Source organism: Papaver somniferum, chromosome 7 (genome assembly GCF_003573695.1).
Source record: "Papaver somniferum cultivar HN1 chromosome 7, ASM357369v1, whole genome shotgun sequence".
Taxonomy (NCBI): Eukaryota; Viridiplantae; Streptophyta; class Magnoliopsida; order Ranunculales; family Papaveraceae; genus Papaver; species Papaver somniferum.
The window spans coordinates 15,771,237-15,843,325 of NC_039364.1; the positions used below are offsets into that span (position 1 = coordinate 15,771,237).

The following is a 72,089-nucleotide window of genomic DNA, read 5'->3' on the forward strand; positions in this document are numbered from 1 at the left end:
GTGCATATTTGCGTCCTAATAGACGATGTTTTGTGCCTAGGGAAAAACTTATTGAAAAAGGCAGATGTAAGTTGTTCATATGTCTCAATTGACTCGGAGTCCAAACTATAGCCACGACTTGGCCTTATCTTTCAGGGAAAATGGGAATAACCTAAGTTTCAAAGCATCATCATCTAAGCCTCTAATTCTTAGAGTACTACAAATTTCCTCAAAATCCCTAACATGGTAATAAGGGTTTTCATTTTCTTTCCCTAAAAAGATTGGGAGCATCTGTAAGGTCCCAGGTTTCAGTTCATAGGGTGCCTCCGTTTCAGCTAACTTAATACACGAAGGACGAGTAGTCCTAGTTGGATTCAACAAAGCTTTCAAAGTTGCCATTTCTGGCGCTATCGGAAAAGGGCTCTCCTCAGTCAAAGGACGTTCAAAAACAGACTCTTCAAAAGTCGGACTTTCTAGATTAAGGTAATCGAGACGCTTCGAACTACTAGGTTTCTCTTTAACAAATCTACCTAGTGCGTCTCTTTTACGTTCAGGCATACAATAGAATTTTCTAAATTGGAAGGGTAAGCAAACACAGATCAAGGCCGACTCAACCAAATCAAACCTATTGATTTCTAGCAAACAAAAAGCATGATGGCTCCACTTAGATTGTTTCTAGACCAGCTTCTAATCCTTCGAACGGGAATTCGTTACAATTTAAGCAAACCCCTCTGGAATCAATCCGAGTTAACGTAAGTTGAATAGAGGCGAGGGAAGCTCGGTGGAGCTTTGATACCCAAGGCCTCACCGGTATTACAAGGCGGCGCAGTCACGCATTCAACTTACAGAAACCGTCAAGAACTTCGAAGTATGCTTAAAAGAGTAACCAATATTTTTCGAATGACTTTCCTGTTAAGCTCGTTACCCTATCGGTCTCGTTCTAGTCAAAATTTTAGGCTTAGGTTCGCGTAGGTTACGTGTTCCTAAAGCGGGCAAGAAGAGAACGGTGATGAAATCCGAACCCTTATCTTGTATGGCCAGGCCTTGCCCTTTACTAGAAAAATAAATGTCCGTATTCAGTCCTCAACATATATGCATACGAAGGAGTCTAGTAACTCGCTGACAGGGGATTCGCGAGTGTTTAGAATCTTACCTCCCGTTCCAGACGGGGGATGAATCGGTTGTAGTCGACTTGGTCAACTGACTCCGATGTCAAGTGTACGAACCCAATGTGCAGAGACAATATCGTAATTGTCCTCCTTCTCAGCAAACAATTTGCATTTAAAGTACCCTTCCGTAGGGTAACAAAAAAAATAATGTCCCAAAGTCCAAAATGGCAAAAGTCCAAAAAGAAAAGAAAAATTACAAAAATAATAAACCCTAATACAGTTTTTTTTTCTAAAAGAAAATAAACAAACCCTAAACTAAAATTATCTAAAATAAAATTCTCTTCTTTTCTGTTCTTTTTGCTTTAATCTTTAGCTACAAGTGTTTATGAAATCACCAAACTCTTTGGCTCAATTTTCTTTATGATCCAGGACCTGTAGATACAAGATAAATACCCCAAAACATAAAAAAGAACAAAAATAATAAAAAAAAATAAAAATAAAACAAATCTAAAACCCTAAAATCAAGTTCGCGTCGCCGGCGCCAAAAATTGATGTGATTTGTAGATAGTGGTAAAAAGAGTGTCGTTCTCAGACTTGTGAAGGATTTTTTAGACTTAAATTCAAAACTAAAATAGAAAACACAATAAAAATTATAGCAAACTCAAAAAAAGATGATATCAATATTAAAAGAAATACTGAGGCTAAGATTCCACTATTTTCCAAGTTCAAAGTGATTAAACCAATATATATATTTATGCAATTTTCTCGTTTAATTTGATTCTAAAATATTGCAACAAGTAGATTTTCAAAAGTAGTAATTGTAAATACCAAGTATGAAGCATCAAAAGTCTTAAAACTAAGCATACTCCATCAAAATAGATCACAATCACTCGAATAAAAATCATATTCAATAATAGTTCAAGGAAAATTATCATATAATTATTGCAAATAAAAAGATAAAATAGAATATACCACTTTTTGTTGGAAAAATAGCTTTCTCTATCGCCTCAGCAATGGGTTTAGCTCCTCACATTAATCATGGTCTCAAAATATGTGTTTGTTGCTCAAAAGATGATTAAAAGAGTGAAAAGTAATAACACAGACTGTTTGCAACAGTGTATCGGAGTTACAAAACAGCTGTTACAATGGAACTGTTATAGAAAACTGTTGCTTTGTCGTTGATTTTAAGACCCCAGAAACGACTGTCTTCAATGGCCTTTTGTTCTTCGTGTTCTTCCTTGTGCACCAGCAGAAACGATTTCCTGCAAATCTTGATTTCGTTCTCTGTTCTTCTCTATACTTCCCCAAAGTGTACGTACGTCTTCTATGAGCTATCCCAACTCTTTTTATAGCCTACAGGTCGTTTGAACTTCAAGAAATCTTCGGCTATTCTTATCTTTCCTCCACCTCAAGTCTCGGGATTTCTTTCCTTTCCAAGCTTCTCTACGCAGTTCTGTGAGTTGTAAACTTCTCAAATAAGGTAGGATAGAGTCCCAAATATAGTTAACCTCTCCAGAATCTCGCCAACTCCCATATATATAACCAGAAAGTCCGATAACAACTTTACTTCCCTGTTTTGCTCAAACCGAAGATTTATCACTGTTTTATCGAATCTAAAGCTCATACCAATCCTGTTTTGACTCATCAACTAAATTCCAATCCATCTCCACGTCAAACTCCGACTAAATCTCCTCCTAGTCATCAACAGAACTTCGATAAACATTCAGCTCCTCCGTTTCTTCTTCCGGCTTATCTAGCCCAAGTCATTCGATCCAATCACACCTACCAGCCCTGTTTAGTCATAACAGGATATATCCAATCCAAAGGGCCCATTGAATCCGGCCAAAACTCCATCAAAATCTCGCCTGAAAATTCCGCTGCAAAACTGAATTTGACTTCAGTTTTTTCCCGCTAAAATTCTGGTGAAGATAAAGGGGCGCCCCCTATCCAGAGTAGGGGTTCCTTTAGCAGCTGTCTTAAGGGGTGTCCTGGGGGTGCCTCTTATCCAAACCGGGGGTCCGAATAGCAAGTGTCCTCCGGGTGCTTTCCGACAACTTTTCGAGCCAATTTTTTCCAAAAATATTTATTGGCCAAAAATACCTACAAATAAATAAAACACCATAATAAGTACAAAAATAAGCCCTAACAATATATAGAATCGAGACAAATCGAACACAAAAATGTGTCTATCATCATGCAGGGAGATTAATGCCAGGAGGCATGCAGGGAAAGTTAATTCCATTTAAGTTTATCTCGAAATTAGATGTTCAACTGTATAAATAGGGACGCCCTGATAGAGGTAAGGGGAGGCTAGCGAATACAGAAAAATTCCATTGTAATTCTGATATCAATAAAACATCACTCCCCAAGGGGATTCGTCCGTGGATGTAGGTAAAACTTGCCGAACCACGTTAAATTCGTGTTTCTGTCATTCTTGATTATTTCCTGTTATTAACCCTGTTTTCATCAACAACACCAGTTTAATCGTGTTCTGTGCCTGGAAATATTTCTGGTTACAAACATTGCCGCCGATTAAGGGGAATATGAGAAAAGTTATTGTGTCTTCCCGTTGAGAAAAGTAGTACAGAAAGCTTCAAAATCGTGTCCGTGAAAAAGCAGTATGGATGTTGCCAAAAATCATTGCTGCAGTCCAGTTGATCGTAACTGTGGTAGTCCAGTTTTGATCACAAACGCTGCAGTCCATCTAATCGCAGCTGCTGCAGTCTAAATAATCGCAGTTACTGCAGTCCAGTTGAACACAACTGCTGCAGTCCATCTTTGCAGTTCGAGGTTTGCTGAAACTATCACCTTCGGAAACCTCCGAAACTGCATCACTCAAAGTTTGATGAAATTATTGTTAGGACGTTCTATCCTCAACAAGGGATGGAGTGAAAGCATCGTCGAAACGCCAGGATGTTCAATCCACAACATATACAACTCCAAAGTTTGAATAAATTGATTTCCATATAAAGTAACGACATCATGTTCGAGTTCACAGTTTATCAAAATCACCACCACCATGTCCGAGTTCCAAGTTCGAAGATACCTACACCAGCTGCACGTACGACAGAGACAGGAGGCGAAAACCCTAGGAAAAACCTCTAGAAAAGCATCGCAAAAGATTTCTGAAAAGTCTCAAAGAACTGCTACTGGAAACTGTTGCAAAAAAGTTCATAAGAAACGACAACAGTCCCCAGAAGCCGTTACTAAAAGTGTTACAGCTAATCCATGATGGAAAGATAACAGTTCACAAAAAATTGTTGCAAAAGAGCAGACAACAAAGATAACAGTTCCACAAGCCTTTGCAGAAACTGTAAAAACAAAAGCAACAATTCAGAAAACCGCGGCGAAAAGTTTCAAACCAAAAAAAGAAAAAGCCTGCGAACAAGGCCGACAGACATGGTCGACGACAAATGGAGGTTCCGTTCACCCTTTTTAACTTATGTTATTCACTTCAATACTGACATTCACCTTTGTTAAATATCCGTTCACCCACTTTATACGTCTGTTACCCACGTCATGGGTTATGTTCACCCCGTAGTTGTCATGTTCACCCACGTCACCCAACTACCGTGACACATCATCAGGCCACGTCATCCAGTCAGCGCCACGTTAATAGATGGTCGAATAAGTAGTGGCATGTCAGCAAGTGGTGCCACGTCAGCAAAGTGATCCAGTCAGCCGTGACGTGTCAGCGAGGTGGACCAGTTAGTAGTGACATGTCAGCGGGGTAATCCAGTCCGCAGTGCCACACTAGCTACAACGCACGCTAAGTGGATATCTTGTTTCGGCAATAACTTCTTCGTTTTAAGTCTGAATCTAGTGATTTTTGGTTCGGTGGAATCATATTTCAATTCCCTACAACTTGGAGGTGAAAAAACATGAGTTTGAAAAAAATTGATTTTTTGAGGTTTCGAGCGGCGACACCACACACGGTCACCGGCTACCATCAAGTGAAAACTACATATCATATTCAATGTTCGTGTGCAAAATTCGTGAGTGATGGTTCGATTCATAAACCTCAACACACACATGTTTGGTGCTAGTTAAAACTGCCACAGTCCAGTTGATGGAACTACTGTAGTCCAGTTATCCTCAACAATGTTGCAGTCCAGTTGATCGTAACTGCTGCAGTCCAGTTTTCGTCATAACTGTAATAGTCCAGTTCTGCAGGAACAGCTGCAGTCCAGTTCCAATATAACTACAGCAGTCCAGTTTTGATTCAACTGGTGCAATCCAGTCTGGCAGAAAATCTAGTGGCTAAGTTGAGCCAAGTCGAGACGCTGAGCCAACTGCACTAGAAAAGACCGCTGTTACAGATCCAAGAAGCTCGAACCGTCTTCTTCATCATGATGTCGTCGTGAAGGTACACCCCATTCACAAGGATAATATCGTCATGATTTTTCCCTCGAAAGTTCGTCAGCAGCAAAATCATCTCGAGAAACTCGATTGATTTTACAGTTCGGAAGAGTTGTTTCCTGGAACGTTTTTGGTAACACACTGTTCAACTCCCATCACCACTGGGAAACAACAACATAGCCAGTTGACATCCTAACTGCCACATATACACAGTCGCAATACCACTTCTCATAAGGTACAAATACAAATTAAATATTTTTGCATCATTTCATATAATTGTGCATACTTTTGTTCACTGGGATACCCACAATGTGGCGAGCGTTTTCACATGCCCAGGCATGTGAAGATGCACACATCTCAATTCTTCGCGAATCTGGAATAGTGGGATTGGCCCCCTGCGCGAATCCAGATAGCAGAAAAACTTTCAACCTCATTCCATGCGCGAGCAAGATACAACAAGGATGTGCAACCTTGTGCGAGCATTGAGCAGCATGACAATCACTATCTTATGGGGGCGAGTTGTACATCACTCCAATGTGGATGACCATCACTTGGGGGCGAGATATGTAACACCTCATAGTCTAAACTATATCTTTCATAGCTAGTTGTGTAACACTCCACACACTTGGGGGCGAGTTACGTAACACCTATGCGATGCAAAATTCAGCTGCTGAAAATCCGAACAAAGATAAACCTGAACTTCTTAATCCTACAACGAGCTACAGGATTAAGAGGGGGCAAGTATACACCCTAATATTTCGACGCAATTATTGCAATCAGTAACGTTAAAAAACTTTAGTTAAGTTGATCGAACTGTTGTAGTCCAGTTCCTAAGCAACTGCTGCACTCAGTTGGACGCAACTGATGCAGTCCAGTTTTGCTCATCAATTCTGTACTCATTTGGACGCAAGTGATGCAGTCTGGTTTTATTTATAAATGTTACACTCAGGTTTATCGAACTATTTAAATCCAGTTCCTCAGCAGCTGCTGCAGTACTGCTCTGTTCGTATCTCCTGCAGACCAGCTGATCGAAGATGCTGCAGTCCAGCTCTGTTTGTCGCTCCTGCAGTCCATATTATCCCAGATGCTGCAGTGCAGTTCTCTTTGTAGCTGCTGCAGTCCAGCTGATCGAAGTTGCTGCGTCCAGCTCTATTCGTAGCTCCTGCAGTCCAGCTGATCGCAGCTACTGCAGTGCAGCTCTGTTCGTTGCTATTGTAGTTCAGCTGATCAAAGCTGCTGCAGTCCAACTTTGCTCGTCGCTGCTGCAGTTCAGCCGATTGAAGCTGCTGCAGTCCAACTATGTTAGCATCTCCTACAGCCCAGCTGATCGCAGTTGTTACAGTGCATCTTTGCTCGTTGCTGTTGCTGTTCAGCTGATCGAAGCTGCTATAGTCCAACTATGTTCGCAGCTCCTGCAGCCCAGTTGATCGCAGTTGCTGCAGTGCAGCTTTGCTCGTTGCTACTGCAGTCCAGATGATCGAAGCTGCTACAGTCCATCTCTGTTCACAGCTCCTGCAATCCAGCTGATTGCAGCTGCCACGGACCAGCTTTGCTCAAAGCTGTTGCAACCCAGTTTTGCTCATTACTGCAGAGGACAGTTTTTTGTGGCCGTCGCAGTCTATTGCATTCATTGCAATCCAGTTCCTCAACAACTATTGCGATCTAGTCTACATCGCTGCTGCTATCCTGATTCATATAACTATCGAAGACATATAAAGATTGATGTCACATCCAGTAGCACAACCAAGACCGTTGGAGGTCCAACTACACACAAAGTATGTTACCATCCCAACTATTGAAGGATCTCACTCTTTTGCTCGTAACTACCGCAGCTCAGTCCGTAATTGACAGCAGCTTAATACCAACAACTACTACTACCCAGTTTGGTCGGAAATTACTAACAATATACAAATTCAAGTTTCGTTTACAACAACAACTCACACAGATTCTAACCAGTTCAACCTTCAGTCCAGTTTTTGCTTACGACAACGGTTCATACTCAACTGTTGCCCGCCGATCTTCCAGTCACGATAGCCTCACTTGGGGGCGTCTTGGTTATAATTTCCGCAAAAAACAAGGGAAGGCGGCCAATCACCTCAGCAGCAATAATCCACACTTGAGGGCGAGTTTTGTCATTGAACAAGGAAAACGAAATTTTCTTAACCCCCAACAAGTTGGAGGTTAAGAGGGGGCGATGTTTGTACCATAAGTAAAAAAACCACATAATGGGCCAAATTGCTACCTAAATCACCTTTTGGCCCTCATCCAAGCCTGTCGCCAGCCTACCGACTGAAGTAGCTACCAGCTAATCCAGTGATCCATGAAGTCAACGCCCGATCAATGGTCAAAGTCAACCGCCGGTCAGCTATCGAAGTCAAGTTGCAAGTCGCGCCTCTAGCCAATTTCCAATCATGTTTCCAGCGATGCTGCCAACCAGTTCCCGGCCATGTCCCCCGGCCATCCCCCCCGGGCATGTTGCCCAGCACTGTCCACAAGCGGAATCCTCCATCCATATTGCCAACCCATTATGCATGTCAGCCAGTCAATCCAGTCTGCCAGCAGAGCGAATTAATACATGGAGGCATGCAGGGAAGTTTCATGCAGAATTAATACAGGGAGGCATGCAGGGCAGTTTCATGCAGAATTTATTCCAGGAGGCATGCAGGGAGATTAATGCCAGGAGGCGTGCAGGGAAAGTTAATGCCATTTAAGTTTATCTCGAAATTAGATGTTCAACAGTATAAATAGGGACGCCCTGATAGAGGGAAGGGAGGCTAGCGAATACACAAAAATTTTCATTGTGATTCTGATATCAATAAAACATCACTCCCCAAGGGGATTCGTCCGTGGATGCAGCCAAAACTTGCCGAACCACGTTAAATTCGTGTGTCTGTCATTTTGATTATTTCATGTTATTAACCCTGTTTTCATCAACAACACCAGTTTAATCGTGTTCTATGCCTGAATATTTCTGGGTATAAACAATAGCCTTGCACCTGCACTTGAACCAAGAAAGGAAATTATTATCTTTCTTTGACACGTGGAAAGTCACATGTAAGTCAACTTGACTTGACGGAATAGTTAACAGGTCATTTTTTTCAAAATCTCAAAATTCGGAGAATGTCCACGGCCCCTCATTTTCTTCCAATTTTTTTTGGGTTATTTAACGCTTGGTACCCAACAAATGTCCAACACTTAATTTTGGTACCCAATATTTAAAATATTATCGGTTGCTACCTTGACCCGTCAAGTCAAACCATTAACCTAACAGTAGGTTACATAAATAATATAATGAATACTTAATTATATAAAAAGTTAATTCCATAAATAATTAATAACTATTATAATTATTGTTAATAATTAAAATTGATGATAACCTACAGATTCAATTGGTTGAGATCAAATGGAGATTCACCATAATAAACACCATCAGACAGACCCTTCATCATCAATCATGTTGATAACCAATCAAAAATTGTCTTCGAGAATAAGTAGAGAAAGCTAATCCAGCTTAGCTTTCTCATCTACACCAACATTTGATGCTCACATCACAACTATTATTGCTACTACCCCTACTTAAACCAGTACTACTTGATCCATCCAAAATTACTAAATTAAATCTTAATTTCATCTCCATATCCCGAATCTGTGTGACTCATTTTCACAAACACTTGTTCAATGTTCACAATCGCTATCACTATACTTGTCGTGCTTCAAAAAAAATCACTATAGTTGCTAACATCTTCTTTCTCATGCCAAGAACGTACATCAACTGTAAGGATTTGGTCGCATAGACGAAATGAAAAATAGAATTTCCCCAAATCAAAAACAAGGATAGAATTGCATTTCAGTCAAAATTAAACCTTCAAAAATAAAATAAAACAGACCCATCTACTTTTGATTAACCCTGAAAAAATCACTACGAGAAATCAAAACCAATATACAGACGAAAACAGATGAAGAAGAAGTATAGGGGAAGAAGATAAAGGTTTTTGATAGTATGTAAAAAAAATAATTTATTTTGTTTTTATTAATTTTAATTATTTAAGTAACAATTTGTTAAGTCAATGGTTTCATTTGACGGTATCTACCGGGCCAAGATACCCACCGATAATGTTTCAAATGTTGGGTACCAAAGCTAGCTGTTGGACATTTACTGGATACCAAATATTAAATATCCCTTTTTTTCTTAGAAAAATTCAGGTCCGCGTACCAATATTTTGCTTGTGCTTGTAATTTGTATTAATCAGTTCATGCTTCAGGTTAAAAATAAAAAAATTTAGTTCTAATAGAGTGGTGGTTACATGTCCCACTTTTTGCTTAAAAAAGAAGAAGAAAAGTTCTACTTTTGGAGCAAGGGCTATGGGTAGTCTCCAAATGGAGACTAACTCTTTCATATGAAAGACTGTTCGTCCAGATGAACGAGTGAAGCCACTATAGACAAATAAGAAGAAGACACCACACGGGAGAATGTCTCCCGTTTATAAAAAAATTCGAAGTAGACGGGAGACAGTCCCCGTCCAAAAAAAACAAAACCAAAAACACTACTTCGAAGAGGGATAGTCCCCCTTCCAAAAAAAACAAAAACAAAAAACACTATTTTGATGGGGGACCAAAAAAAAAGGCAATAAAACTACCTAGACGGTGACATTTCTCGTCTACTTCAAAATGTTGCAAATTCTTTTGAAGAGGGACCGTTCCCCGTCTAATTTTACACTCCCAAACACTCGTTCATCTGAACGAGTGTATGAACGAGTTTGAGGGAAAAGTGGGGTAAAGACTACCCATAACAGCCTCTAATCTACTCAAATTGGTAGTGCACTTCTTCATTTGAAAGAGTGACACTACCCATAGTCCTTGCTCTTACTTATTTTTTTAAATAATTTAAGAAAGAAAAATTTCCACATACGGATCTCTTGGTACAACCACCAAGTATTGGCCCAACTCAACCATTAGACACTTGCATTCTCCTTTCTGTTTTTTACAATTACAAGTTCATTTAGTTTTTTTGAAAAATTTGACAAGGAAATACAAGACAATTACGGTGCCAGCAGAAGCTACAGGGATGATAAAAGTGAGCGAGTGGCCAAAGAAAAGGTAATTTCCGATGATGAAAGCCATCAACATTAATACAATGGCACTGAACATTAGAACATGTGTCACTAGAGCCCGGAGTACCACTGATTTGGCATTTCTATGAGGAATTAGTTTGTTAAAGTAGTGGATGAGTAAAACAATAATAGAAAGAAGCAAGGCAGTGCTGTTACAACCCGCAAAAGCTTTAAAAGCGGGTACGCCATTTAAAGTGGCCAAGCCTGACGAGGGTCCGCCAGTAGTTATGTAGTTTCCTGGTAGTGCTAAACCAGCTGTGTACGTAACTGCGGATACAAGTGTAGTCACTAACATCTGGCTTTCAGTTAGTTCTTTTGCACATTCTATAGCTATCTTGTACTTATTCCGTGTTATGGCTCCAAAACTTTCATCTTCTCCATCTATTCTGATTTGGCTTCTCCCATACCATAGCAATCCTCCATCAAACAGGTATCTATAGCCCGCTTGTATAAACTCCCGATGTGGCATATCTGCCTTGTCCTGAAATCAAATAACCCACCAGTAAACACTCCGTACTTAAAAAATACAAAAATGTACTACTTCATAGAGAGAGATCGAGAGAGGTACCAGGTCACGAAGAAGAATATCCAAAGCTGTTAAATTATCACGGTTAACGGCCGTCTTGTTCACTCTCTTGTCCCTGCTGAGAATTTTCAAACATTCAACACATTTAGACCTAAGAACCAGATGCAGAGGTGTATTTCCTTGGTTATCCTCGTCGTTTATAATATTCTCAGCCAAGTTTGATTTCCCTAAGATATACTTTATCACGTTCACGTTTCCGCTTTCAGCAGCAATGTGAAGAAAGTTTCGTCCATTGTTATCAAGTTCTTCCCAGCATTCTTGGCAGCATTTAGTCACCTCCTAAATCACTTGTATGTTTTCACATTTAAATTTCATATAAGCAAAAGGATGGAAACCAAAAGGGCCAGCCTTTGTATGATGCATAGGACCAAGAGTGTCAACCTTAAGTAGGTACGCAATATTTCTAGGCAAACGGCTACTTGCTGCAATGTGAAGAGCTGTCTTGCCATCATTGTCCTTCGCCCATGCAATAGAAGGGTCAGCTTCCAGTAACTGAATAGCAGCCTTTGGCTTGGCAAAATAGGCAGCATAGTGGAGTGCACTGTTTCCTTTCTTGTCTCTTTGATATATCATACTTGGTTTTTTCTCGAGTAATAATTTTGTTATATCTGCAAAAATTTAGGCATAATACATAATTAAGACCAACACTACGTAAAACACAACGATTATAAATGATTTACGTAAAAAGCTGGCACCTAATTTATCCAACCAGTATACATGTACCTGAATACCCCTTAGCTACGGCTACGTGCAAAGCTTTTTTCCCGTCAGGACCATTATGAGCTGAGGATGGACATTGTAAGATTTGAACTGCAAAATCATACAACCCTTCTTCGGCAGCCAGGTAAAGTGGGGTTTCACCGGCATTATTCGGAAAGTATTCAACCAGTGGATCTGCTTCAATCAAAAATCTTCCTACTAACAACTTATGGTTACGAACAGCTTCATGCAATGCAGTGTCGTTCTGTTTGTTCGTCATCCTCAATAGCTCTTGCACCGTAATACGTTGACGACTATTATTAGCATACATATGATGAATAAGAGCTACGACTATATCTGATAATCCTAGCCTCGCAGCAATGTGCAACACAGTATCACCATTTAAGTTTTGTTGCATTATTAATAGCTCAGGTTGTGAACATCTCTTGCAAATTTCCTCTATAAACATTTTTCTCTTGAATTGTGCTGCAACATGTAGAACAGAATTCTTGCGAGTAGCCGTAATTTGAGTTGTAATATACTCATTAACATCATTCCTTGTAGCTAATATCCCTTCCAATTTGTAAATGTTCCCTGAAGTTATAGCTTCATACAAGCGTGGATCCATGTTCGCCAAAAAGAATTAAGATGAATATAGAAGATCAATTGAAGTTTTTATATGCGTATGAGGGGTGTAAATTGATTAGAGCAGATTTATACTATTTAAGTGGCTTAAATATAAAGGCCCTGTTGAGTGTTGACTATTATTTGTAGACTTTCGGAACCAAGAATAAAGTTGAAAATTATACACTCAAGCAAGAGCAAAAGCTGAAAGTTATACAGTCAAGAAAGATCATAGTTAATGCACAGAATAGACCAAAGAGACGAATTCTACAAGGCCATCTCTCGTTCCCTTGGGACTTTAATTTCCACCTAAATTGATGTGAAGGACGATTATTCAGAACCCAAGTCTTACGTGAGTGATGATTGAGAGAGGGAAAGATTCAAACAAAAGACCAACCACAAGTACGTATATGCCATCAAAAGGAAAAAGAGAAAACTTATAGAACAGTATATGTATACCTTTGACCTGTAGAAAGTTTGGAAACTACTAGATCAACCCCCCAACAGATTATAAAAGTCCATTAACTATTTAACTTGGACTCCTTACAGCAGGGACGGAACAGAAACCTTCATAGGGTAGGGCTAAAATCTTATTAATGGTAAGTGGGAATTTATTTTAGCATGAGTTGCATTATTCATGTTAAAATGCATAAAGTTGATAATAAAACTTGATTGGGATTTTTTTTTATGGTTTACGGAAGGAAAATGGGAAAAATAAAGCTCAAAAATAAATGAATGAAGTGAGAAAGTTACATCGTAGGCTAAAATTTGTTTGGGCTAAAATTATAACACAAAATTGATCAATTAACCCAATAACGATAATTCCTGGGTAAAAAAGACATGTAAAATTTGATACTGTTTAAATTGACAAGAATGGAAAAGTAGCCAGGATATACACAGTTTCATCCTATCCATTTTTAAATATTTTCTGTTATTTTTAATTTATATTAAGATGATCCAGTTTCATCCTCGCTATTTTTTAAGTTTAAGCCAGGATGAATCCAGTTTCATTCTGGCTACTTTTTTGGTGTTCATTTCACCCATACTAATCTTTACTCGTCCATTAAAACCATGTTTTAAAAATATTTGGGCAAATAACCCATTTTCCGAAATTATAATGACTAATCACAAATAGAAGCCGGCTGAAAGACTAACATTAATAAATTTTGTGGATGCTATCAGTGATTCAAATTGATTAGAGAAAATTTGTACTGTTATTAAGGCTAAGTCCTATGGGTGCTAATCTAACAGCTAGATTAGCAATCCATGTCAGCTAGGGGAGCCTCCTAAGTTCTATGGGAGTGCTAATCTAGCAGCTAGATTAGCAGTCCACGTCATTTTTGACCACCGTATAGCGTTGTTTGGTTCAGCGCAACCAATTTCAGCCGTCAGATCAATTTTTGTGATATTTGTGATCCACGTGATTTTTGTGATTTGTGTGAGCACTGAACCATTCAGCATAAAGGTCACTTTTTGAGCGCTGAACCATTCAGCGCAACCATTTTCAGCCGTCAGATCAAATCTTGTGTTTTTTGTGATCCATGTGATTTTTGTTATTTGTGTGAGCGCTGAACCATTCAGCGTAAAGGTCACTTTTTGAGCGCTGCACCATTCAACGCTTCAATCTCGCTGCTAGTTGGTCTGCGAGCACATGTTAGGAGAGAGAACTGGTGTTAATTTTTAAGCCACACTTTTTTTTTTGAATTGCAACAATTAACTGCTAATCTAGCATCTCAATGTAGACCATAAGACTTATTCTAAGTGGCTTAAGTTATCAAGCCCTTGTTGACTGTATTTGGAGACTTTTGGAATTAACCAAGAATAAAGTTGACTATAGTTAATGCACAGAATAGACCAAAGAGACTAATTCTACATGGTCCATCTCTCGTACCCGTGGGACTTTAGTTTCCACCTAAATTAACGAAGATGCTAGATGAACAGCCATTTAACAGTTAAATGACAGCTGATCCTACGTGGTAAATTCAGTTATCAAAAGATGATTATCCAGAACCCAAATCTTACCTGAGTGATGATTGGGAGAGGGAAAGATGACCATACGTACACGCCTTTAAAGAGAAACAAAGTACGAAAGTATAAGGACCATATGATCAGTACGGTTGACCTGTAGAAAGTTTGGAAACTACTAGGTCAACCCCCAACAGATTATAAAAGTCCATTAACTTGGACTCCGTACCCTAAGCTAAGCACATTGCTTGTTCAACTTTGAACGTCTCCGTGGGTAGCGGTAGTGTGGGTAGTGGTAGTATACGAGGTCACAGGAAGTCTTTTGGATACAAGACATTGGCAAAAGCGACCAAGGACAACCTTACTACCTTAGTCATGACCATACACAACCTTGGGTTCAACTAGTACTTATCAGGAAGTTGGGCTCGTCGATTCGAAATAAGTGACTTTCCTATTTAGGGTTTAAGGCTGTTGGTAGGGGATACTGATTTTTTTTATCACAAATTTGGTCAATTATCTCAATAATAACAATTTCTGGGTGAAAAAGACATGTAAAATTTGATACTGTTCAAATGGACGAGAATGTAAAAATAGGCGGATGTAAACAGTTTCATCTTACTCATTTTCAAATACTTTTTCTTATTTTTAATTTACATCAGGATGCATCCAATTTCATCATCTCTTTTCTTTAAATTTAAGCCAGGATGAATCCAGTTTCATCCTTGCTATTCTTTTGGTGTCCATTTCACCTATAATAATTTTTATTCATCCATTAGAACCATGTTTTAAAAATATTTGGACAAATTATCCATTTTCCGATTTTTTTTCTCGAGGAATACCTTAGTCAATACGACAAATATATGACAATCGACAAAATATCCCCAAGCACTGGATTGTTATACCCCAAGGAGTTTGGTACCCCTCCAAAAATTTAAGCATCTAGTCTCATTGTTCTCTGTGGATAATCCAACTTCCTTGAGTAAGCTCAAGGGTGGAAGCATAATGATTTTCGGATGATGTTGGCAAAGACACTTACCACCGCACATTTTTGAGATGATTGGTAACTGGTCTTTGAGAGATTACTTCAAAACTCAAGCTATTTCATGGGCATGGGAACTCTCAAGCTGGGCATGGGAGCTTCTCACACAGGTATATAAGCTACCCTCTGACCGTATATATGGCTGAATTTTTTGCTACCTGTTCGTGGTTTGCCTTTTGGGTGCAAGCATAACTTCTGGGAGACGGGGATACTCCGAGATGCTGCTTCTTTGGTCAGAACGATCCAAAATATTTCTATCCGTTTTTGACGCATTGGTTTGACATCCAACCATAACCTTCAGGGACTACAAAATAACCTTTTACTTTACGGAAAAAAAGAAACGGATAGACGAAATCTGGAGATTTTTCTAGGGTTTTCCGGTCTCTACTGCTGGCGATGGTTTCTTCAACTAGGTTCACAGATGATATCTTGATCTTTACTTCTCTTCCTTTAAATTCAATCTATATAAGTTCAAATGCTTATCAAAGGTATGGTTATCTAACCTCTCAAACCCTAATTTCATTACACAATGGTTCCAATCAAATAAAAAGTCTCTCCCGTGGATACACTACCATACGAATCCTTATCACTGTGCTGATAAAAATCCTTTGAAATTTATATCTGCATATCCCAAATCACATGAAGTATATATGTCTAGAAACGAACACTTGTTCTCTTTTAAGTTTCTTATCAATGCGAAGTTACTTAAAAGAGCTAAAGGGTACCTGTTAAAGTTTCTCTTTTAAGTTTATTGTCTTCTGTGTATTGAAGTGATTGTTAAAGTTTGCACGTGAAGGAGCTGCAAACACGAATGGTATATCTGGCTTGATTCTTTTTCGAGTTTCTTCAGTGATGAGTTCTGACAATGCAGCCTCAACAGATGGAAGAGGTGATCGATGTAGTATTGAGGCTCTTACAGTCTCAAAATCATCTTTTAATGCCATTAAGAGCTGAACTAGTCGTGATTCTTCTCTGTATTTCTGCCATAACTCTATGTCGGCTGTCCAGTTGGGTTCCATTAGTGCTAACTGGTTCCATATAATCGACATCTCAGAGTGGAAGTCTGAAACAGATTGTTCTATTTGTTGTTTCATGGATCTGATATCTTGTTCTAGCTTGTAACGTTGAGCAAAATTAATTTGGGTATACTTTTTTGAAAGAAAGTCCCATGCATCTTTGGCAGTTTCAAAACCTGTAAGTTGCATGCTTATGGAAGTTACAACTGTGTTGCTTATCCAGGTTAATATCTTGTGATTGTTAACTTCCCAGCTTTCAGCAGTTTCTTCTCCAGCTTCTTTTCCTTTCTCAGTGATAGCGACACCAGTTGCAGACTTTTTGGCTCTTCCATCAATATATCTCCACATGGCTTTTCCCTTGAGAAAACTTCTCATTAAGAAGGACCAATGATTATACTTGGTTCCATCAAACTTCACAGTGATGGGTTGATAATCTTCACGTGACATGTTAAGTGATAATGAAAGAGGATACATGATACTAGGGTTTGAGTTTTATGATTCAAGTACTGATGATTATTGGTTGTTGTTTGTTGTAGCGGAAACACGTTTTGATTTAGGGTTGAGAGGAACTTGGCTCTGATACCATGACAGAATTTGTCATGGTATATTGGATTATGTAAAGTGTATATGGAACAAGTACATGTATCTGGTCTTATATACAAGAACCAGAAATATAACAGGAAATAACGTTGCGTACACGACAAATAATATACAAAGATACATATCTATGAAATAACGTTGCGTACACGACAAGTGTTCGTTTCTAGACATATATACTATTACTATTACGAGATATTCCTGAGAATATCTCAGGAATATCTCGTAATAGTAATAGTATATATGTCTAGAAACGAACACTTGTTCTCTTTTAAGTTTCTTATCAATGCAAAGTTACTTAAAAGAGCTAAAGGGTACCTGTTAGGTTCTATCAATGGTTTGGTACTTTGTCGTTCATTACATTCATATGGTAAGACTAGGTATCATGTTTGTAATCCACTTACTCATAAATGGGTTTCACTTCCTTCACGACCACCTTCCCCGGCTACTGAAGTTGATATTAGTGATATATTTTGTGAGAAATCATCGTCGCCATTCGCAACTTGTTATAAAGTTGTACGTATCCAAGTAGTTGAAAAGTTCTCGAGGAAATTTAGTGTTAATATATTTTCTTCTGATCTGGGTGAATGGGAAAGTTTTCAACTTTCGTGTGATAAATATGTTTGGTTGTTGGATCAGTACCCGAATATTTTTATCCTCAATGGTGTTTTATTTTGGAATCAAATTGTGGGTGGATTGTTAATTTATAATCTCAATCAGAAAAATGGTAGTGAAGCACATCAATGTAGTTTGATTAATTTGCCAACTGAGGAGTTCGATGATGATGCAGAATATTGTAACTTTGATTTTTGCATTGGGGAGTCACAAGGGCGGGTCTGTTGCGCTAGAACTAGATGGACAAGAGGGAAACTGACAGTGAGTGTTTGGATGCTCGATGAGCTCAACTGGCAAGTACTACACAAGGATATTTCAGTAGACAATATCTTATCTCAACTGCGTTCTCCGGCAGCTGATCAAGATGCAACAATCCGAGTTTTAGGTTTCAGTCCGGTAGATCGTAACGTTGTTTTGCTAGGTTGGAAGCAGTGGGTTTGGGAGATCAATATCCAAACCAGAAGCGTTCAAGAGCTCTGCTTGGATAATGGAAATGTATATGATGCAGATAGCACGATGTTCCTTCCGTTTGTGTTAACGCCAATGCCAACAGTACTTCCACTGCCCTCTTGGAAAGTGGACTTTGCATTGTAGACTGAGCAACTCATTCCGTCTCTCTTTAGCTATTTTTAATCTTTTGCGTATTCAAGAATGTAACGACGAACTCTATACTATAGATGCACTAGATTTCCTTTTGAATTCTCGGATTTTTTTGTTAAAACATAATCTTTATTTTAATTTTCAAACAGCAACATTCGTCATAAAAAAACAGGCACAAAAAAAATTAAAAAAAAAAGGCTTTTAAAGTGAAACTTAAAAACACGGATCCATGTTTCTCAAAGAAATCAAAGATGGATAAAGAAGATAGATCTATGATTGAATTGTATACGAGAGATTCAAATTGATTAGAGCAGATTTATGCTATTATACACTGAGGGGTAAGTGGCTTAAATTTTCATTTACTATCGACTGTTCTTGTATGCGATCGCAATCAAGAAACATTAAATGCACAAAATAGACCAAAGAGACAATTAGTGAGAGTGCTTGTTCAACTTTGACTGTCTCTGTCATTGTGCTAACTAGGTCCTTGGTTTTGATTTGTGAGCACAATGGGGAAAAAACGACTAAACAAATCCTCAGTACCATCACATGACTAAACGCAACCTTGGGTTGAACGAGTACTTATCAAAAAAATTTAGGCTCATACATCCGATCGAAATCAGTGATTTCCTATATATGTGTTCATTTTTTTTTTTGTAGAAACTTGTCTGTCTGATGATTTAATAGCATTAGTGTGGAGATGTATGAGCTAGTAGTGTTAGAGTTGCTCATATAGAGTTCCTTGTCGTAGATAGATAGAGATATAGTAGTGGTGGAGCAACACTTGGTTCTTTTAGTACTTCTTGCTCACACAATTGCATAGGATATCTATCTGCTTTTATATAGGCTAAAATGAGCTTGGCTTCCAAGTATACTTCCCTTGGACTCCAAGTAACCTACAGTATTACTTGGCCGACTCAACTACTTTGAGTTCACATTGTCTAGATATTACTTGGCCGTAGGCTGTTCATGGTCGGTTTTGGTTCGGTTTCTAGCCAAACCAAAACCGAAACCAATACTATCGGTTTCTAAAAATCTAAACCAAACCAATCCATTAACCATTGGTTCGGTTTCCAAATGGTTCCAGTCGGTTTCGGTTTGTCCCAGTGGTTTTTGGTTAACCAATAATTATGTCAAACGACTCAAACAAAAAACAAATACACAAATTTACAGATAAAAAAATCGTAACTGCCGATAGTATTGGTTTACACAAATTTACAGACAAAAAAAAAAATCAAGAATAGTTAAAGCATACTCAAAATCTAGAGATCAAAAGAAGATATATAATATATCTTAATTTAGTTATTGACAAACAAAAAAGAAGGAAGAAGGGAAGTAGAAAGTCGAGTAGCAGCAGTGGCTGCTGTAGTTAGGGGCGGAGAAGGGAGGCGACTAAGAGGAGGAGAAAGAGGGAGAGTATTATAATGAAATATTAGATTTAGGGTTTCTATTTATCCTCTAAATCAATGGGTAGATTCTAATACTTATAAATCAAGGTAAAAACTAAGTTTAAAAATTAATCGGTTTTCCAATGGTTTTTGGTTCGATTTTAGTGGTCAAACCAAACCAAAACCAACATTATCGGTTTTCCACTTTCTACACCATAACCAATCCATTAATAAATGGTTCGGTTTGGTTTCTTCCTAATTGGTCTGGTTCGGTCCGGTTTCATCAGAAAACCAAAACCATGTTCAACCCTACTTGGCCGACTCAATATGAAAGGAAGAATTTTTTTTTTTGGGCTAGTTTTCTACTTTAGAACTGCTTCCTAATCAATTGCCAACTAGGGTTTCCTAATCAAGCAACAACTCAAACATCTATAAATATACCAAGTGCATGCTAACCCATTATTCTTTCATTCTTTCATAATATACAAACTGATAACGCCATTCTTCTTACCCCCATAGAGATTCGTTTGTAGAGAAAATAAAGATGAGTGGAACCGAGCCAGATTGGCCTGCTAAGAAAGTCAGAGAGACTTCTCTAAAAATTTTCCAAGAAAAAGATCATACATTCTGGCCATCCAGTCCTGTTGTCCCCGAGGATGATCCAAGCGTTCTGTTTGCTATTGCCGGCATGAACCAGTTCAAGCCAATTTTCCTAGGAACTGCTGATCCTGACAGTAGCTTGAGAAAGCTCAAGCGTGCTTGTAATTCTCAAAAGTGTATTCGTGCAGGTGGAAGCATAATGATCTGGACGATGTTGGCAAAGATACTTACCATCACACATTCTTTGAGATGCTTGGTAACTGGTCCTTCGGAGATTACTTCAAAGTTGAAGCTATTACTTGGGCATGGGAACTCCTCACTCAGGTATATAATCTACCTTCTTGCAGAATATTGTAAGATAATTTTTTATGAGATTAATTATCTTTATTGGGCCCATGTGAGAATCTTGATCATGACTAGGATATTACTAAATATATAACTTGGTTTATATAAGAAGTTAGATTCCTAATTAACCATCACTATTGTATCCAAGGAATTAACAACTCAGGTTAAGGTCAAGAGAGAGAAACCAAGACCTCCACAAGGTATTAATGTTGTTCCAAGTTGATCGATCAAGACTAAGGACTAGCCCTACAAGGTAGTTGTCATAAGCTCTATTCATATATTATTGTGTGATAATTATGAAGTTCAACTATTCTAAATTACGTATCTATAAATCAAAACTTATAGTTGGCATCTAACTAGTGTTTAGAACTCATGATCGTCCGTTAAGGATGTGCAATAATGTTGTCTTTTTTGTTTGTTTGTATTCAAACTTCACGCGCCGTCCTATACATCACGCTGTCATTACAGATCGTCATAGTCGATAGCATAAAATGAAATCCATGAATCAGGAATCAACTTATTTCGGCCGCACTAGTTTTTCTTAGGTTTCTTTGTTTCTTCTGTGCAAGTGTGGAAGACAAAAGAAATTATGACGTTGTGGTCCTGTCATTCTGGGTTAGACAATTTTGATTGCTATGGGCCGTAAGAGAATGTTTGGTTGACTTTTGTGACAAAACCACTCAGTTGAACGACATGAAGTGGCACTGACGTCCGTACTAAACTACCCGTTCCAATCCCCAGGATCCTAAACCCGTTATAACCCGGACCCAGTTTACTGTTCCAACCCGGATCTGGTTCCTTATTCGGATATGCACCTGTTTTGCTCTTGAACCCGGTTCCATATACATTGAATATCTGTTCTGGTGTGTACACCTGTTCTAGTCCTGTGTCTTGTGGCTTGTCTGTCCATATGCGGCCTTTACTCATTTTGGTTTTATGTGTACGTAGTAAGAACCAATCTAAAATAATGAAATTCATGGATAAACCTAATTTACCGTTGGCACTAATTGGGGATTAAAATGTGAACAGTAGTTGGGAAGTTTTTATTTTTATTTTTTATTCTTAAAGAAATAAATCCATTATTATGCTTCCCTTCATGAAAAGTCATTATCCGGACCAAATTGTTTTTGTTTTTGTTTATAGAATAAAATGATAATCATAACGGCTTTCTAAGCAAAACCAATTTGGATGATAGTTTTAAGAGATTATCAAGTGGACTTTACTAACAAAATACGATTCTATTATTATGCTTCCGCTTTATCGAAAACTAATGTACAATCGGAAATGATTTTTTTATCAAATTCATTATAAAATTTTATGAGTATAACCATTTTTTTTTCGCTATTGAATTTGAGCGTGCATTATGATATGATTTATGCGTATGTTCATTACGGTATGGTGTATGTTTATGTGTACTATGGTGTGATTTCTCTCCATTATTGATTTCTTTTATTTTTCTAAGGTTATTATGTCGATGCTCTTTAACTATCACCACAGTGATACTGAAGTATTTTTATTTTAACACTAATCATAATATTATTGCAAACGCGAATTCACCAAACCGTAAAGTAAGGTTTAGCGATTATTGAATTACCATATTAATTTATGGCATTATTGTTAAGTTGTTTGGCAATCACCATACTGATTTCAAATGATTTTTTTTAGCCATAAACGTTTACACTATTAAGTGCTTATAATATTGTTTTACTTAAATACATTAGAAAAAAAATTGCCCACGGGTGATTCGAGTTCACATGTTTAAGAAAACACTGAAGGATGTGATTTTTGGTTATACATTATGGATCTGAATCACTTTACGTCTTAACGAGTGTCTAGTGTCATTTCTCCTCATTTTCTAACTTGAGTACCAATTTTGACTGCATTTACTAAAGATAAAAGTTAAGATCATGATTAAGTAAATGTTGCATAATTTTTCTCTTATGAAATGCATAAAAGAATTTATTTTTTTTAACTCATTATCGAGTTGAGTAACCCATTATAGTTTTTTTTTTCTTCAGATTTTCATGAATATTTTATTATGTTCTTTTATCCAAAACTTATTGCATCCTCTATAAAAATTGAGGTATTACTTTTGGATAAATTTCTCCATATCTGTGAAAATATATGATTTTTATTGCCTATTCTAGCACTTTTATTTTATTTTAATCCACATTATGTCCCTTATCCATTACAATTTTCAAACTAACATCAAAATAAACGCATCAAAGAATTTTTTCTTAAATGAAATTTCATTATTGATTGATGCTCGATTTTGGGTTAAGAAAGGTTCGTCACGCTTGGATATTTTTCAACTAAAGGGTATTGACATTTTCACAACCTATATATATGATATGCTTTTGAATAAATATTTGTGATTAATGTTTTAGGGTTACTCGTAAATGTTTATAATCGACTAAATTTATGATCGGATCAAGTATGTCCATATCATTGAGTAGGACTGTGCAATATCACAAGAAAGGTTAGTGTGATATAGTTGCAATTATACATGTTTGTTGGATTTGTTCAGTTATCACCACAGTGATGCTAAACTATTATCTTGTAAGTATTGTATATTATGAGTCTTCTTAGTTTGATTTAACGATTAGAACAAACACTGCTCACAAGTAGTTTTGGTTCACACGTTTAAACAACCATTAAGTTTATCTAAATGTTTCATATACATGTAAAATAATAGCTACCCACATGTGACTATTATTCCGACGTATTAGGTTGAACATTAGAATTATTTTGGTTTGTTAATACATGATAGGACGAGATTCTCCCACAGGTGATTCTAGTTGTGGTATTAAACAAACATAATGTTGTGTGTATGAGAAGGTAAAATATGTACTGATGTTTTTCATGTCTCACATTGTTCCTTGATAAGGTTTTACCCACAGGAGAATCTTATTGAAGGTATGAAACTATTGTAAGTTTAATTGTCATTTATCTCTATTATAAATTTCATATTTTGTTCTTATTAATTGTTGATTATGATTATTTTGTAGACTTTTAATCGTCCATTTTTTGGAAGATAAAATTGTTTGTCACCTGATGATTTTTCGCGTTACCGTGTACTCTATCAATTGCATTATGAATCTCAATCCGTGGATGTTTTCTCGAATATTCATTATTGAAATTCAGAGGCAATTATAGAGAAACTGAAAATCATAAAGTCTGATAAAGGTGGTGAATATTGTAAAAGGTATGACAAAACATGATAATATCCTAAATCTTTTACATAGTATCTCCAAAAGTTTGGATTTGTTGCTCAATAAACAAGGCTAAATTATCCTCGGCATAATGGTGTATAATAAAAGGCAAAATTACACTTTTATGAAAATGGTTAGAAGCATGATGAGTTATGTATAATGACCACATATCAGTGAATGTATGTTCTTTCAACAACTGTGTAATTTAAATAGATTTCCGAATAAAGCAGTTTCAAAGACACACTTTTGACTAGAATGGTTGGAAACCTAGTTTAAATCACCTTTAAGTTATGGTTGTTCAGTTGGAGGTGAGGGCTCACATTCCAAAGAATGAAAATTGAATTTGGAAACTATTATTGGTTAATTCGTTTTCATAAGTAATCCAAATGGTATTGTTTAACGTTCTAACCGTAGTATGAGACTCATTGAAACTGAAAATATAAATTCGTTAATGATGGCATAATCAACGGGAGTGCATGGATATATCTGTTTAAGAAATCATGATAATGATCCCTTTATTTAAAATTTCTATAGATATTGTGAATCTTCTCATTATTAGAACATTAGATAATGAAAGACCACAAATTACTGACCTAATACTCCATAATATAAATACTGCCAATAAAGAAATTTTTTGATAACAACATGAACCAACATTAAGTAGGTCTCAACAGAGATTGAAAGAAAGTTATTCATGTTGTTTCAATGATTTTCTTACAAGAATTTATTACATTTTGATATGGAATGGCAAAGACTCGGTTTTCGGTTCACAAATATTATGTGTAATAAATTTGATTAATTGATTGATGCTATGTGAGCAAAAGTCATTGGTTGAAAGTCAAGTCTCTGATATTGTTCAATTGCTCGAAAGACATAAATCAGTTGTATGAAAGTGGGTCTTTCTGACCTAACACGACTGTAGTAGCAATGTTAAACGGTATAAAGCAAGACTTATTGCTAAAGATTTTACTCTGAAACGATGCATTCATTATAAATAAGTTTTTCTCTCGTGTCAAAGAAAGACTTATTCAGAATTATCATAGTATTATTAGTAGCTCGGTATGACCAAAGAGTTGCATTAACTAAATGTGAAATGGTCTTTATTAATGATAAACTGTAAAGAAAATTATGCGTGTCAATATGAAGGCCTCGCCTTATATGGATAGGAACATGTAGTCTGCAAAACTTAAGAACCAAAGTATAAAATTAAGCAAACTTCTTGAATATTATGTATCTAAAATTCAACAAGACCATTAAAGTTATCTGGATTTATATGAATTTATTATTGATCGGTGCATATACCTCAAGATCAGTGGGAGAAGTTCATAGTCTTGGTATTTTATGTTAAGACTTACTACCTACGAGTAGTGATCTTGACTTTATGCATATCTCTTATGATTCTAAATAAAGGATGTCAACGAAGCTTACCATGTGATAGTCACATATTGTATGGATTACTAAATCCCTCATGTAAAGCGTCTATCGAATATTCGAAGAATTTTTTGAGATAATAACACACATAGCAAATTTCGCTTCATTTCCGAATGAAGATATAAATTTAATATAATCTTCATTATGTCTCTAAAATGGAACATATAACGAGTTGTTGGTATGTTAGCATATATCTATGAAATCGAAGAACAAATTATGCCGAAGCTATCAAGATTTTGAGATACTAATCTTGACTTATGTCTTACATTAGTTACTCAACCCAATTAAAGTTGATTGGGTTTTCAGACTACAATTTTGCTGGATGTGTGGATTCTATAAAGGAAGAATCCCTTAAAATTAGCTCCACAATTGAGTTTGAATATGACTGCGAGACTTAGAGATTTAAGTTTGTCTCTATATTGCTGAAATTTATCGTCTTAACTTCGCAGCATTAAAGCACAATATGAATGCAAAGGGAACAAAACACATAAACTTGAGTATCCATATGTGAATTATGAATTTCAGAGAAATAAGTTGTTTATTTACCGTTAAGCACAATTATTTTTGCAAACGCACTTACCGAATAGTTACCATTTAAGACCTCTTAAGAAAAGTGTAAATCTTAGGTCTGTGGGAGTAACTAATTATTGAATTCAGCTAGTTTATGTGCTTAGTTTTGAATACTTATTGAGCTCTTATTAATGCAATTCTGAATATATTTCTGTATCCATGTTTAGTATACACTTATGTGGATGGATGAATGTTAACAGAAATAGTCTTTCATCTGAAGACATCACTGGACCATTATGATACTCCTCTTAAAGACCTAGTTAAGTAAGTTGTTTATGTTGTGGTACATGGAAGGGAACATGTTGATAACAAGACAACGTGCAACCGCTATGACTCGCATGAGTAGCTTGTTTAATCAAGGTATTACGTTAACCACTAATTTATTATATTTAGCAATTACGCGCGCCTTATGAATCCTATAGTTAACCATTACTGATAATCACATGGACCAGTGGGAGAATGTAAGATAATTTCTTATGAGATTAATAATCTTTATTGAGCCCATGTGAGAATCTTGGTCATAACTAGGATATTGCTAAATATCTATAACTTGGTTTATATAAGGAGTTAGATTCCTAATATATCTCTTCTTTGATGGACGGTCGAGATCTAAGGCTAATACTAAAACCCTAGGAACTTGGTCCTCTCTCTACCTATAAAAGGGAAACAGTAACCATCACTATTGTATCCAAGGAATTAGCAACTCATTACGGTTAAGGTGAAGAGAGAGAAACCAAGACCTCCACAAGGTATTAATGTTGTTCCAGGTTGATCGATCAAGGCTAAGGACTAGCGCTACAAGGTATTTGACATAAACTCTATTCATATATTATTGTGTGGTAATCAAGAAGTTCAATGATTCTAAATTACGTATCTATAAATCAAAACTGATAAATATATGCTACATATTTTGGTGGTGACGAGAAACACGAAGCTGATGATGAAGCAAGGGATATATGGTTGAAATTTTTGCCACCTGATCGTGTTTTGCCGTTCGGGTGCAAGGATAACTTCTGGGAGATGGGGATACTGGTCCTTTTGGACCTTGCACAGAAATCCATTTTGATAGAATTGGCAACAAAGATGCTTCTTGTTTGGTCAACAGTGATGATCCAACATGCATTGAGATATGGAATCTTGTGTTTATTCAGTTCAACAGGGAAACCAATCGCTCTTTGACACCTCTTCCTATGAAGCATGTCGACACTGGGATGCGTTTTGAACGCTTGACTTCAATTCTCAGAACAAAAACAGCAACTACGACACAGATATCTTCATGCCCATTTTTGATGCAATCTAACAGACCACTGGAGTTCGGACCTACACTGGAAGAGTTGAGAAGATGATGAAGACAACATCGACATGGCCTACAGAGTTGTGGCAGATAATATTAGAACTCTATGTTTTGCAATTGCTGATGGATCTCGTATAGGAAATCTGGGTCGTGAATATGTCCTACGTCGTATTCTTAGACGAGGAGTGCGCTATGAACGTGAAATACTTATATCTAAAAAAGGTTTCTTTAGTGGACTTGTTGGAGTTGTGGTAGAATTGATGGGGAATGTTTTTCCAGAGCTGAAGCAACATGAAGAGAAAGTTGTGAACACGTAAATCACGAAGGCATCTATATTTTCACAAACAATATTCGCACTCTAGGTACAGACTCACACTGATAATACAATGGCATTGATTCCTTGGCTCCAAACCTTCGGGTTTATCATAGCCTCATCCAATAACATCGAGAGGGGCGTTTACGTAGGGGAAGATAAAGAAAACGAAGCATAAAAGTAAAACTCATGGAGCGTTAGGCAAATATAAAGTGCTGAAATGTAAATAAGACTGGGATTTACGTGGTTCAACACTAAGGCCTACATCCACGGGGTTGTTGTTTCACTATATACTTGATGGTTACAAAGATAGTCGAGTGACTTTGAGGTTTACATAGATCCGTAAATGGTAAAGGACTAACTTACACTCACAATCTCTCTCTCCTTCCCTTCCTCAATTTTCCGATCCCCTTACTCTTGGTGGAGAGGGGGTATTTATAGGGTTAGATTGTGGGACCCATCTCCGAGGGCCGTTGGAACCTTTTCTTCTTGTGTTTTGTGTCCATCACGCGTGGGTCTTCGTTTATTACTTCATCACGCAGAGTCGTCCTCGTTCGTTCCACGGGTTGATCGACACATATGCTTCTCAGAGTGTTTAATGCGGGTAGTTGAGGCGCCTACTCGTGTCAGGCAAGTGTCTTCTGCCCCTGTCACATCCATGTCAGTTCATTTTCTCTCCACCGTTGATCTTGGCTTCTTTTGGATATGAGATAAAGTAACTCTTCGGGAGTTATCTGGTGCTCCGCAGTACATCGTGTTACCGGTACGTCTTTTTAACTTCTGCCCTTAGATTTGTTCGGGCAAATATCCAACGTCGGCGGGATGGGAATCTTAGCTGTGGGCACATGTCATCATGCTTTGATGACTTTGTCCGCATGCTTTCCACGTATGTTCCTATATACACGTGTTTGATGATGAAATATGTGCACACAATTTGCCCCTTTTCTTCAGGCTTGAGTGTTTAGTGGGAGCATTGAAGAAAACAGTCGTTACATATTCTTCCTCTCTCCTAATAACTTCTCCTAGAGACTTGGGCATTTTTCTTATTCGTGCATTAACTGCTCATTTAATGGGCACGTTTCCCATTCCTCCCTTAACTTCCTTCTCTTTCTTTCGAGTATATTAAGGAGGGGAGAAAAATTAATTTCATTCTCCTTCGAAAATTAATTTCATTCTCTGTCATTCTTTGTTCTTCAACCATTAAATTCTCTGTCTTAGCATTAATCACGCTCCCTCTTCATTGTTTCTGGTTTGTTGTCCTCTTCCTGCTGCTGTTTGTGGTGGTAAGGTTTCTTTTCTTTGTTCCTTTTGTTTTAAGCTGTGTTGGTTGTAAACTTTCTGTTGTTGATCGTATTTTAGCCTCCCCTTTCTGCTGCTGTCGTCCCTTGTTTGTGATGGAGAACCCTTTTCTAATGCTTGTATGCTAGTTTGCCCCTGTTCTTTGTCTCAAATCGTGGAGGCCATTGTTTTACGTGTATTGATTGGACTTTTGCGTTTGGGGTTTTAGGGTTTCTGTGTTATGTTGAGATGGACTGCTAATTTTGTGGTTTTTTGATATTTGGTGATGATCTTGTGTTTGTTTCTAACTTGTTTATATTGTATCTTTCGCATCCATGTCTGACCGTCCGCAGCTTCCTTATCAAACTCCGGGTTCTAGTCTACCGAGATCCCCTTCGCGCAGAGAGTCTCAAATGGATCCCCGTGGTATCAGATTTTCTTCTTCAGGGGCGAAGGACTCTCTTCCTAGGAAAGATGGTCCCTCAAAAAATCCTTCCGGGTCTCGAAACGCTGCCGATCGTGCGGTTTCTTGTCCTCGTGATGATGTTAGGTGTGCGCAGACACCTCCTCGTGCTGTTGCCTTTGATGTTCCTCCTCTGCGTTCAGTAGTGCCTGTGCAGCACCCTCTACCGCCGCCTCCAGTACTTCCTCTCAAAGGGAAGAACACCAAAGATTGTGTCCCGAGGACTGAATCGTCTAAGAATCCCTCTTTGAAAAGACGAGCTTCCGAGGCTTTTGTTGCTTCGTCCGACCCCGCGGAACAGGATGAGGCTGCCCCGGTGATACGCAGTGTTTCGGTCAGCAAGAAGAAAGTGACGTTTAAGCATATTGACAATGAAGTTTTCAAGGAAAAGCATGAGCTTCAAGCCTTCGAGGATCGTTTCTATGCCCCTGAGGATGATATTACTTATGAGATCCTCTCGAAGTATCAGTTTGACGAGTTCCATTTGTTGATTACGGTTGGAGCTTTTGAGGCGGGTCTTATGCTGCCGTTGTACAAGTCTGGCGACTCCTTCTATTACGATGTGCTTGATGGTCGTGAAGGCTCTTCTACCAATACTCACAGCCGTTCTGTGTCGCAATTATCGAGGAATTCTCTCCGTGCACTGAAGGAGTGTTATCTGCGGAGTAAGGGACAGACGACGATGACATGTTACGTTCCAAATCCCGCAGAGAGGGAATGGTATACTCCTGAAAACTTCAACATCTCTTTTGGTGATTACGTCAATAGTAGGAATCGTAAACCGTGGAGTGTTAGTCTTCGGAATCTCGCTGCTCCTCGGGGTGAAATTCGTCTGTTAAGTGAGGTCAGCGATGCCAAATTGAAGTATGTTCCAGGCACCGAGGGGTCTAGTCAGCGGAAACTTTTTCCGGCACGTGAGAGGATCAAGCGTGACCATGACTACGAGTGGCACGCTACTGTAATCGAAGTTGTTGGTCCTTGGGCATACGGTTGGATTCCCGGTCCACGCGGTTGGCGTCCTTCTGGGAGTAGCAGGCCACGTGAATCTCCTCCTGCTCGTTATGGAGATTTCTGTCCCTGACGTTTAAACTTCGCAGGTATGAACTTTCCTTATGCCCTCGACGTCGTTGAAGGAGACGAGGAGGAAGGTTCTGGTGCTATACTTCCACCGAAGAGTGCCACTACTGCTAAGGTATGGTTATTGCAGTTTCTGGCCGCGCCTGTTCGAAAGTAACTCTGTGGAAAGTAACTGTTCGGAAAGTAACTCTGTGGAACATGTGTTGGTTTGCAGGTTTCGAAGAAGAAAAAGATTGGGCCGAAGCAGTCTTCTACCATTGTGATGGGTGAGGCTGAGGTTCATGAAGAAGTTACCAGTCCGGTAAACGAAGAGTTTGCCGAGGATGAGATTTCTGATGGGGAAGAACGTACTGATACTTCCCCCCTAATGTCGAGGAGGAGATTGGTGCGGGTTTTGAAGGTGATGGAGGAAATAATGCCGCGGTAGCTGATGGCAGTGTTATCGCTGATATGTCAGTCCTGCTGGTGATGCTGCGGGAACTCTCCCCACCATGTCTCAAGAGTTCTTTTGACCGGGTTTATTCCGCAGGGGATCTCCTTGACGATGCTCTTGATTTTCCTGAAGACTTCTCTCTACTTCCCCCAATGATGATTGGGATGTGCTCGGGGGGTCTGGTAAGGAAGACGCTGGTTCAGGATGGAGGCGGGTGATCACGATGTGCGTGTTGATGCCGAAACTTGTGTTGATGAGGCAATATCAGCCAAGGGGAAGTCCGTGGTTGATTCGCCTTCTGAGGATTTCCCTCATTCGCTGACATTTGAGGGTGAGGACGCCATAATGGATTGGCTTAAGAAAAAGGGTTTGTTGTTTGTCCCTCATCCTGCCCCGGTGGTTGCTGGTGAAAAGGATTCCGATGCTTATACCCGTCGGATGATGGAACTGTCTTCCAAGGCGCGGGTATCTGAGATGTGGGGGAAAAGTTTGAGTGTTCCCGAAGCTACCCTTGTACCGGAGCCTCCTACTTCTGTCGAGGATATGATGGCCATAGCCGACGGTTACCAATATGGTTTTCCTCAGCAGCGTGTCTTGGAGGTAAGTCTTCGTACATATCTCTTCGTGACGATTGAATCCTTCGGTGTAATAATGTTTGCCGTTTTGATGTGTAGATGATGAGGAGTGAGCATTGTAACCATGTGTATCAATTCTTTAAGGCGAAATCTTTGAAGCTGGAGGCTAAGCTTCGTCACAGAGAAAAGGAATTATCTGCGGCTGAGGTAGAAATAGAAGAACTGAAAGAAGCCTTAAAGAGAAAGAAAGGCTGGGTGAAGCGGAGGCTGGGCTTCGTTCAGAGCTTGCTGTCGTTCGCGCTGAGTTAGAGCAAACTCGCGGCCAAGTTTCAGCTTTCACAGGTTTGATTCTTTTTCCTCTTTTACCCTCGCAGTGCGTCGTAATTCCTCTATATTCCTTAGTTGTTCTGTCTGAGTCTCCCCACCCTATCTCCAGTGGGTGGCGTCCCCGAGTTGATATGGCTTCGAAACGAAAGGGCACGGCAAAAATCTCGTATCAAAGAGCTGGTCGAGAAAATTAAGAGTGAAGCCAAAAAGTGGGACGCTCGGGCTGAGGTATGGCGCGCAAGGCATGTTCAAATGGTTGATATGCAGAATCTGTATAACCATGACCGTACTTTGTTCAATGGTACGCTGCTGTGGACACGTGAGAATCTGCGGGAATCCCGTGAGCGAACTTCATTGTTGGAGTCTAGGATACATCTTCTGGAAGAGGAATTACGAAAGGCTCGCTCCCTTCCTTTTCCGGGAGTTAATGAGAGCATGCTGTGTCTTACCAGAGAACGGGACGATGCCCGAGCCGAAGTTTGGGCTCTAAGCAAGGCCCTTGCTGCGTCTCGCGCTGAAATAGCACGTCTGGCTGAGTCTGAGAGAAATCTTGAAGTATGTATGTACAGACTTGGCAAAGGGGTATCAGAGATAAACAACGAAGTCAACCATCTTCGTCACATGGATTCGATGAAGCAGGTAGAACTAGATGCCAGTCAATTTACTCTCACCAACCTTCAACTAGATTATAAGAAATTATCCGCGGAATATGACCATCTTGATGAAGCGCGAGATGCGGTTGTTAATGAGTATGAAGAGGCTTCGGCTTGTGTCGAAGGTATAACTCTATTTCATCGAGTGTGATTGTGTCTTTTCTGTGCTAACTCCCTTGTGTTGTCTTTTTCAGAGCTCGAGGGACAACTCCGCGTTGCAATGAAAAATTTGAAAAGGCTCAATCTTCCTTAGCGCAGCAGGAAGAACAGACTAATCATTTTAAGAGTTTGGCGGCATCCCGCGAAGAGGCCGTTGGTGCAGCTTCTAAAGAAGTGAATCGTCTATCTTCGTTGTTATCCCAAGCCCAACAGCGGACGACAGTTATTATGCATAAGGCTCGGTGTCAATTGGCTGAGGAGACAAACAAGATGCTGGAGAAGATTGAGCTTGGCCTTAAGACCGAGCATGGCCTTGTGAAGAGCTATCCGCGTCGTCCAGTGCCTGCTTCCTTGCCTGGCTCCTCGGGACCCTCATCTGGTGGGAGCGTCCCTTCAACTCTTCGGAACAACCCTGCTGATGGGGCGGCATCTTCTAAGTAGAGACCGCGGCATCATTATCCTTCCGTTAGATTTTGCTAGTTTTGTAAAAAGAATATTTTTGATGTATTCCTTGTAAATTTTGATGTGTAATTTACAATCCATGGCCTTGCCGCTTTTTGTAACCAACCTTTATGAAATGGATCATTTTTTTGATATACCTGCAATATCAGTTTGTTGTTTATTTTAGGCATTGTGATGAAAGACGCTAAAAACAAAAGAGTTTTTTAAGTGTTTGGGTGCGATACCGAAGGGAGGTACCTTCGTGATCGGCTTGAGACCTGTCACCCCGCTGGCGAACCCTTGGCCAGAGGATTCCCAGACGGTGGGGGCCGAGGCAACGTTCTAGGATATGGGGTTAAAAATTTACATACACCCATTCCGTCGACCCGTGTTGCCTTAAGATTGGTTGGGTATCTCTTTCTGCTGGGTGCCTTCCCCCTGGTCTTTACACTGATGGGGGAGCCCTGAGAGATTGTAGATTAACTACTTTCCCCAATATTGTTGATAAGTTGATTTCTTGAATTTTAGGAAAGCTTGTTTGATTGATAGGTTGAGGCCTGCAATTCCTCGTCCAGAGATAGAAACATGTAGAGCGGTCACGCTGCCTTCTTCTTCTGGTACTCTTCACGCAGATGCAAAGCTGCGTTGCTCCTATGGGTAATATGGTTTAAGCCACTTAGCATTCCAAGGATGTCGGAGGACCTCGCCTTTCAGATTGCGAAGGTAATAGGAACCGCTTCCCGCAATGTCGTGTATTATAAAGGGTCCTCCCCACGTAGGTGCTAACTTTCCCCATCTTTTCTCGTTGATACTGTGGGATAGTTCTTAACACATACTGTCCCTCTACAAAATTCCGAAGCTTGACCTTTTTGTTGTACTCCCTTGCTAGTCTTCGTTGATAATTTTCCATCTTCTGCAATGCTGCTTCCCTTCTTTCTTCTAGGTCGTCCAATCTCTCTAACATCATGTCTGTTGTGAGATTTTTCTCCCATGCTTCGGTCTTTGTGGTTGGCATGAGGATCTCTTCGGGATGACTGCTTCAGCTCCATAAGTGAGGAGAAACGGGGATTCCCCGGTGGCAGATCTTCTTGTTGTTCTGTATGCCCATAACACATTATGCAACTGTTCACACCATCGCCCCTTATGTTCGTCTAATTGTTTTTTGAGGATAAGGGCGAGGGTCTTGTTGGTAGCTTCCGCTTGTCCGTTGCTTTGAGGGTATATGGGGGTGGACTTGTTTTTCCTTATTTTGAAAGTGTCAAAGAGCATGTCTATGTTTTTCCCCTGTAATTGTTTACCATTATCGGACACGATTTCCGCTGGTATGCCGAATCTGCAAATAATATTTTGGAATATGAAAGTAAACACGTCCACGTCTCTGATCCTGGCTAAGGCTTTGGCTTCCACCCATTTACTGAAGTAGTCCGTGGCTACTATCAAAAATCGTCTTTTCCCTGACCCTTCGACGAAAGGCCCGACGATATCTATGCCCCATTTCGCAAATGGCCACGGGCTATCTACAGAATTTAACAGTGTTGCCGGCGCGTGTATCTTTTTGGCGAAGCGCTGACATTCTTCACACCGTCGGGACATCCTTGCGGCATCCTGTATCATTGTGGGCCAGTAATATCCTTGCGTTTTTGCTTTGTCGGCTAGTGACCTCATGCCGCTATGATTCCCTGCGTCACCATAATGGATGTCGTTTAGAATTCGGTGCCCCTCTCTCCGGGATAAGCAAGTAGTAATGGCCCGAGGAAGGATTTCTTGTACAGGACCCCATCCCGGAGATCATATCTTCCTACTTTGGAGAGTATTTTCCTAGCTTGTTTATGATCCGCGGGTAAGCTTCCCTTTTCGAGAAACGCATGGATCACCGTTCTCCAATCATCTTCGTTGCTGAAGTCTTCGTCTTGATTTGCTCTTGACAGGATATCTTCTTCGTCAAAATCGTTATGGATGTCTTCTCCTATTGGTCTTCGATATTTTCTTCCACTGTATCTTGATTGGTAGCGAAGGAGAATTGAGATGCAATCGAAGGCTCGTATACCCTTGTTATTTTAATAGCTTCGACGCTTTTATCCTTCAGCATGGATGATATATATGCTAGGGCATCCGCATGCCTGAGATCCTTTCTGCATAAGTGCCGGAATTTGATGTTCGGAATTTGTGACGCCAATGTTTGGACCAAGGCCATGTAAGCTGAGAGGGTGTCATCGTACACATTGTACTCGAGCTCTATTTGCCGTATGACAAGCTGCGAATCACTTGTCAGTCTTACATCGGTTACCCCCATTTCTATTATTACACGGAGGGCATGTACGACTGCCTCGTATTCAACGATGTTGTTGGTATGCTCTTTGAATTCTAACCTGAGTGCCTGTACAATCCTTTCTCCGGTTGGGGTGGTGATGACAATGCCTATTCCTGCTCCTTCCTTATTTTTGGAACCGTCGACGAAGACTTCCCATTGTCTTTGACTCGCGGGTTCGAGGATATCCATTGGATCTTTGCTTTCTTCTTCGGCTTCTGGTATTCCCTTAATCTCTTCGTCGTTGTCCAGGGGGAGGTCTGCTAAGAAATCCGCCAAAACTTGGGATTTTCGAGAATGTTGAATTTCATGAATGATGTTGAATTGGTCCAGGTGGGTGTTCCACTTGGCTATTCTGCCCACTTTTCCCGCGCTTTTGAGGACTGCTTCCAGTGGTGCTTTGCATGGGACGCGGGAAGTGAGTTAGGAAGTAGGTTCTCAGCTTTTGAGTAGCCCAAACCAATGCTAGGATAAGTTCGATCTTTGTGTAGTTCCTTTCCGCAGAATTGAGGGTCTTACTGACGTAATAGATAGGCTGTTCTATCTTCGTATTGGTTTTGACCAACACTGCGCTGACTGCGTCTTCTGTTGCTGCTATGTAATGCCAAAACCTCATCAGGATCCGGTTTCTGCAGGATCGGAATTGAAGCTAGGTGTTCTTTGATTTTTTGGAAGGCTTCTTCGCATTCTGCGGTCCATTCAAACTTGCTCCCTTTTTTGAGAATATTGAAGAAATGTTTGCATTTGTCCGAGGATCGGGCAATAAATCTGCCCAAGGCTGCGATGGACCCATTGAGTTTCTGCACTTCTTTTAAATTCTTCGGGGACGGCATTTCTACTATGGCCTGAATCTTTACTGGGTCTACCTCAATGCCCCTTTTTGTTACCAGATACCCGAGGAATTTTCCCGAGGTGACGCCGAAAGTACATTTCTCTGGATTCACTTTCATGTGATGTTTTCTCATTGCTTCGAAGATATCTCTCAGATCCTGGTGGTGATCTTTGCGCAGCTTGCTTTTGACGAGCATATCGTCAACGTAAACTTCTAAGGTACTACCAATCCATGGCCTGAAGATAGCATCGACCATTCTTTGGTATGTTGCCCCTGCGTTTCGAAGTCCGAAGGGCATTCTAGTGTAGCCATGTGGGGTGTGTAAAACGCTGTGTGTGGCTGATCTTCTTCTGCCAGGGCTACTTGGTTGTAGCCAGAATGTCCATCCATGAATGACAGCTCTTCATATCCTTCTACCGCCTCTACCAGCTGATCTATGCTTGGCAAGGGATAGCTGTCCTTTGGACATGCCTTGTTGAGGTTAGTAAAATCGATGCATATCCTAACCCCTCCATTTTTCTTAGGAACGACGACCATATTGGAGATCCACGTAGGGTACTTGACTTCCTTGATGAAACCTGCGTCTAGTAGTTTCCGAAGTTCTTTTTCCACGGCCTTATGATACTCCGGTGCAACTTTTCTTATTTTTTGCCTGAAAGGTGGTGTGCCTGGTTTGATGCGCAGCTCGTGTTGGATTACTTTTGGGTCAATCCCAGGCATATCTCCTAATTTCCAGGCGAATACATCCGCGTATTCTTTAAGTAATTTGGTTAGAGAATCTTCTTTTTTCGTCCATTATGGTCCCTACTTTGATCATCTTCGGGTTTTCTTCCGTTCCTATGTTGATTTCTTTTACGGGCTCTACTGGCGTGAACACCGGCTTCGGATCCCCGAGAACTGGGACGTTCTTTGATTGCTATTTAGTATGTTTCTGTCCTTCGTTGGCTGCTGAAGTACTTGTCTCTGTGTTTAGGACATTATCATCTTTGGTCAAACCCCTTCCTGTAGTTTCCTTGAGGAACAGGTCTATGGCCTTCTCTTTCGCGGCTTCTTTATTTTAATTCTTCGGGTTTTTTGCTGCTCTTCTTGTTCGTTGTTGATGCGATCCTGAGTGGCTTGGCACTCCCTTGCAGAGACCCGATCTCCCTTGATTTCCATTACTCCCTCAGGTGTAGGGAATCTGAGATATTGGTAGTACGTTGCCGCCACTCCCTTGAGTTTATGTACCACTTTCGTCCGATAATGGCGTTGTAGGGGGATGGGGCGTCAACCACGCTGAATCGTGTTTCTACTTTCATGGGTCCGGCGTTAACTTGCAACACGATGTCTCCCAATGGCTTCGTGGGTGAACCATTGAATCCGTAGATGGTGTAATAAGAGGTCATCAGCTGTTCTTCATGGAGTTTCATTCGTTTGAATGCGTCGTAGAATAGAACGTTTACTGAGCCCCCGTCTATGAGGATCTTTTTGAGGTTACATCCGGCCACTGGTAGTGTGAGGACCAGGGGGTCGTTATGGTCTTCCATGTCCTCTTCGATATCCTCAGCATCGAAAATAATAGGCGAGTCCATCCACTCTTCGTGCTCGTCCACCTCTATCCCATCGATCTTATACAATTCGCAGCGGTCTTCGAACTGCTTCCGTAACCTCTTTCCTATCTGTGCTGTAAGTGAGGGCCCTGCGGCTTCAGAACACGAAATGGTGTTGATTGTGCGGTTCCCTTCTGGAAGCTGGACTGGCTTGGTTCGTTTGGATCTATCCTCGGCGACATCCTTTCGTATGTAATGTTTGAGCTCGCCAGCATCGATTAATTTTTGGATCATTATTTTGAGGTTTTTACATTTTTCGGTCTGGTGTCCGTTGAAGCAGTGATATTCACAATAATCTTTAGACTTCTCGGTTCTCGAGGGCTGTTTTCCCTTAGACCATGGCCACTCCAGGTTTTCCCTTCCTTTGATCTCTCTCAGGATCCGAGCATAGCTAGCATTGAGCTTCGTGTAAACTTGATCTTCGAATTTTCGATCGCCTGTTCGTCGTTCGTCCCTTCGTTCCTTCCTGTCTTCGTGAGGCCTCTCCGCTGAACAATTCCTTTTGGCCCCATTGGTTTGTTCTGCTGAATTGGTACGGTGAGACTTCTGCGTGTATGCCCTAGGGTTTTCACGCTGGATTTCTTCAAGACGAGCGTGCTTTTCAATAATTATTCGAAGATCTCCCTCTGTCTTAGGTACGCTTCCATGAATCTCAACGAATAGTGGACTCATTCGGTCTAATCCCCACTTGTAGCAGTTGATACTTACCACCGGGTCCACACTCCCTATGGCTTGGCAGACCTTGTGCCATCTGTTAGTGTATTCCCTCGTGGTTTCCTTATAGCCGATTGCTAGCGAAAAGAGCTTATCCATTCCAGTATTAACAGCCTTGTTGTACATGTAAGTTCTTAAGAACTTTTCTGCGAGTTGGTCGTAGGAGTGGATGGAGTCTGGCGGCAGATTATCAAACCAAGACAATGCCGATCCCTTCAGGCTCGATGGGAAGTACCTACAGAGTACTGCGTCGTTTTGACTCCATCTAGCCAAGACACGGTTATAATACCGAATGTGTGCAGCGGGATCACTGGATCCGTCATAGCATTCAAATGTCGGGACAGGGCACTTGAGTGGAATAGGGGTGCTGGCCAGGCGATGAGTTAGGGGCGTGGAGTTAGCCTCTCTCATGACCTCTTCTAACCTTCCCCCGCCTTGTCTACTTTTTAACTGCCTGATCTCTGCCATCATTTCATCACGCAGCTCTTCCATCGCGCGGTGGTGCCCTACGCTCTTCTGCTCGTGATAGCTTGACTCTCCGTCGTTATAATCCGGGTCGGGATGCGCTACTACCCCTTGCCGCTTTTCCATTTGCTGCTACGATGACTCTTCGGTCTCGGTTTGGTTCTGGTGCCTTTGAACTTGCTTCATCGAGTTGTTGGCTCGTCTTTGTGCTTAGGGCAATCCGGTCTTTTAAATCCTGGTTTTCTCTGGCCAACAGAGCTACACATCTGCGTAAATCTTCTGGCTCTTCTTCAATTCCTCAAGCTCGGCCATCAATCGATGTGATTGGTTCGACCCCTGATTGGGAGTCCCAGCTCGTGCTACTACGGCAATGGTGCCGCCTTCTTCTATGGTTTGCACTAAAGGTGGGGGAGGTTCAGCTTCGATTGTCGGCATTTCCAGATCGGGCGAAGTGCCCATCTGCGGCGTTAGAGCCGCCGCACAGTTTGATTTTGCTCGTTTGTTGATGGCATTCCGAAGGTCGGGGGTGCGCGGGTTGGTGTGTTCTGGATTCATCCACCCTTTCTTTTGGTTGGTGAAATTGATTCGTAGCAAAAGTTTTGCTGGCTTCCGCAGCCTTTGGGGCAGCCGCTGTTGTACTATACTTTGTTGCCGCTGCTCTGAGGGCCGCGGCTGCGACGGAGTTAGCGTTCATAGGCGAAGTGATTTCCGCAGTGTCCTGCCTCTGACTGGTCATTTTGGCTTTGTCTCCTTTCTGCTTGCTCCGGGTGATGATCGGGGTTGTCCTTGGTGCTTCCTTTGACGTGACTTTGGATTTTCCTGCTTCCTGCATCTTTTCCATCGTGGGTCCTTTTGTCGCTTTCGTTTTCTTTCTGCACAAGGGAATTTCAAACAGCGAGAAACAGAAATGTCCGTGCGGATCGGGTTAGTTTACAAAATTCCTTACTCCAAGACCGGGAAAAACTGCCCGAGGGCCACAGAGAACTTTTAAAAATGCGGGTTCATTGAAGGTACGCGGGAACGTGAAAGGATCCCCTTGAAAATGCACGTAGATCTTTTTGAAATTTTTTGAAAGCGACCCACTGGAAAGCCAGGTCCGTACGAGATCTAAAAAATGTAAATCCATGGATCTAAGCGATAAATCTTTTAACCAGTTTAAATTGCTTCGACAGATACTGCCAGGACCATCGAAGATAACGGGTGCGTTTTTGAATATAGTAAAGTTAACAAAAGGTAAATACTGCTAGAGCTGATGAAATAGAGCAATCATATGCTAATTTAATATGAAATCACAGGATAAGATAAATCTTTTACCGGGACGAAGTCCCTGTTTCTAGCGCCAAATTGTGAACACGTAAATCACGAAGGCATCTATATGTTCACAAAAATATTCGCACTCTAGGTACGGACTCGCACTGATAATACAATGGCATTGATTCCTTGGCTCCAAACCTTCGGGTTTATCATAGCCTCATCCAATAACATCGAGAGGGGCGTTTACGTAGGGGAAGATAAAGAAAACGAAGCATAAAAGTAAAACTCATGGAGCGTTAGGCAAATATAAAGTGCTGAAATGTAAATAAGACTGGGATTTACGTGGTTCAGCACTAAGGCCTACATCCACGGGGTTGTTGTTTCACTATATACTTGATGGTTACAAAGATAGTCGAGTGACTTTGGGGTTTACATAGATCTGTATATGGTAAAGGACTAACTTACACTCACAATCTCTCTCCTTCCTTCCTCAATTTTCCGATCCCCTTACTCTTGGTGGAGAGGGGGTATTTATAGGGTTAGAGTGTGGGACCCATCTCTGAGGACCGTTGGAACCTTATCTTTGTGTTTGTGTCCATCACGCGGGGGTCTTCGTTTATTACTTCATCACGCAGAGTCGTCCTCGTTCGTTCCACAGGTTGATCGACACGTATGCTGCTCAGAGTGTTTAATGCGGGTAGTTGAGGCGCCTGCTCGTGTCAGGCAAGTGTCTTCTGCCCCTGTCACATCCATGTCAGTTCATTTTCTCTCCACCGTTGATCTTGGCTTCTTTTGGGATGAGATAAAGTAACTCTTCGGGAGTTATCTGGTGCTCCGCAGTACATCGTGTTACCGGTACGTCTTTTTAACTTCTGCGCTTAGATTTGTTCGGGCAAATATCCAACGTCGGCGGGATGGGCATCTTAGCTGTGGGCACATGTCATCATACTTTGATGATTTTGTCCGCATGCTTTCCAACGTATGTTCCTATATACACGTGTTTGATAATGAAATATGTGCACACAAAAGTGAATATTAGAGAAATTATCGAGAAAGAGGAAACAATTTTTGAAAAGACATTACTTAAGGGTGTGAAGGAGTTCAATATGATGATTGCTAAAGAAGTCCAGGGGAAGGTATTAAGTGGAGAGGATGCGTTTGTATTGTGGGACAGGTATGGGTTTCCTTTGGAGCTTACTTGGTGGATGACAAAAGAAAGAGGCCTACGAGTTGATAAAGAAGGTTTTAAGAAGAACGATTTTTTGGGACCATGGTTTTTTTGGGGATCATGATTTTATTTTGGGTAAAAGACGTTAAAAGTAAATCTAGGTCATCCCTTATCTAGATATTTATATTAATATCTAAATTATCCTCCTGATTAATTTTGGGTAATGATTAGTTAATATTAATAATAGTTAGTGTAATGATTAGTGAGATGATTAAGTTAAAGATAATTAGTGAGATTAAAAAATCATATAGGTTTTTTTTTAAAAGAAGTAGAATTATCGAGAAAGTAAAGTTAGAGAAGATGAAGAAGGAAAACATGAAAAACGATGGATTTTACCAACCACAACCGGAGGAAGGGTATTTGGGTACCCATGTATACTTCAAACTTAGATAATGTTGGTTGAATTGCTCCAAATTTTCAAAAAACTGTAAATTTTTATAGTAGATTTGGGCTTGTTCGGTTACGTTATGTGAAGAACAGGTTACCAAACTCATCTGAAAGTGTAGTTCGGTTACTTCTTTCAAACACGCAGGTTATCTAACTCGCTCTTTAATGGGGGTTTTAGTCATTCGGTAAAAAGACATGTTACCGAACTTTGTTTATAGGATTTACAGAGTAATGTTCGGTTGGTTCGCAAACTTTAACCCAACAACATATCTAACCGAACTACACATGTACGGAATTAGTGAAGAGTTCGGTTTGTCAAGATTTTTTGCGAACAAACCGAACAGGGTAGGCAAAATTCGGTTAAATCATAACTCAACATAGTGGGAAAAATAACACAGTTCGGTTACATTTTTTTTGTTTTGTTTGTATTATGGGTAGAGTTCGGTTACTAACTAGTTTTAGAATTTTTTGCGAACCAACCAAACACAATATATTGGTTTTAAATGAGGAGTTCGGTTAAAACTATTTTTTTCGAACCAACCGAACACAATATATTGGTTTTCAGTGAGGAGTTCGGTTAAAACTATTTTTTGCGAACCAACCAAACTCGGAGTTCGGTTACGAAAAAATAAATTCGTGATAACCGAAGTGTTCTTCGTGTTCTTGGTTTCAGAATGTTCGGTTACAAAACTAGTTTTTTTTAAAACTATTCCTAACCGAACATGACACTTTAACTTCCATTTAAACCATATTTTAATGATTTCTACTCAATTTACCGAATCATTTGATGATTTCTACTCAATTTACCCTATCAAAAAACGAATTAAAAACGATTGATGTGTTTTTCAATCGAACTAGGAACGTCAAGGAAAGAGAGAAGAAGAAGAGAATATTTTTTTTTTCTCAAAACTAAAAATATTCGATTCCCCTCCAATTTTGTTTTTGATTTTGATTTTGGTTAATATATTCATTTAGTTTAGATGTATATGATTAGATTTATATAGTTATTAGGTTAGTTCTAATTTAAACTAAAGTAAAGGTTAAATGTGTGTTTACCTAACTTTAGGACATCCCTTATAAGTATAGAGAGGTTGGTCTAATAAGACCATGGTCCCCAAAAAAAACATGGTTCCTAAAACAATCGTTCTTTAAAAAGGCAATGGAGGAAGCAAAAAATAGATCCAGAAGAGCCCATAATAAGAAAGTTGCTAACGCTATGGTCATGGATGCTGATGCACTTCAGAATTGCACAAGAAGGGAGTATCTCCGGTAGATGATAACTCCCGTGGCAGGCCCATTCTTCTTAATGATTTAAGGAAAATTCAGTCAACTATGAACAAACAAATAGAAGATAAAATGGATTTTATTTTATTTTGATCGGTAAAGAATTTTGACGCTATCGAGTTTCGAACTCAGGTCTTTGATATCATCACCCAAACTTTACCACTGTCCTACAACAACACCATAAAGAATTTTTTTTATTTTTTGTAGTATGGATGTTTACCCACGCCCAAATAAAGTTGTGCCAATTGGTAGGATGGTAGATGGTCTCTTTGTTGAGACGAGAATTCCTAAGGGCATCGGCACAAAATTGTGGGAAAAATTACGGGAAAAGGCAAGATATTAAGAACATCTTAGGTTTTGTTGGTGCTGCTGATCACCTGTCCCCAATTACCCTATTCCTCCCTGTCCCACCAACCATAACAAAACACGTGTCAATCAATTAAAAACCAAGATAACACCGTCAGTTCGTTACTTTACGAAAGTAGTGGCGTGATGTACCGTCTTATGTTTATCGCTGGTACACATTCATTCAATCTCTCAGTTCCTGATGTTTTTTCTTTTAAAGTATAAATCCTGAATTGAGTCGGTAATCGATAGGAAAACACAAACCCTTTTCCAAATGATGTCTATTCCTAATATAGACAATTATAAACTGAAGACATAGATTAAATCAAAAGTTTCCACACTGTAAAATTGATGATCAAATAACTGGAATTCACCATTTATGGAGCAAAGAAGAGGAATAGCATTTAATTGGCTTTTGTTTTGGATTAGTTATTTGGAATTTGGCACCACTTGTCTTAGCCAAGTCTATTGTACTAGTAATTTGGTATCGCTTTTCTGAATTCTTTCATGGTCCGGTCACTCCGGTGTCCTTTTATCTTTGAAAACTTTATTTTACGATTAGGGATTAGTAGTCTTCGTTATGCATATCTCTGCAAAATCTTAATCAATATGTAATTGGGGAGTTTGAATATAGGATAAACTCCGTGTAATTACTGATTTTTTTTCTAACCTGAGGAATAGCTACAACTTTCTGATAATCAAACAAAAGAAAAAAAATCTTTGAATCTCTTTGGTATAAGATGAATCTAACTATTAAAAGAAACCCGAAACTCAGGAAGACAATGTACTTAACGCCGCTACTCTAGAAAGGTAACGGAGTTGAATAGGTAATTAAAGCTTGACAGGTGTTGTATTATCATTGGTGGGACATGGAGGGATACGGAAGAAGGGGACAGGCGATGTGCCAAGATTGAACTGAACCTCTTGCATGTGGTAGGGAAAACTCGCTGTTTCTGGGTGGTGGAGTGGTGTTCCGATGGTTTTATCTTACAATTCAGTTTTTTTTTTTTGAGTCTTTTATTTTTGTTTTATCATGTAAAATCATTGTATTTTGACTTTTGAGTCGCCTGTCATTGTATCTTCGTATTTTTAGTCCATCTTATATCCGTTTTTGACGCATTGGTGAGATATCCGACCAATAACTTCAGGACTACTAAACCGAAGAGAAGAAAGTTGGGGATGTTTCTGGGGATTTTTTTTTTGTTTCAATTGTTGGCGATAGTTTCTTCAACTAGGTTCACGGATGATGTCTTGATCGTGATCTTTACTTATCTTCCTTTATATTCAATCTATAAGTTTAAATGCTTATCAAAGGTATGGTTATCTACCCTCTCAAACCCTAACTTCATTATAAAATGGTTCCAAATCAATAAAGGGCAAAGTCTCTCCCGGCGGTGGATACAATACCACACGGTTCCTTTGAAGCGGAGGCCATGTCAAAGAGCAGAAGGGTACCTGTTAGGTTCTAGTAATGGTCTGGTACTTTTTCATTCATTACACTCAGATGGTCATAGAAGGCATCATGTTTGTAATCCACTTACTCAGAAATGAGTTATCGGTTGACTTGACGGTCAAGCACCTAAAACCATTTGCACACAAAAGTGAGAGGCCTGTCACGAATTTGGTCTAAATGTAAACGACAACGCTTGCTTACTTTAACTCCAGTGGAATGATACGTCGGTAGCTAATCCCCGAAGTAATATTAATTTGTTGATCATGATTATAAAGGATGATCAACTTGAATTAATAATATTTAAAATCTCCATTATCGCTATCGCTTTATATCTTTGTCCGTTGTCACACCTACTTTATTTTGCTTGACTTGGTATAATCCAACCTAATCCCACTTAACTCCTAAGAAACACCTGCTACTGATTAGGAAAGCATTAAGAACTAATTTCTCCAAATTATGCAAACTTCATAATTTGAAACCAGTGACCTGAGTTCGGATCATCAAGAACTAGCCAGGAAAACTTGCTTGCAAATTTCATTTTCTGATATGGCTGCTTCAACAATTCTTCAAGTTTTAGTATCACCACTTCTTGGAACTGTTTTTGACAGCCTAAGATCCCTTGTGGAAACCGAATTTAGCTTAATTTCAGGAGCCAACGATGAGTTCAAGAGTCTCTTGGGAATACTATCAACAATTCAAGATGTCATCGAGGATGCAGAAATGAAGCAACTGACGGACAAACCAATACGTAATTGGTTAAAGAAGCTCAAAGATGTTACTTGTGATGTTGAAGACTCCTTGGACGAGTGCAAGACCGACGCTGCTTTAAGAAACTCGTCAGAAATACTAAAACCAAGTAGCGGATACACCAACATTAAGGAATTCATGACTGGTTCAGTTCCTTATTTTTTCTGTTGCCAAACAAGCTCATCATCTCGCCGTACAATTGCGGAAAGAGTTGAGAGTTTTATACACCAATTCGACGAAATTTCTGAGCAGAGAAGCAAGTTTCATTTGAATCCCTACATGACTGCTGTAGATGTTCAATTGGGAAAAAGACGACAGAGAGAAACTACCTCTTACACAGATGAACCAACAGTTTACGGTAGAGAGAATGACATAGCATATATAGTCAATCTATTGCAAAATGATGAAGGTGGAAGTGGACATGACCGTCAACGAAGAGATGTTTCTATATGTGCTATTGTAGGGATGGGTGGACTTGGGAAAACTACAGTTTCCCAAAAGATTTACCATGATAAAAGGATCACAGATCATTTCGCAGTCAGATGTTGGATCTATGTGTCCGAAGATTTCAGCCCAACAAGATTTGTCAAAACCATCCTAAAATCCTTAGGTCAGGAGCTTGCACATGATCAACAAACCTTGGACTATCTACAGTCTCTCCTACAAGAAAAGCTCGGTGGTAAGAGGTTCCTAGTTGTGTTAGATTATGTATGGAATGAGGATCATGGCAAGTGGGACACTTTAAAGACTTCATTAAGTTGCGGAGGCAAAGGTAGCTTTATTGCTGTAACAACTCGTCTTAAAACAGCACCGTCAATAATGGCTACTATTAGGAAATAATATATGAGAGTCTATATTTAGGAGATATGCACATTAAGTTGTGAGAGTTATATTAGGAAAGTGTCTATGTTTAGAGTTTGATCTTAGTTAGAAAAGTACCTTGAGTGGTCATCAAGTTTGTGAACAATATAAATAGGCTGTTGAGCCATGAAAATTAATACACCAAGATTATTATCAATGTAGTCTTTTACGCTTCCGCGCGTTAATGCTCTCCTCTCTCTTGCTCGATCCTTAACATGGTATCAGAGCAAGGTGAGAGGGAGAGAGGAGAGGAAGAGAAGTTAGATGTTTTGGTATAGAGTTTTCAATGTAAAAAAAAAAAAAAAAGATGTTACAGGAGAACAGTTGCAGAAGTGTTAGAGAAAAGGTTTGTAGCAGAAAGAAAGTGTGACAGTTTCTGTCAGAGACGTTGCAGAAATCAGAATTGATGATGATTAAGAACAAGGGTTGCCGTGGCAGAGCATTGGATAATTTTAGAAGGTAAAAAAAAAAAGCTTTGGGTGAGTGGTTGTTTGAGCTTAAACTTGGAAGATTGAACTGTGTTTGAAGAGTTTATGAGAGAAACTTGGAAAACTTACAAAGTGTGGCAGACTTTGTGATAGTTATTGCTTGTGGCAGAAGCATAACAAGAGAAAGATTGTGAGAGAATCTTGAAAAACAAAGAAGTGTGACAGTTTTCGCAACAATAGCGTGACTGGAACAAGAGAAGAAGAAACAACATTCATGTTGTGAAGAAAGAAAAAAAAAAGAGAAGAAAACAATCACCAAGAGGTGATGAGAAAAGAACAACAATAATAGACTGAAATCCTATGAGTTGTCGAGAGAGTACAAAAAGTATTCTATCGAAGAAACCAAGAAACCAAGAGTACAAGAAGTATTCTTCAGAAGATGGGACCGAAATGTCCCTAAACTACAACAATGGAACCTGTACGTTCTAAAACTACTATTGGGACCGAAAGCGTAATGTCCTTAAACTATGAAGGGGACCGAAACGTCCTTAAACTACGAAGAGGACCGAAAGATGTCCTTAAACTACGAAAATGGGACCGAAAGCGTAATGTCCTTAAACTATGAAGGGGACCGAAACGTCCTTAAACTACAAAGAGGACCGAAACGTCCTTAAACTACAATCTGAAGATTTTTTTTTTCTCAAAAGCGTTGAAAAAAAAAAAAAAAACCGAAGTTAAATTTCTTTTGTCCAAGATGGGCATTCGTGATCTACATGCTCCATCTTGCGGGAGGGTATTAGGAAATAATATATGAGAGTCTATATTTAGGAGATATGCACATTAAGTTGTGAGAGTTATATTAGGAAAGTGTCTATGTTTAGAGTTTGATCTTAGTTAGGAAAGTACCTTGAGTGGTCATCAAGTTTGTGAACAATATAAATAGGCTGTTGAGCCATGAAAATTAATACACCAAGATTATTATCAATGTAGTCTTTTACGCTTCCGCGCGTTTATGCTCTCATCTCTCTTGCTCGATCCTTAACAGCTACTCTTCCAGAATACTTCCCAAAAATTATGTCTGAAGATGACCGTTGGAATCTGTTTAAGCAACGTGCATTTATGTATGATGAAGAGAAAAATTATCCAGAATCGTGAAAAAGTGTAGCGGGATACCTTTAGTTGCAAAAGCATTAGGAAGCTTACTTCGATTCAAAAGACAAGAAAAACAGTGGTTCAATGTGAAAGAAAGTGAGATTAGGAAGCTCCAAGGAGATGAATCGGATGCCATTTTACCTGCCTTACAATTGAGTTATAAACATTTGTCCTCCCAGTTGAAGCAATGCTTTGCTTACTGCTCCATTTTCCCAAAAGATTACTTGATGAAAAAAGAAGAATTAATTTTCTTGTGGATGGCTAATGGTTTTATTCACTCAAATGGAGGGATAATGGATTATGAAGATGTGGGGAACGAGATTTTCGACGACTTATCATGGAGGTCATTTTTCCAGGATTTTGAAAAAGATGAAGAAGGAAATATTGTAAGCTGTAAAATGCATGATCTTGCGTGTTCCGTTGGTGATGAATGTTTATCTACGCAGGCTTATCTGAGCAAGCTAAATGGTCATATTAATAGTACCACTAGATATGTATCATTGAAATTCATGCCGATGTTCTCCATTTTGGAAACCATGCTTCACATCCGGGAGTTTCGCATCGTTGTTCCTCCATTTTACAGGTCAAATATTCCTCTAGATTTCCTTCATTTTATGTTCTCAAATCTGAATGTTTACGTGTGTTAGATTTTGAGATGTTGAACATACGCACAATCCCGAATTCAATAGGCAATTTGAAACACCTGAGGTAGCTCAACCTTTCTGAAACTGAAATCACATCTTTACTGAAAGATATCTGTTGCCTAATCAATTTGCAGATCTTAGAACTACACGATTGTTTTGACCTTGTATGTTTGCCGACAAACATGAGAAAACTGACAAATCTTAGATATTTGGACATTAAAGGGTGTGAGTTAATCAAATTGCCAATCCAGATGGGAAAATTGATTTCCCTCCAGACCTTATGTTTATTCGTCGTGGGTAAGGAGCCTGGTTGTGGTATAGCTGAGCTAAAAGACTTACAACACCTCAAAGGGGAGCTAAAAAATTCGTGGATTGGAGAATGTGAAAATTGCAGCAGATGCAAGAAAGTCTAATCTAGTACTAAAGCATCATTTGCAATCCCTTGAATTGTGTTGGTTTGAGATTTCCTAATTGGATTGGTGATGGGGTTTCCTTTTGTCTTCCAAATTTGGTTGAAATCTCACTTATAGATTGCCACAAATGTGAACATCTCCCGCAACTTGGTGAACTACCGCTCCTTATGATCCTTAAATTGCGTAATATGCATTCAGTAAAATGCATCAGCAAGTATTTTTAACCATGATGATCAGGGCATTCCTTTCTTCCCATCACTTCAACAGCTTTCTATTTATAATATGTATCATATTGGGGAAATCTCATCACCGTCATCGTTGTTGGCGTCTTCATCTTTGCAGCCATTATCCTCAAATCAGCTAAAGAGTATTCAAAGTGGAGATCAAGCTCAAGTGTCATCATTCCCATGCCTTCAAGTTTTAAATATTACTGAATGCCCCGAACTAACAAGTTTTATCTCATTGCCACCTTCTTCTCTTGCAAGGCTAAGTATTGCAGATTTTCCTAATTTGGTATCCTTTCCTGTTGGAGAACAAGTACACGAGGAGGGGAGACTTATTAATCTTACTTATCTATCTGTTGGGTACTGCCCCAAGCTTGAGACTCTGCATATGAACAAGGGCTCATATCATCCACCAAACCTTCGGGAATTAGTAATCTGGGATTGTCCACAACTGGAGTTTTCACAAGAAGATGATGATTTTCAGAATCTCATTTCACTTTGGATTCTAAAACTTCATGGATTGGATAAGATGGCATATTTGCCTCCTTTACCCTTTCTTAGAGCAACCATAGTGGAGGATCAAACCCATAAATATGGTCCAGAAACGAGACACAGTGGAGCAGACTAAAGAGTAAAAGCTGGACCAAAACCAAATCCCAGACTATATTTGGTCTGGGACCAAGACCAAAACCAAATATAGTCGAGCGAACGTATAACGTACGTTTGTTAATAGGCGAGCTTTTAAGTTACGCTTGAGTTGAAGCGGCGTATATCTTCCGTCCGTGTAGTGAGGCGTACATATAAGTTACGTCTCAGTGAGGCGCATGTATAAAGTGATCCTGATGGCTGATGGGGCGGATGTATAAAGTGATCCTGTGATGGGGCGGATCTATAAAGTGATCCTCATGTATATTTTTTCACCAAGCGAACATCATATGTGTGCTCGACCAAATTTACTCTTCCACCCTAATATAACACCACAAACTAAACTCAAATTTGATCGTTTTTTTGGTCAGGACTTGAGACTTTCCACGAGTGGTTGACTAGCCTCACATCACTTGAGTTTGGAGATCTATGATTGCAAGAATTTGGGTTCTTTATCAGACGGATTGCAACGACTCTCTCAACTTACACATTTGCAAATTGAAAGGTTGCTGGAATTTGAAATTTTTTCCAGATGAAGGACTAGAACGACTCACTTCTCTAAGAAATTTTAGGATCATAGATTGCCATCGGGCTCTACATAGACAATGCAGGAATGAGGAAGGACACTACTGGGAAAAGATTTCACACGTTCACGAGCTTCGAATTGGTTGACCCCAGGTGAATTTAATATTGTTAGTGATTCTATATAAGTAGCATTTTTTGAACTTAGCTCATGCGTATCATACAATGTTCACATTGTTATCCTTAATTATGTTTTATTTTGGATTCAAATGTGGGGTAGATTTTTAGTTTACAATCTCAATAAGAAAAATGGTAGTGCAGGACATCGATGTAGTTCAAGAAACTTTCAGTTTATTCCTATTGCAATTGATGTACAGTATCTGTTAATTTCCGCAATACAATGTTTATCTACTTTTTAAATTTTGTGATCAGTTTCAAAGTTGACAGTAAATTCAAAATTTGGTAAAACATACTGCTCCGTCCGTACCACATATATATATAGACGGAGGGACTAAATCTCTTAGATTAAGAATTCTTTTTGATTTCATAAATATCCGTGGTTTTTTCCTGTTTTATCCCTTATTATATTTCCTATGTTAGAAATATAAACTTAAATGTGAGGATAACCAAGCAACATAAATAGGAGTAAAATGGATAAAAACCATCTTGAATTGTCACTCCATCTATCTAATGGTACAAAGAAAATGTCATATTTCGCCTATATAATAGGTACGGAGGGAGTAATATTTATTTCAACTTTCAAACACTGACAGAAACCACAGTACAAGTTCCAAATTTCATAAAAACAGGCACAAAAAAACAAAATAATTGGGATATACCAAATGAGACAAAATAAGGTCATTTTGAAGTAAAACACAAAGCCCCTTAACTACGTATTTAGAAAAATGACTAATCTATCCTTAATTAATTAACACTAATATATATTATTAGGATAATTAATTTAGTTAGTTAATTAATTGATTGAAATTTTGGAATTAGGTTTTATTTTAGATTGAACTCATGGATATGGGTAGATTTTTTTTTTTTTTTTTGAATTCTACTTGTATCAGAAATGAAATCGTATTACCCAAACACTTATAAATATGGGATTGTAGAGCTGCTGGGCGGTTTTATACTCAAAATTATAGAAGGAATCAACATTTTCAGTTCTGAAAATATGAAAAGTCGGCACGGTCGACAAAAAAAACCCTGCCGGCTATAGGATTTTTGACATACAGAGAAAGGTGTTACAAATGCATGATTAGTCGGCAAGGTATTAATTTCATAACCTGCCGACTAAACTATAGTCGGCACGGTATAAGGTTGAATACCGTGCCGATCCTGTAACTGCTGATTTCAGAGATGAAAAGTCGGCAAGGTATTCAACCTTATACCCTGCCGACTATATTTTAGTCGGCAAGGTCGACAAAAAAAACCTTGCCGACTTTCGATCCATTTTGATTCTTTGTGTTTTTTTTTTTGATCTCATCATGTATAGTTAGAGTTTTGAAGAAAGATTTTGAAATATTTTTGAATATGTTTTAGTCGGCATGGTTTTTTAGTATGGGCAATTTAGTCTTTTAACACCTTTTAAACACCCCTTAGCACACTAGTTTGGATGGGAAAAAAATGAGTATACCCCGATTAATCTGGGTATACCCCAATCTCGCCAGGAAAAAAAACAACAAGAAATGCTTTTCAAAGTGAAATTTAAACACACACAAAAGCTGTAATACAACTGTTCTTTTATCTTATTTGTAAATGTTACCTTAAGTTAAAGATTCATACGAGCGTGGATCCATGTTTGCCAAAGAAATTCAAAATAATGCATATATACAAGATATAGATGATCTACGATTGAAGTATATGAGTGATGCAAATTGATTACAGCATATTTATGCTATTACATACCGAGGCGTAAGTGGCTTAAATTTTCAGTTAGTATTGACTGTTCTTGTAGACTTTGGGAACCAAGAATAAGAGCTGAATAATGCAGACTGCATTCAAGAAACATTAATGCACCAAAGAGACTAATTTTTCTTATCTCTCGTGGGCGTTGATTTTTCACCCAATCTGTATTGAAGGACGACTATTATGGCACTGACAGTCTAACGCGGTAACACAGTGATAGTCGACGGAGGGAGGAAGATTCCAACCGACAAATAAAAGGACCACAAGGAGAGTGTACAATGAAATTTAAAAGAAAAAGAGAAACAATACTACAAAAAGGTCTAGGTACTACTATTGACTGTTCTTGTGGACTTTGGGAACCAAGATTAAAAGCTGAATAATGCGGAGACATTCAAGAAACACTAATGCACATTAAATTCCGAAAACTCCAACAGATGATAACTCCCATAGCTAACCCATTCTTCCTTTTGATTCGAGGAAAATTCAGTCAACTGTGAACAAAAGAATCGAAGATGAAATGGATGTTTGCCCGCGCCCAGATAAAGTTGTGTCAATTGGTAGGATGGTAGATGGTCTGTTTGTTGATAAGAGAATTCTTAAGGGCATCCGAAGAAAATTGTTACAAAAGGAAAGATAAAGGACATCTTAGGTTTTGTTGGTGATGCTGATGACCTGGTGTCAAGATTGATCTGGTTGAACCTCTTTGTATGTGGTATCAAGTGGCCATCTTCCTGCATGTTTTTGTTGTATTATGAATCCCCTGTCATTAGGGGTGTACAGAATGTCCGGAAGCCTGCGGCCTGTCATGTACCACCCGGAACCGAAGGAGTCCAAGGGTGCCGGACAACCTGTCATGGGTTCATCCGGCCTGCCCGATAATTATAATTGGGCGGACCCCGGTAGCCTGTTTAGTTACCCGATCTACCTGATTGCCGATAGTCTGGAATAAAATTTTCTACTAGTTTGATGGATTTCTCAAGAACTTAAATTTCAAATTTGAACAATTTATTGGGATTCGAGAATATTTTGAATTACATTTGACAGTAATGAATATGAATTGCTTGAACTATCATTTGAACGAGTTACGGATATGTCATCATTCATCAAGTCAAAAAAACAAACATATATACTTTTAAAATTTTTGAATTATTTCTTTGGCCCGAGGCCTTCCTGGCCCGACCTGGCCTGGAATATATTGTTTCACAAGTATGGACGGGCCATGGGCATTAAATTTTTCCTATTGCCCGGCCCGGCCTGGCATGTTAAACTTAATGGGTAGCAAGGACTACAAGCCCGTTCGGCGGGGCCTGTGCTATAATCGGGCTTGGGCTGGACTGCCCGGCCCGATGTACACCCCTACTTGTCATCAAAAACCTAAAAACTCAATACCATCTCTCACTTCAGAATAAAAGTAGCACTGGTGGAGCTTACCCTCTCTCCTATTGGTTGGTGAGCGTAACCTCGCGCTCTCACTGGCTAATTGAGAAACCATTCGTATTCGTCGGATGAAATTTCGTTATATATGGTGCGTTGATCTGACAATGTGCGGTGTAGATTGGGTGGATTGTTGGGACACACGCGACGGACAACCCTCATTATTTAGAAAAATTGCTATATTAATTTCGTGCATTTATTATGAAAATCCAGAAAACAAAAAAAACTAATATATTAATTTCGGACATTTATGGTTAAAATTAAAAAAAATCAATTCAACATATGTGTGGAATAAAATAATAAGATTAGGTATTGTCGTACAGAAGGGTGTTGGCGCCCCAGCTGGTGATAAGAATTCCTGCCAGTTATTTGAAATAATGAAATTATCGTATTAATTTTGTTAGAAGTCATTCAGAGGTGACCGATTTTTTCGGATCGGGCGATTGGCGAGTTGATGGCGATTCGTTGAAGAAAAGTGGATTTCCCATGATCAATCCTGTTTTTCTGAATCCACTCATCTTGTTTGCGTTCGTTCCTGCGTCTCATTTTTTCTGGGTTTTTGAAGCAACCATTCCAGTTCCCAACTCGAGCTGCCTCCTTATTCTTCTTAGGGTTTTGCTGCTTCAGTCATGCCTAGAACAAACATCGCATCCCCTGGATCCAACTCCACCATTCAATCAGTAACTCCGGTTTCACAATGCTTCACAGAGTGGAATATTTTATCAATTCCCTTATCGTAACTATGTTGGAATCTCAATGACATCCACCTTAACAAAGTTGGGAAAAGCACTTGCTGTGAGAGGATTAAGAACAACTTTGAGGTGTTTCAAGCTTGGGAAAAGGTACTTCTACAACTGCAGATGTGGTTGTGTCCTAGCTGTATGCACTTGCATAAGTGGAAAAGCTCTTGCGATATGCATCAGGGGAGTGTTACTCTTGGCCCTTTCAATGGTGATGGCCCTGATTTTCTTGTGCATGGTATCTGTTTCCTCGAGGTTGCTGCTTCTGGATCTTCAGTTATTGTATCTAATATCTGCACACTCCCATCTCTCAGCTTGGAACTGTCGTTTTCCAAAAACAAATCCCAACTGTTGCCAATATCCCGGCGAAGTGCAGAATGTATTATGCTAGAACTTTCAAGTCAGTGCTTCAGAATGTTGCGATATATCCTAGTGACTTGTGCTCTTGGATTAAATTGCTGCTTTTTCCAATTTGTACTCTCCGTTTATATACTCCTAAAAGTAATTTGGAAGAGAAATCTAGCACAAGGAAAAAGCTTCAAATTGCGGCTATTAATCTTGCACTTTCTCACTGGGGGGAACCTAATGGTTGTGTCACTTTGGTTAATAGGATTCTGGAGGAACATAAAGTGTCTCAAGAGCTAATGCAGATTAAGAAGGGCAACAAACAGGAGAGTCAAGAAGCGGCTAATCTTCGGCTTTGCCGTAAGAAACTTAGAGATGGTCTCTACACTGCTGCTATACGTACACTTACGTCTAGTGGAGTGGCGCCACAGAATGAGGATACCTTGGTCGAACTTCGAGCTAAACACCCTTTTGCAGCTCCACCTACTATTCTGTCTGACACATTATCTCAAGATGCGTTTATAGCTTTTAATAAACTGGTCTTGGGCAGATTGAGAAGTTTCCCCAAAGGTACTTCTTGTGGACGTGATGGATGACGTGCTCAAAATTTGTTAGACGTGTTAAGTGGATCTGCTGCTGCTATTTCCGATGAAATTCTCTCTGCAATCACAAACATGGTGAATCTGTGGCTAGCCGGAAAATGCCCCAGTGCCCTTGGAGAGTTTGTTGCCAGTGCTCCCCTTACTCCTCTCATCAAACCTGGAGGGGGTCTTCTTCCCATTGTTGTAGGGACTATTTGGAGAAGATTGGTTTCCAAGGTTGCTGCTATACACGTTGTGAAAGGTATGAAAACTTATCTTGGGGATTTCCAATTTGGTGTAGGGATTCCAAGTGGTCGCGAGGCTATATTGCACGCTGTAAACCGTTTGCTAGAGGAAAAAGGAGACTCAACCACTATGTCCATGCTTTTAGTAGACTTTTATGATGCCTTCAACTTGATTGACCGTAAGACAAAGATCAGGGAGGGAAGGGAGCAGTGTCCTTCGATTGCCCGCTGGGTTCAATTTTGTTACACTTCTCCTGCACGTCTTTACTACATGTAACACACTCTTTCTTCGGCTCTGGGTGTGCAGCAAGGTGACCCGTTGGGGCCATTGCTATTTGCCTTAACCTTGCATCCATTGATAAGAAAAATTTCAGAGCAATGCTCCTTGAACCTGCAGGCTTGGTACCTAGATGATGGTACCATCATCTGAGATACTATGCAGGTATCAAAGGCTTTGAAAATAATTCAAGAGGATGGCGCGCCTGTAGGATTACATCTTAATATGTCCAAGACTGAAGTTTGTTGTTCTTCGGTTGATGTAAGAAGCTCGGAGGTTGGGGTTTTTCCTCATTCTCATTACTGCAAGGATTTGGTGTTAGGTCGGGTATAGAAAATGATGGCTCTTATGGATGCAGTTATGAAGCTTGAAGATCCACAGTGTGAACTTCTACTCCTTCGAAATTGCACGGGGGTATCACGTTTGTATTTCACTATGCGGATTACAAAACCATGTTTTCTGTCCGAAGCTGCTGGGTTTTTTGATGCGCACTTGTTTCGTTTCCTGAGACATATAATCACGGGAGATGGGCCAGGTTATGGTTTACTGCAGCAGAGACTTACTACTCTCCCCATGAAGCACGGTGGTCTTGGTATTTATACTATGGAGTATGGAGGACACTATGAATTATTGCTTTCTGGCCTCTAGTTTGCAATCCTCCCCACTGCAAGGTCATATTCTCCGGCTGGCTGGGCTGGATGGGCCTTGTTCCCATGTAACTCAGGCCTTGCAGGCTTTTAGCAAAATTTGTGAAGCGGAAATTTCTTCCCCATATGTCGATGTTGTTGCACCCCATCACTCAATGAGTTCTCTGGCAACTCTATACTTGGACGCAGTGACGAAATCTATGCCAACTAGTTTTGTTATGTCTGAGCGGGACATGGTTCAATGGCATTGTAATAGGACGGCTCATGCGCAGGATTTTTTGATGGCCATCCCCATTGAGGGACTTAACCAAAAGATTGGGCCTAGACAATTCAGTGCTATCTTATGGTATCGTTTTGGGATTCCTTTCTTCGAGGCTGATAGTGTGTGCCCTTGTTGTGACAGGCAGATGGATGTCTATGGTGATCATGCACTCCATTTTGCTAGTGAAGTGGGCCTGAAGTTGAAACATGACCTCGCTCGAGATACCTTTGTTGATGTGTGTTATCGTGCTGGTGTACCTGCAAGGAAGGAGGTGGATCTTGGTCTTCTAGCGAATGATGGTTCGGCTTTGAGACCGGCGGACATCATGGTTTATAATTGGGATAATGGCCATGATACGTGCATGGACGTTACAAGTGTCTCTCCTTTCATTGGAAATGGGGTGCGTTCCTTCAACCCCGGGCCAAGCTATCAAAAATGCCGTCGCTCGGAAGCAAGCCAAATACCTTGATAAGTGTAATGCTCAAGGTTACAATTTTGGTACATTGGCTTTTACTACGCTTGGCGACTTGGGTCACGAAACCATTGAATTTCTGAAGAGGTTGCGAAATTTTATGGCTAGTCAGGATGCTAATGTTCATGTTGAGAATTTCCTCTTTCATAGGATTGGGGTGGTTATTCAAAAAGGGGTTGGAGATCAGCTTGTTGTGAGACTCCCAACCAATTTCTTGAAGGGACCTGATTTTGATTGAGTTTTAAATTATATTCAAAATATAAAAATAATAATAATCATTATATAATACCTCTATATTTGTTGAAGAAATTATTTTTTATGTTGCAAATACTTAACTAATTTTGGAAGTCCCGAATATTTTTTATTTTTTAATTGTCTTCTATAATCAAATAATTTCAAATTATAATAAACTATATAAATTCTAAGATATCGATTGATATTATTACCAAATATTATTTAAAGTTTAATGACTCTTTATATAAGAAACTATAGCAAAAACCACATTTGTTTACGTACTGTTTTTTTTCTTTCATAGCTTTTTGTTTTCTTTCGTTGTTGTTTTTCTATTGTTTCTTGAAATTGAGATTACTTATTGTATTATTTAAATTACTTATTCCATCCATTTGCATGTCCAGATTACGAATGGGGTCTTATATTTCAACCAGATAACTATGATCTGATGAGACCTAATGTAACCTATATTTATTCCATGTAATATTAAAGGTGAGAAAAATATGTATATATCCAAATTTTAAATACCCACGTTTATGTGTTCTTTTATATTTATCCTAATAATCTACATTTATTCCATGTAATTAAGAAAATTTAAACTATTTTTAGGCGACACAAATGTGATATTTATAGAATTATATATATATATATATTGTGTGTGCGTGTGTGTATGAGTATACTAAATGCAGGTATCTATCTTAAAAAGTAAAAGAATAGATTTTTTTCGATATTTATTCCAAAACTTTTTTCTTTTTGTAGTTTTATTAATTCTTACATATATATATATATATATATGTAAATGGCTGGAGCAAAGGAAAACAGATTGTCTGCTCGCGTGGCTTCTTTTGCAGACTGATTTTTCCGTTTGTTGGTTGTTTAGCAGTTGTGCTCGAAGGTTTTCTGTTGTATTTTTAATATATTTCCGCAAGGAAAGATATTTTGATAGCATGTAGCGTCGGCAAATCTCTTGTCTCTTTTAAACCTTTTAAGTCTTTACATATGCATATGTGCAAGAATAAAATATTTAGGTATATTGCATGGCGTTTATAATCGGATTTGTAGCAGTGGAATCATTTTTTTCTTTGTGCTCCTAAGATTCTTCTTTGCTTCGTACTTTATTTTTTTCTTTGTTCTGTAGTCACTGGTATTATGAACAAAAAACATAAACGTGGTTACGTGGCAATAGAATCATTTCTTTTCCTTTATTTTTTCAAGGATTCCTCTTTGATTTTAGTTAGCCCATGATAATTGTCCTACCAGCTGAAATAGCAATCGACTTTCTTGGACAAGCCAAATATACTGGAAAAGGTTTATATTTAAACTATGTTTATCATGTTTTAAATGTGGATTTACAAATCTTCCAACGTTATCACATACTCGGCATATCATTAGCATTCTCTCCGTAAAATATAATTTAGTTGATAGTAAATTTTGTTTAACATCAATAGCTGTAGTTTTGTTATTTTTTTCACCGCAAAATGATTAACATTTACTATATTCTTCTGAAAATATGCTAACAAAGGTATTTAGTGTACTTTTTCCTAACTTTTCCATTATATATATGCAGAAAATATATGGATGTGGAACATACAACATAGATTAGTATAAGTGTTTGCTTTGTTTAAATGAGTGGATGAGGATTGTAAAATTTTGTTTATGCTGGTAGTAAGCCCGTTAATTTGTTATGGATCAAATAAGAAAAATGAAATTGCATGTCCTTTTTGTTAGCTTTTACTGTTAATAGTCATGTAAGATGTTGCTTTCTACTTTTTTTTTTGAATATACGTAACTTTGTACTTCACAAATACAATAATGTTCCAAAAGTGGTGGTAGTGGCAGTTGTCATCCCCATAATAAATAAAAATGCTCCAGAAGTGGTTGTACTGGCAGTTGTCGTCACCATAATAAACAAAGCACTCTTGCAAACTATAAGTTTTAGCTAATTCGAGAACGATATCGAACCGTACAAAAAAATAGTGGCTAGATGTTTTTTGGCATTTGGTAAGTTACAGAATTGCCCTACATAAGTAATGCAACACACCACCGCTAGAAATGTACCTACAAAGAAACCAAATTTAGAGTCTATGATTTTTATAACAAAGAGATCATGAATATTAAACTCTTTATCGTTTTTTTTCTTTCAAACTCTTTATTCAAGTGAATGTCCTCTTGGGGATTTTATGGCTCTTATTATTGATCATAATCACTCCAATTATCATATCATAAAATTCAAATAGTAAAACAATAAAATTAACCAGTTTCCTGCTATTTAACTTTATAAGCGGTCCCCGACGTGTAATTATACCAGGTTTCCCCAGTGCCTAACTTTATAATCCCATGATTCCATAAACCAAGATGTCATCTCAAAGTTGATCTCATTTACATGTCTTATTTTATTTCCCGTATAATGCTATGAAAGAATTTATAAACAACCATATTTGGTTTTTTGATCAAGTTATGAGTTCAAGATCGAACTCATTTGCATGTCCTAATCTCCCGTATATAAGGCTCTGAAAGAAATTGAAAAAAAAAAACTTTTTATCTTTGGAAAATTTTGTTATTTCTTTTGCATTAGCAGTACTATTTCATTTCATGATGCAATGTATGTTTACGTTAGAGGATATTGCAGGAGGTAAAACATGCGGATGGAAACTTGATATGGTTGGAATATAGACAATTAGAAGAATTTGTATCGATAAATATGACTTTGTATATTGGCATCGATCAGTTGTAGAAAGGGAAGCTCTTCTTAGAGATACCAGTCGGTACCCCATCTCCTTTTTCCTTTTTACCAGCATCTATAAATATACATTTTATTTTGTTGTTATCGATGAATTCCTCTAAATCGCACAGTTTCATTTGACCATTGTAGTTACTGACATTTACGTTCTTTTGTAACACCCGGCGATTATAATTAATCATTCCTTATGTTTCCAATTGATAATTTTCGTTAAATCAACATGGTTATTCCATTTATTTCAACCACAAACAATATTATCTTTTTATTTTCACAATCAATAATTTCTATCTTACACAAATTTGGGCAGTGCATATGGTCTCAGAGACATTATTAGCTGTTTTTCCACTTCTCCATTGAAAATTAATTATACTTTCAGTGATGTTTTTTAAGTTTATTGTCTACTCAGAGCATTCACTCATTGAGGCTCTATTTTGGAGCTTTTTACTCACACAATCAAGCAAAAGAAGAAAGAGTACGCTAGAAATCAAAAAGTTCCTCAGTATTTTACTGATTTCCTATTTTTATTTTATTTTATGGATAGTGGTTTCTCAATTTAGACTAAACAGATATTAGGGTTTGAGTTCTCATCACATTATGAGTTAGTCGGTTCGACGGTTGTCAGTTCGATCCGGATGGGAATTAGGGTATGATTTTCTCTTCTATTTATTTTGATCGGCTTTTGCATTTATTTTTTTGTTTTTTGTCTATTTCACTACATTACTCTCATTAGTGTAGGTTATCCCTTACAGTGAGGAACTCAATAAAGGCCTCACACTGGCAGTTAATATGCTCGGTTTCTGAAGACTTAGTGCATTTATCTGACGGGAAGCACTTCATATGCTTAGCACTATTTAGAACATGGCAAACTATTTTTTATTTGTATCGTGTATTTTTTTAGTGTCTCTAATATCAGATATTGATACAACTATATAACGAGTGTGATTTTCATTTAAATATAGGTTATTAGAACCTGGATGAGCTGTTGAGTTGGCCGTTTGATTTTTAACACAAGTATATAATTTCTGAAGAAAGATATATCGGTGCATCTCATTGATCACATCTTTTTTGACGGGAAACACTTCATATGCTTAGCATTATTTAGAGATGGAAATCTATTTTATATTTATATCGTATGTTTTTTGTAGTGTCTCTAATATCAAATATTGGTATAACTATATAGTGAGTGTGATTTTTCATTTGAATACAAGTTGTTGGAGCCTGGGAGAGCAGATTAGTTGGCCGCTTGATTTTTAACGCAAGTATATAAAGATATATTGGTGCATCTCATTGATTACATCTTCTTTGACGGGAAGCACTTCATATGCTTCGCACTATTTAGAGTTGACAATCTATTTTATATATCGTGTGTTTTTTTAGTGTCTCTAATATTAGATATCGATACTACTATATAGTGATACAGGTTGTTGGAGCCTGGAAGAGCAGTTGAGTTGCCGTTTGATTTTTAACCCAAGTATATAATCTCTGAAGATATTTATAAGTGCATCTTATTGATTACATCTTCTTTGACGGGAATCACTTCATATGCTTCACATTACTTGGAGCTGGCAATTATTTTATATATATCGTTTGTGTTTTTAGTGTCTCTAATATCAGATATTGATACAACTATATAATGAGTGTGATTTTTCATTTAATACAGGTTGTTGGTGCCTGGAAGAGCAGTTATTTTGGTCACTTGATTTTTAACACAAGTATATAATTTTTGAAGAAAGATATGTCACCGCATCTCATTAATTACATGTTCTTCGACGGGAAGAAATTCAAATGCTTTGCACTAATTACAGTTGACACTCTATTTTATATTCATATCGTTTTTTTTCTTCTTTTTTTGGGTCTCTAATGTCATATATCAATATAACTATATAGTGTTTGCGAATTTTCATTAATCTACAAGAATATGGAGTCTGGAAGAGCGGTTGAGTTGCCCGCTTGATTTTTAATGCAAGTATATGGTTTCTGAAGAAAGATGTATTCGTGTATTTCCTTGATAACATCTACTTTGACGGAAAGTACTTCATATGCTCTGCACTATTTAGAATTGACGAATATTTTAGATCAATATCGTGATTTTTTTTAGTGTCTCTAATATCATATATCGATACCTATATAGTAAATGTGATTTTTCATTTAACTGCAAGAAGTTGGATTCTGGAAGAGAAGTTAAGTTAGTCGCTCGATTCTTATTACAAATATATAATTTCTAAAGAAAGATATATCAGTGCATTTCCTAAATTACATCTTCTTTGACGGGAAGCACTTCATATGTTTTTCACCATTTAGAGTTGGAAATTTATTTTATATTAATATCGTGTTTCTTTTAGTGTATCTAATTTCATATATAGACACAACTATAAAGTGAGTGTGATTTTTCATCATATAACTACCAATTTATTTTGTTTTATATACATGAACTTCTTAAAGACGACTTCTTAATATCCAACACTTTATACAATGCGTAATAGGTGAATTTGGTTTCATAAGTTAATATACTATATAATAATTGGTGTTCTCATTATACACTATAATTGTTAATTGGGACCCTTCTGGGACGGGCCCGTCTCACCAAATGGGGATCAATTCCCATGGTACCCGATATGTAGCACAGGTTAAATACTAAAAAAAATCTTATTGCACTGCGTAACCAGTTCCATACAACTTCTTACAACGAAACTCTACCCATCTTGCCTTGTATCTAGAATCTAACACAACTCCGATGCCCATAACCAAATTACTTTCAAGCCAATATGCGTCGAACTTTTCCCTCATATTCAACCCCATTTCTCTGATATACTCATAACCACTGTCTTCCCATCGTTTGATGCACTTGCTAACTTTATAGACCCCATTGTAGTACAGATTTGCAGTTGGATACTTCATCCCTGCAAACCTGGTTGAAACATCATTAAACACCTCTAAACATGCACAAATAACTACCCCTTGTTGCCACTCATCTTCAGTTGGTATACAGCAGAATTCTGGTTCAAGAAGAGCTAATCTTTCAAACCCTTTTTTCAACTCAATAACATTCTTAAGCATAAGAAAAACTGAGTTCCATCGAGTGTCCACGTCTAGACTAACTGCCTTTCCAGATAACCTACATTGTGACAGTGCCATTTCAAACCTCTCTTTCCTAGCTTGTGAGGATTTAACATACTTAACACAATCTCTAATTGATTGCACAAACTCAACAGCAACTTTCATACCATCCAGGACAACCAAATGAAGAATGTGGTTGGCACACCTCATGTGAAACAATTCCCCATCAAGAACTAGATAATCCTTACCCTTTATCCACTTAATCAAATTTCTCATCATAACACCATTGGCAGCAGCATTATCAGCAGTTAAAGAAAGGAATTTCCTATCTATGTTCCATTCAAGGGTGCAAGTTTTGATACATTCTGCGAGAACATCTCCTGTGTGTGGTGATGGCACTACAATATAAGTTAATGTTTTCTTCATCAAGTTCCATTCGTCATATATGTAGTGGCATGTTACACAACAATACCCATCTTTAGTATGCTTAGTAGTCCACATATCAGTCGTAAGACTACATCTAGAGGTCAAATTAGTCAATACTACTTGCAATTCTTGTTTCTGTTCATGAAAAAACTTCATAAAATCACTTCTGGTTGTGTTTCTAGACATGATCTTAGCAGCAGGGTTCAAAGACTTGCAAAACATTCTAAAGTAAAAATGTTGAGCCATGTTTAGAAGGTAATCATGCTTAGCAATCATTTTAATCATGTATTCCCTAGAAACTGCAGGATCATACTGCCAATTAGCTAATTTTAAAGCTTCGTTACCTGCTGTTTTCAGTGAAGTAGAAATCTTTTGTTGTGTATCCTTGTTCTGTGGTCTCTTATGGAAAATCTTTAGATGATTCTGCAATCTTGTAGTACCATTGACACTATCAGCATCAACTACCTTCTTGCAATGATGGCATGTACCTAGTACAAAAGCTTCCCTCACATGTGTTTTCTTGTTGTATCTTACTTTATAATCCCTTTCAAATTCATCCCACACTAGTGACCTTGTTGATCTAAGCTTTTTCTTCAGCGCAGTTATAAGTGGATCCTCACCAGCTTCTCCATCTTCATCATCTGTTTGAGAGCCTGCGATGTTATCATCAGAAGGGTTCTCTCCTGGACCTGGTTCTAGTAATATCATAGTGTCACTAGTACCCGGTGTTGAGCCAATTGCTGAAGCTTGAACACTTTGTGATTGTGAACCATCCCTAGAAACGACAGCATTTGATTGAGATTGAGGCAAAGGGGTTGACTTAGAGGTTGCAACTTTCTTTCCCTTCGCTGGTTTTTTAAACATTTTCGCAATCGCCTATATTAAAATTAAACACAGAGTAAGTTACCAAACAAATGAAAAAAGCATTCATAACTATCAACAGTAAATACTAAAAAGAATTCATAACTATCAACAGTGCAAATGTGCAATCGCCTATATTAAGATTGATGATACCATATTCAGGATTATGATGTTACACATCATTACTGAAATTCAAATAAATATAGTAAACAAGGATGTAAATTAAGATGCATTATCAGAGAATCAGAAACATAATTCCAAGAGAATGAGTATGATACCTGATAGAGTAGGAACCTTCTTCAGAGCCTTTTGCTTGTCTTTGTTGTCAAAATTAACTTCTGTTTAACACCAAAAAGATAGAAATCAGATTCTTCACATAAAGAAAGTAAAACAGAAACTGCAAGTGTAAACCCATCTCAAAAATAGATCAATTCAATGAAACCCTAAACTAATAACTATCAATATTGAGTTATTCTTCAACCTCAATGCCTCATATTCTTATTTAAGTTAAACCCATCTCAAATATTTCTCTAATTTCATCCATACATGTAAGTCATATCAAACCCTAATTTTTGATTGCAAGACAGAAACCCTATTTTCATGTCAATCAATGAATCGAACACAAAAATTGAACAAAGAGAATAGAAGAGAATTAGTACCTGATTGAGCGGGTGAGTGATTGATAAACAACTGAGTGAGTGATTGATCGAGAGAGGCAGAGACAGAATGGAGACTCGAGAGGCAACTGAGAACAAACGGTGAGAAACTGAGAAGAGAAAAAAAATGAAAAAACGAAATGACTTCTCGAGTCCTCGACTAGTCAAATAAGGATATGGGAAAACTACAAGTACGTCCTTAACATATCGTATATCTAAACAAACGGATATAGATTAATCCGATTTTGATATGTTAAGGAAGAAATATCCGATAACATATTATATCCGATATCCGATAAAACAGATAAAATCCTATAGGATCTCGAATAATTGGAAACCGATTCCGGATATCGAATAGATATTGACAGGCCTATTTATAGTTTAAACTATTTTACTTTTGAGAATATTTTACCTATTTATTTTAGTTCATTTATAAAATTATAAAATTAATTATTGTTTCATTAGATTGCTTGAAATTAGTTTTCAAAACCATGTGAGATCTTTAGATAATAATAGTACTACGTATTTGATAATTAGAAATGTCTAATTACATAGTTTTAATTATTAGTTGTTAAGCTGTTGGATAGTAATTCTATCACATCTTATTAGGATTTTTATTGGGATGGGTGCGGGGCGAAGCCCCACCTCAGTGGACATGGACCAAAAGGGTAAAATATTCCAGCAATACCGATATGTAGCACGGATTTCAAACTAGTTATATCTTAAGATAATTAATAGGAGGAAAGACACTTTACTAGGAGGAAAGCTAAATCTGGGGTGGATTTAAAAAAATTCTCTCCTTTAGTATCCCTATTTAATAAGAGATGGATTGGAAATCCAACATATGTCGGCAAGACTTTTTGAGAACCACTAGAATTTAGTTAACAAACAACTGATCCAATACAATTGTGCTTTGTGTTTCTATCATAACATCGGCATTTATCTAGAATGATCTATTTTGGAGATATACCATTTCCGAGGGTCGTACATTCAAATCTATTGTAAGTACCAATGGTAAGAACATGTATCCTGAACAACAGAGGACAAGAGGTAAAATACTAAATTCGGGAGCTTATTTAGCGAACACAAATCATGTTTCATCTATATATATATTTCATTTCAACGGTTTCACCTAGAGGTGTAAAACTTGCCGGCCAGGCACAGCCCGGCACACGAAGTCCTGTGCTTCACGTGCCATGGTCGTGTTGTGTTGTCCAACCATTTAAACGTGTTGTACCGTGCTGTGTTTTACTAGTTAAAAGCTAGGCACAACACATCCCATGGGCACAATACACGAATAAACGTGTTGTACCGTGTTGTGCCATGTTGGCACACGTGTTATAAACAATTTGAAATCACTTAATGTATACATTAAGTCGGACATTATCACGAGAATTTAAATACACAACATATCATTTGAAATTATTTCAAGTAAAATCAACAAATTTATTCAATAATAAAAATAGTCCATCAAATATAAAATTGGATCGTTGTCATGTAAATTAATGTTCTAATCAAATATAGTGTAACGACACTATAACAACGATATTGGAATATATTTTCCAAATATTTAAGTATTATATGTGTTGTTATAAATATAAACCAGCATAAAATGTCAAAAACTAGTTAGAATAGTGATTCTTTTGTGAAATATACACAAAATGTGATGTATTATACCTTGTTATATGGTATACTTGTGCATGCTATGACGTGCTTTCTTAACGTGCTAGGATGAGCTGGGCCGCGTGTTTATCCGTGTCGCGTGCTGTGACGTGCTACTGTGCCAATTTGGGTAATGATAGACACATTTTTGTGTCTGAATTGTCCTCAGAGTCTCTATTGCTAGTGCTTGATTTTGTACTTATTATGATGTTTGTGTAGGTGTTTTTGGAGAAATACACTTGTGCGGAAAAAGTTACTCAAAAAGTGCTATTTGGACCCATGGAGTACATTTGCTATACGGACCCCAGATTTGGCTAAGGGACACCCAAGGTTATGCGTAGTCCAAATTCATCCTCATCAACCAAATTTATCCTCGGCACCCATCTGCTATTCGCACCCCAGGAAAGGATAGGGGTTCATCTTCAACATTTCAAAAAAATATTTTGGCGGGAAAATATTTCCATTCACTGGCAGATTTTTCGATCGGATTTTGGAGGAGTTTTTGTGCGATTCAATCGCTGAAACTTTACGGATAGTTGTGATATGTCCTAACAGAGCTGGTATGGGTGTTTGTTTCGATCAAATTTGGCTGAAAAATTCGTGAGAAGAAAACAGGGCAGCACGTGCATGAGAGGAACAGTTCAAGGGATTTCATGAGTTTTGGAGAATTTAAACGTGTTCTGCTCATGTTTGATGACTCGAGCAACACTTTGGACCTTGACAAAGATAAATAAGGAGATTTTGCATATGTAGAAACGCGTGAGAAGCTAAATCAGGGCAGAAAATATTCCCAGAATATTTTCTTTATTGCCCGAGTTCAATGAAAAATATTGAGAATTATGGCGTGATTAAATGAGGCTGAGGAGTATAAATAGATTGTTGGGATCATAGAGAAGGGGGACGGAGAGTTTGGGGTCGAGAGAAGAGATCAGAAGGCGTGAATCAAGAGTTTTCAGAACTTTGTTTCTGCTGCAGCACCAAGAACACGAAGAACAAAATACCACCAGAGGCAGTAGTTTATCAACAGTGAAAACGACAGCCACACGAGGGTCGCAGAGTTACAACAACATCGGTTCTTTTCTATCGTTCTTTGTAACAGTGTTTTGCAACAATTACAAACGTTACAAACACCCAATTTTCATCATTTTCTCCATTTTATAATTTTTACACCTACTTTGAGCAATGAAATCAACTTTTGAGCGTGTTTCCAACATCATGATGAGCTAAACCCAATCCTTGGGGCTATGGAGGAAGCCATTGTTTCGGTAAAAGTGATATATTTCTACTAATTAATTACAACAACTCTATTATGATTTTTGCATTGAACTAAAAATTGTTTATACGGTTTTGATTAGTTAGGTGTATTTTCTCTTGATAGAATATGCTTGCTTTAGGGTTTTGATATTCTATGCTTGGATTAACATCTATTCTTTTGGAAATCTACATGTTTAGGCAATACTATTAGAATCAATTTGAATGTTGATTTGCATAATTATTATTTTATTAAATCACTAATATCAACCAATGGTGGAATCCTAGCCCTATTCTCTCCATAATTTTCACAACATCTTTTTAATTTAGTTCGCTATTTTTATTGATTAAAAAAAAAATCTAAAAATCCGCTTTCACAAGTCTTGAACGAATCATATTACTACAACAACTTTGAAAATACATCAAATTTTTGGCGCCGCCGACGCGGACTTGTCTTTAGGCTAGAGTTTTTAGATTTTTTTTTCTTGAGGTTTTTATTTTATTTGTTCTTCTTTACGTTTTTGGCTTTTTGTCTTTTTCTTACAGAATTCGGAATTTGGAGCGAAAGAAAATTTTGCCAAAGTTTTTGGTGAATACTTAAAGACTTCGAGTGAAAGGCAAAGCGAAAGGAGCGAAAGAAGAAGATTTTTTATTATTTTATAAAAAAGAGAGAAAAAAAAAGAGAGACATTTTTATTTTTGTAGATTTTTTTTTTTAGACTTTCTTTTTGTTTTGCACTTTATATTTCTTTTTTTTGGACTTTGGACTTTAAATTTTGGGACATTATTTTTTTAAAACCCTACGGAAGGGTAGTTGAAATATAAACTGTTTGCAGAGAAGGACGATGATTACAATATCACCTCGGCCCCTCGGGTTCATACATGACATAGGAGTCGTGGCTCGAGTCGACTACAAAGGTTCATCCCCCGTCTGGTACGGGAAGTAAGTTTGTCGAAACACTCGTGAATCCCCTGTCAGCGAGTTACTGTCTTCCTTCGTATGCATATATGTTGAGGACTTGAAAACGGCTGCTTCAATTTCCTAGTAAAGGGCAAGGACTGGCCATACAAGATAAGGATTCGGATTTCATCACCGTTCTCTTCTTGCCCGCCTTAGGAAAACGACATCAAACGCGAACCTAAGCCTAAAATTTTGACTAGAACGAGACCGATATGGTAACGAGCTTAACAGGAAAGTCATTCGAAAAATATTGGTTACTATTTTAAGCATACTTCGAAGTTCTTGACGGTTTCTGTAAGTTGAATGCGTGATTGCGCCGCCTTGTAATATCGGTGAGGCCTTGGGTATCAAAGCTCTGCCGAGCTTCCCTCGCCTCTATTCAACTTACTTTGACTCGGATTGATTCCAGAGGGGTTTGCTTAAGTTGTAACGAATTCCCTTTCGAAGAATTAAAAGCTGGTCTAGAAACAATCTAAGTGGAGCCATCATGCTTTTTTTTTTGCTAGAAATCAGTAGGTTTGTTATGGTGGAGTCAGCCTTTTTTGTGTTTGCATAGAACATCCCTTCCTTTTTTAGGACTTTTCTTTTTTGATTTTATTTTTCTAGTGTATAACCGAAGTTTGTAAACGGGCTTGGAAAATAAACACTCTAGGTCGTTTGATTAGTGACAAACCTAGTAGTTCTTCTTGTGAAGGCGGGGAGCTCGAAGACTCTTCTTTTGAGAGCCCCGTTTTTGGAAACTTCAGTTTTGAGAATCTGTCTCTTCGTGTGGAAAGTACCCCTAGTACTCTTAGTCCTTTGGTAGTGCTAGAAATGGCAACTTTGAAAGCTTTGCTAAACCCAACTAGGACCTCTCATCCGTCTTGTATCAAGTTAGCTGAAATCGAGGCAAATTATGAACTGAAACCTGGGACTTTACAGATGCTCCCAATGTTTTTAGGGAAGGAGAATGAGGACCCCTATTTTCATGTTAGGGAATTTGAGGAAGTTTGTACTACTCTGAAAATTAAAAACCTAAGTGATGATGCGTTGAAACTTAGGTTATTCCCCTTTTCCTTAAAAGATAAAGCCAAATCTTGGATGTACAGTTTGGACTCTGAGTCAATTGAAACCTATGACCAACTTACTTCTGCATTTATACATAAGTTTTTCCCAAGGAATAAAACATCGTCTATTAGGACACAAATATGTACTTTTGCCCAACAAGAGGGACAATCTTTATATAGATACTTAGAAAGGTTCAATGACTTGATATCTCAATGTCCTCATCATGGTTTGGAGAAGGTTAGGTTAGTTCAGATCATCTACGAGGGTTTATATTATTCAACAACAACCATGGTTGAGTCCTTATGCACAGGTGGGTTTGAGAATAAAATTGTTGATGAAGCGATGACATTTTTGAATGAAATCTCCGATAAAACTCAACAATGGGAAAATAGTAGGGAACCCCAGAATACAATTCTTCTAAGTAGAGGAAATGTTAATAGGGTAGAAGGATCTTATGAGTCAGATGCCAAAATAGCAGCTATAGCCAAAAGGTTAGAAGCCTTAGAATTAGGTCACTCTAGTGGTAGCAGTGGAAGAAATGAGCCTTTTTGGGAAGGCCATGCTGTTGAAGAGCAAGTCAATGCTCTTTATAACAACACTAGGTTTGATAACCGACATAAGTTTGACCCGTATTCAGAAACTTATAACCCTGGCTGGAGAAACCATCCAAACCTTTCTTGGTCCAAGGGCTAGAATCAAGGTCAGTCTAGTAATGCTCGGGTTCCCCCAAGTTTTGGCTATACTAAGAATCCTTCAGCTCCGGCACAGTTTCAGATCCCTTCAGATAAGAAAATCATGAGTTTAGAAGACTCTCTTGCCTTGTTAACTCGAACCACTTTATAATTTCAGCAATCGGTTACACAAGGATTAGATGAAAATAAAAAGATGGTACAAGCTAACTCTCAGGCTATTTCCGAGTTGAAAACCCAGGTTAGTCAGATAAATATGACATTGAGAGAAAAAGGAAAGTTTCCTAGTCAACCACAACCCAACCCTAGGGGAGTCCATCAAATATCTTTAGCTGGTGAGAAATCATCAAACCATGAACTCGATAATAACCCATAGGAGTGGTAAAACGGTAGACAATAAGGTAGCCATGCCTAGTGGACATACTGTAGTTCCACCTTCTACTTCCCAAGAGGAGCCCGTAGATGAGGAAACTGAAACAGTCTCTAAGGATTCCCAAGAAATTCCTGATAGGTCTACCTTTGTGCCTAGAGCCCCATATCCACACTTGTTAGCCCCAACAAAGAAGGAGTCGACATTCAACGAGATAATGGAAACATTTAAGCAGGTGAACATCAACATTCCGCTATTAGAAGTAATTAGGCAGATGCCTGCTTATGCCAAGTTCCTTAGAGATCTTTGTACACGAAAGCATAAGCTTAATGTCCATAAGAAAGCTTTTTTAGCTGGTCAGGTAAGTTCTATTCTTCTGAACCAAACACCCTCTAAGTATAAGGATCCTGGATACCCCACCATATCTTGTGCGATTGGTGATCACACTGTCGATAAAGCTTTACTTGACTTAGGAGCTAGTGTTAACTTACTCCCGTATCATGTATACACCCAGCTAGGTCTTGGTAAGTTGAAACCGACTAAAATGACACTACAATTAGCTGATAGGTCTGTTGAAGTCCCTCGTGGTGTCATAGAGGATGTTCTGATTGAGGTTGATAAGTTTATTTATCTTGTGAATTTCGTTGTTCTAGACACCCAGCCTGTTCAGGACCCAAGTCGTCAAGTCCCAGTGATTTTAGGTCGCCCATTTTTATCCACAGCTAACGCTGTCATCAATTGTAGGACTGGGCTTACGAACATATCCTTTGGTAATATGACCACTGAACTAAATGTCTTTAATGTTACTAGACAACCTTCTGAGAACATGATTTAGAAGAAGTGAATATGATTAGCACTTTAGTTCAAGATTT

General features: G+C 38.5%; 2 protein-coding genes and 2 pseudogenes across 2 annotated transcripts; 3 read left to right on the forward strand and 1 right to left on the reverse strand.

Moving 5' to 3' along the window:
- The window catches only part of LOC113300758, a 100-nt pseudogene extending 84 nt beyond the window's left edge, over positions 1 to 16 (forward strand).
- A 6,408-nt stretch (positions 17 to 6,424) lies between these two features.
- Positions 6,425 to 12,471, reverse strand: LOC113294206 (ankyrin repeat-containing protein At5g02620-like). Its single transcript, XM_026542613.1, has 5 exons — positions 11,868 to 12,471; positions 11,526 to 11,752; positions 11,127 to 11,423; positions 10,626 to 11,039; positions 6,425 to 6,709 (listed from the first exon to the last, which is right to left on the reverse strand). The coding sequence occupies exons 1-5, from the start codon at positions 12,469 to 12,471 to the stop codon at positions 6,425 to 6,427; spliced, it is 1,827 nt and encodes a 608-aa protein (XP_026398398.1).
- A 7,732-nt stretch (positions 12,472 to 20,203) lies between these two features.
- LOC113294207 lies at positions 20,204 to 43,012 on the forward strand (annotated as a pseudogene).
- A 2,251-nt stretch (positions 43,013 to 45,263) lies between these two features.
- Positions 45,264 to 46,304, forward strand: LOC113294208 (disease resistance protein RGA2-like). The gene has a single exon (XM_026542614.1). It carries the CDS (start codon positions 45,264 to 45,266, stop codon positions 46,302 to 46,304), a length of 1,041 nt encoding a protein of 346 aa, XP_026398399.1.
- Positions 46,305 to 72,089: the final 25,785 nt, after the last annotated feature.

Excerpts from the sequence above, each read along its gene's own strand:
- LOC113294206 (XM_026542613.1), bottom strand. The coding sequence starts at position 12,471 with ATGGATCCACGCTTGTATGAAGCTATAACTTCAGGGAACATTTACAAA. Across the intron at positions 11,753-11,867 it reads CGTAGCTAAGGGGTATTCAG|ATATAACAAAATTATTACTC; the intron begins GTACATGTATAC and ends AAATTTTTGCAG. Across the intron at positions 6,710-10,625 it reads ATAGAAATGCCAAATCAGTG|CAGCGACGAGCAAAGTTGGA; the intron begins GTACTCCGGGCT and ends GCTGAACTGCAG.
- LOC113294208 (XM_026542614.1), top strand. The coding sequence starts at position 45,264 with ATGGCTGCTTCAACAATTCTTCAAGTTTTAGTATCACCACTTCTTGGA.